Genomic DNA, 72,089 nt, shown 5'->3' with positions numbered 1-72,089 from the left:
TGCAAAACTACTAGTCTTTTCAGTTTTCACTGGCACTACTCAGAACCCTGTGGGCAGCAAAAAAAAAAAAAAAAAAAAAAAAAAAAAAAAAAAAAAAAAGTTTGACAAAAACATCAGTTTCATCTGTAACTGCTTGGGGAAATAAAATATAAGCAGCAGAAACAAGAACTGAATCTTTCGACTCAGAAGGACCTAAACTACAGGATGGGTGGGGATACTATATTAAGAGAGAACCATCCTAGATGCCATTAACAAGAGTAGCAAAAACACTGTCTCCTCCCCTCCTCACAGCAAACAAGATATTGGGGGTGGGGGGGGCTAGTAGGGAGAAGAGGAGTATTCTCTCTTTTAGGAACCAGAATAGGTTGGTGAGGGAGGCAACTGTAAATTTAAATATCTGCTATCCAAATGCTAAAATAAGTAAGACACAGCATATTGGCAGGAATCCCAACACCCAGGTACTGATTGTGGACAATGAGAATCCCCGCCAAATCTTTCATATTCACTTACACGTCCTAATTTTTTTCAGGCCCTGAAATTACTGTATGACGACATAAAAGAAAATGAACAAATATGTTCCTTTTCTGGCATTTTTTCTGGACTTTAACCGTTTACTTTGCAGTATCTGCATCCTTCTCTCCTCTCTCCCTTCCTTCCAGAAAAGTTTGTGGTCAGACTCTAATCCATAACTTAAATTTAGAGCAGGGATTGGCAACCTTTAGCATGCGGCCTGTCGGGGAAATCTACCGATGGGCCAGGATGGTTTGTTTACCTGCAGCGTCGGCAGGTTCGGCCGATCACAGCTCCCACTGGCACAGTTCACCGTTTCAGGACCTTGGGGGCTGCAGGAAGCGGCGCGGGCAAGGGGATATATTGGCAGATTTCCCTGACAGGCCATGTGTCAAAGGTTGCCAATCCCTGATTTAGAGAGACTATAGCAGGTCTGTACCCTTCTTTCACAACCAAGTGGTGTCAATGTTTTGCTTTTTACCCCCCCCCGGTTCTTTTTAGTTTGTTACTACTATTTTAGCAGTAACTGAACAGTTAAGACATTCTACTCAAGAAATAAGGCGTTTTATTTTTAAAAAATAAAACATTTGAAGATTTATCTGTTTACTTCAAGTTTCTTGGGGTCTTAAAGGAAATTTTTGGTTTGTTTCTGAAAATAGGGGAAAATATAAAAATGCTGTGCCTTTTGCTTGACCTTTTGTACTTTATCGTGACAGATTACTGAAAAAGCAACAGGGATATTTATCTTTCCACAGACGTATGCTGTCAGTATTCTGCTTTTACAAAAGAGTGAGGTGAGGTGATTGTTTTGTTTTAAGTGGCAATTTGCAAAGCACACCACCTTATTTGAAAAGCACTGTTCCTTTTAGTTACATCAAAAAGAAATATTAATATGTGTTTCAGTACTCTATACTGGTTGTAACATTTAAATTTTTCACATTAAAGCAACAGGAATACACAAATTCTCAATCACTCATTTACCAGTTTGGATTCCTTTTGTTGGTTTAAGGAGTTTTTTTAACTGAACTGCAAGACACATTTTTCCTTTCTAGATAAATATCTCCTAGATCAACAGTAACACAATGTAAATAGTATTTAAATTTCACTCCCACACAAACAGCAAGAAAAAGTGAAGGGCTATGCTGTTATGAGTAATAGCCAGTAAACAGCCCCAAGTAACTCTTGGGGGGGGGGGGGAAGACCAATACAAATCAATTTTTCTTTAGAATAGACCTATCTGTTGATCCAGACAGCTGAACTCAAGGATAAAATTAACAAACAAATAATAACAACGTATTTAACAATTATTTGAACTTCTGGAATCTGAGAACAAGCACTTAAGAATAAACCTTACATCTTTGGTTCTGCTTACTAACTTCACTGAACATGAGTTAAGCTGTTAGGTCATAGAAAAGTCTTGTTTGCACAGTTAAGATGAACAACACATAATTGAGCACCACACAGCTAACCTGGAAAGTATGACAAAAGTTTTACCTTACCTCAGTTACATATCTCCGGCAAATAAAAACCAACATTTAGAAGACACTATGGCATTAGGGCCTCCTCTCAAACAGGTGGTTTGCACCTAAACTAACCCCTAAAACAACAAGACTTAACAGGTTCATTTTCCTACAGAATGCCAGAACAGTTAACAGCAGACAGGACGACATCTCCACTGACAAACTGTTTTAGTTTCATTGATACAGAAAGCCTCTTGGGAATGAAGACTGGGTTTTGTATGCTCCCTTAACTCCTTATTCACCAGCTACCCACGCCGACATAAACCGACAAAGTCAACCACACGTCAGATGTCAGAGTAGCAGCCGTGTTAGTCTGTATTATTATTATGCACGTCAGATGTGTGCATGCACTCAGCAGGGGCAGCAGCAGAGACACTGTTGGTCCTGCGCCAACGTCACAACTGCAGTTTCAAATGCACGTTTGTAAACCTAGAGTGAGTAGTTCTCATTGCACCGATCTCTTCCCTACTCCGCGCACGAACGACACAAATACGGGAACTCAGCCCAGCCCCGCACCCCGCTGCCCCTCCCCTGACCGTCCGCCAGTCCCAGCACCCAGCCGGCGCTAAGGTTTCACGAGGCGGGAGCGATGCCCCAGAGGCAGGACGCCCCCTCAACAGCGCCCAGGAAGCTGCTAGACCTCACCTGCCCCCGGGCACCTGGAGCGGAGGCGGCTGTGGCACCTCCAGCCAGCAGCACTGGGGAAAAGGAAAGTCGAGGAACTCGCCCACCCACCGTTTAAAACCGCTGCCCGGAACTCGCCCCCTTCCGCCGGCAGCAGCGCCCTCCCAGTGCCCTCCGCCCCGCTCACCTTGGGGAAGGTGCCCTCCCGGCGGGGGCTTTTTGGATGGTCGAAGTGGCCCCTGTCCAGCATCAGGTAGAGGGAGAAGATCACGACGCAGAAGATCGCGCTGCCGAACACCGTGAACTGCCTGCTCAGCTTCATGTCCGCAGGCAGCAGCTCCCCGCCCGCAGCGCGCTCCCCCGGCCGGCGCTCTGACAGCCCTCGTTCAACTTCTGGGGGCGCTCGCTGGCTCCGCCGGGCCCGCTGCCTGCCCCGGCTCACAGGGAAAAGTTTCCTCCGGCCGGGAAGCTGCGGCGGGTGTCCTCACGCGACGGCCCCCCAATCCCCGAAGTTCCCCCAGCTCCGGCAGCGCTCAGGCCCCTGCGCCACCTGCCCGAGCGACGCCGAGAGTTTCCGGGAGCGGAGCAGGCTTCCCCCCACCTCCGCGACTAGTTATCTCCGACCGACCCCCGCTGCGCTGCGCTGCTCCGCTCCGCTCCCCCGGGGCTGCCTCTGAGCGGCGCCGAAGTCCTGGCAGGAGCGCCGCGAGCCCGCACCCCAGACCCGGCAACAGCGAGGCGCCGCGCGCACACTGAGCTCTGGGAGCGCGGAGCACCGGCCCCTGCTGCTGCCGGAGAGCAACGCGCTCCGCCCCCCGCACGCACCGAGACCGGGCGGGGCCTGCGCGTGACACGCCGCCGCAGCAGCCGGGCCGCCCCCAGCGCTCGGAGGCGGGGGCTGGGCCCTGAACCCAGGGCTGGGAGGCGGAGCGACTGCCCTTCTGACCGTTGGGGGGCGCGGCCGTTGCTGGTGCTGGTGCCGCCCCCTCTGCTCCGCGGAACGTAGTTGAGAGTGTGGCGGTTGCTGTAGGCCGCGTGGGAGCACGAGCAGCTGGTGCCGCCGCCCGCTCTCGCCCTCTCCTCTCCCCCCCCCCCCCCGCGCCGCAGCACGGAGCAGCGAGCCCAAGACTGTTCCCGCTCGTGCTTCCCCGTTGGCCCTATGGAGTGACAGGAAGCAGAGCAGCGGCTCGCGCTGCCTTGACTCAAGCTGCGGCGCTCTCAAAAGCTGGGGCCAGGCCAGGGCCTGAGCCGCTGTCTCTTGGTAATTTACAGCGTTGAAAGTAAGAAAATGCCTGGCTCTGCCTGGGCTCAGCTGCTGGGACCCCCCTGGGCCTGTTCCAGCGCAACAGGCCCCGACCAGGATTTCCCCTGCAGGGACCCCCGTACTGGCGATGGCAGCCAGCCTGGCTCCCTGCGTGCTCAGGGCCCTACTGAGGCAGGCGCTGGGGACCTGTGAGCGGCTTGGGAAGGGAGAAGAGACGGAACGCAGGATCCGTCATTTTTCCGGACCTTGTATCCCTGTCTGTTCCCCCGCCTTGAGCCCCTCTTCACCTGGATACATCGGCTGGTCCTGCTGCAGTTTCAATTTAGGTAAATCTTTTCACAATCTCCAGTTGAGGCCTAATCAGTGTGGAGTAGAGCGGAAGAATTGCTTCTCGTGTCTTGCTTACAATCAAAGGGAATGAATAGACAGGTTATCATCAAGTGATCCATGCCCTGTCACCCAATGCCAGTTTCTAGCAAACAAATCCAGACACTGTCAACCTCTGGAACTCCTTGCCAGAGAGTCTTGTGAAGGCCAATGCTATAACAGGGTTCAAAAGGGAGCTAGATAGATTTAGGGAAGGTAAGTCCATCAATGGCTATTAGCCAGGAATGGTGTCCCTAGCTTTTGTGTACAGATACTAAATGAAAGCTTTCAGAAAGTACCAGGAAACTTGGAGGCACTAAAAGATTAACGTGTGCTGCCTGGTGCCTGATTCTGGCCTTGCAGTCACTCCTCACAAGACTTTGGTTTCAGTGGCTTATGACTTTGTCCAACTTAAACTGTTCAGCCTAAATTTTTCCATGCTAGTAGGCTGCCTCATGCTGATCTTTTTTGGGAAAGGTTCAGCTATTGGAGTTAAGCCATTTCTGAGAATGTTAGGAGGGGGGGAAAACACACTGAATTGTCCATGTAGAATTTTTTTTTTTTAAACTAACAGTTTTAGTGAGAAACGCTAATGCCTCCATGCTTTGGAGTAGGAATGTGAAATTTGGCAGAAGGGTCGCTCCGTCCTCAAGCCTATGCCTTTTGTTGTTGTTGTGAAAATTCTCCCTCATAAGCCTCCGAAAAACCTCATGTTTGCTCGTGTTCTGGAGAGCATGGTTAGAGTTTGGTAGCTAAGTTCTCCAAAGATTCTGTCTACCCTGAGCATGCTCCAGTACCTCACCGTTCCTTCCTGCCAACTGGAGCACACATAAGAACGGCCATACTGGGTCAGACCAAAGGTCCATCAAGCCCAGTATCCTGTCACCTGATAGTGGCCAATGGCAGGTACCCCAAAGGGAATGAATAGACAGGTTATCATCAAGTGATCCCTGCCCTGTCACCCAATGCCAGTTTCTAGCAAACAAAGGCTAGGGACACCATTCCTGGCTAATAGCCATTGATGGACTTACCTTCCCTAAATCTATCTAGCTCCCTTTTGAACCCTGTTATAGCATTGGCCTTCACAAGACTCTCTGGCAAGGAGTTCCAGAGGTTGACAGTGTGTTGCGTGAAAAAATACTTTCTTGTGTTTGTTTTAAACCTGCTATCTATTAATTTCATTTGGTGGCCCCTTGTTCTTGTATTATGAGAAGGAGTAAATAACCCTTCCTTCCTTACTTTCTCTATACCACTCATGATTTTATAAACTTCTATATCCTCCCTTAGTTGCCTCTTCCAAGCTGAAAAGTCCCAGTCTTATTAATCTCTCCTCATACGGAAGCTGTTCTATACCCCTAATCATTTTTGTTGCCCTTTTCTTAACCTTTTCCAATTCCAGTATATCTTTTTTGAGATGGGGCGACCACATCTGCACGCAGTATTCAAGGTATGGGCATACCATGGATTTATATAGAGGCAATATCATATTTTCTGTCTTATTATCTATCCCTTTCCCAACATTCTGTTTGCTTTTTTGACTGCTGCTGCCCATTGAGTGGATGATTTCAGAGAACTATCCACAATGACTCCAAGATCTCTTTCTTGAATGGTAACAGCTAATTTAGACCTCATCATTGTATATGTATAGTTAGGATTATGTTTTCCAGTGTCCATTACTTTGCATTGATCAACATTAAATTTCATCTGCCATTTTGTTGTCTAGTCACATACACCATCCTCATAGAGCAGGGATCTCAAACACATGGGTCACATGAGGCCCACAGGGTTATTTTCTGCGGCCCGCCAGCTCCCTGCAGCCCCCAGCATTTACCTAGAGCAGCTGTGGCCTGGCCCTGCCCCTGCTCTGCTCCGAGAAGCAGCCCGGACCTGGGGGAGGGGGGCACGGGGGTCTGTGTGTTGCCCTGGCCGCGCCTCCAGGTATTTCCCCCAAAACTCCCATTGGCCGCAGTTTCCCATTCCCACAGACCCCGTGTCCCCTCCCCCTCCAGGTTCCATCTGCTTCCCAGAGCGGCGCGGGGGCAGGGCAGGCGGGCGGGGAGCCTGCCCTACTCCCGGTGCACGCCATGCCGCAGCCCGCCCCTCCGAACCCTTCCTGCACCCCAACCCCTGCTGCACCCCAACCCCCTACCGCACCCCACACCCCTCCCACACTCTGATCCCCTGCCCTGAGCCCCCTGCTTCAGCCCGCACCGTGAGCCCCTGCCCCTGCCGTGAGTCCCCTGCCGCACCCCTCCTGCACCCCGACACTCTGCTGCACCCTGACCCCCTGCCCTGAGCCCCCTCCTGCATCCCACACCCCTCCTGCACCCTGAGCCCCCTGCTGCACCCCACACTCCTCCTGCAACCCCTGGGGACAGGGAGGGGTCGGAGTTGGGATGGGGATTTCGGGGAAGGAGTTGGAATGGGAGCAGGAAAGAGATGGGGCAGGAGCAGGGCCTCATGGAAGGGGTGGAGTGGGGGTGGGGCCGGAGGGGCGGGGGTCAGTGATGCGGCTCTCAGGCCAATGTACTAGTCCTCATGTGGCCCTCATGGTCGTTTGAGTTTGAGACCCCTATCATAGAGCATCTGAGCATGCTTCATCCCAGGGCTCAAGGGGCTGTGCAGCCCTTTTCTTAAAATTGCTGCTTCCTAGCTGCTGCAGGCTGCTATTGTGCTAGAGAGACTGTCGCTCCTGGGCACTCTGTTTTACTAACTACCTGTGGGCAAAATGGAGGAGAAGGAAAAGGCTGCCTGACTTGAATGCAGAGGAATGAGGAACAGTGGATGGGATAGAGCAAAGAAATGCTGAGCAAATGCACACAAATAGGAGCTGGGCGGGGAGGAGATTAGGAAGTGGGAGCAGAAGACTGGGGTGATGAATAGGAAAAAGGGGGAAGTAGGAATAGAGAGAGAGGCAGGAGGATAAGAGCAGTGGGAATGGGGAAGGAGCAACAGGAGGAGACAACAATGGTTTGTAACCACGATAACACACACACGCCTACAGAACCTGGAATTGATTTCAGGCATCTTGAATGTTTTCCAAATAGCTATGAAACTCTGGCAAAGCATGTCTCCATCCCCTTCTAGTTGCAGAGTCACATAGACAATAACAAGCCAACTACTGCTGTCGCTCACTCTGTTAGCTCAAGCGATAAAGGCAGTTACTGTGGATTGAAAGATTCAAGCCCTGCTGATGGTACATGTGGAAGAGGCCATTGTAGTTCCATGTGCTGAAATTTTTGTTCTTTCAATTTTTTTAAAAAAAGCTTAGGAAATTACATATAACTATGGGCTGGTCTACACTACACAATGTAAGGCAGATTACCTCAACCTAATTGCCAGTGTCTACACAACAACCTTGCTCTCGCTGATGTAAGTGCCCTACTACACCAACTTAATAACGCTACCTCCATGAGAGGTGTAGGGCTTATGTCAGTGTAGTTAGGGTGATGCAGTGTCTGTGTAGATGGTGTGTTACTTACATCTGCTGTTGGCTGTCTTGTCAGTTTCACAGCAGGAGCCATGAAATTGACAAGAAAGCCAGGAGCTAGAGCCCAGCTGCCCCTGGCTCCTCTGGAGAGCTGGGTGGCTGGACACCACTCCAGTCTGGGAGCCAGGGCAAGAAGCTTGGGTGGCTTCCCATCCGCTTCCCGGTAGGAGCTGGGGTGAAAAGCCCTGCAGCTGGACCCTGTAGGAAGCCAGGCTGAGAAGCCTGAGCTACTTCTCCCCCCACCAGGAGCCCGGGCAAGAAGTCTGGGTGGCTCTCCCCCGCCGCCCCCCCCCTCCACACAAACACTCTCTCTCAGCTGGAAGAAGGGGCAAGAAACCATTAAATTGACTAAGCTGGATTTCGGCAGGGGAGGGGGTCCAAGAAGCTCTGGGCAGCTTTCTCCCCCATAGGCAATGTGGATGTGAGGATCCCTAGGTGGCTTCCCTCTCCCCTGCTCCCAGCAGGGAACGGGGAGGCAAGAAGACCTGGGTGCCTACCCCTGCTTCCAGCGGGGAATGAGGAGCAGCAGCCCATCAGGAGGCTGTGGGGCAGCCAGGCTCCCAGCAGGGAGCTGCCAGAGGAGCTGAGAGCCCAGTCTTAAGTCAGTGGAAGTGCTCCTGGTGAGGACATGCACCACCGACCCAAGGAGAGTAGTGTGAACATGCACTACCGCAGTAATTACTGTTACTATAGTAGGTTGATTTCAGAGTAGCAGCTGTGTTAGTCTGTATTCGCAAAAAGAAAAGGAGTACTTGCGGCACCTTAGAGACTAACCAATTTATTAGAGCATAAGCTTTCGTGAGCTAGCTAGCTCACGAAAGCTTATGCTCTAATAAATTGGTTTGTCTCTAAGGTGCCACAAGTACTCCTTTTCTTTTTATAGTAGGTTGACTTAGGTTTCTAGTGTAGACATACCCTCAGTTAAAAGACAATTAAAGTTGCAGAATCAAGCATTCAAGAGTTGGGAAAGGCCATAATTAAGGTTGCCCATGTGACCTTAATTAACCCTCTCGTGCATGTGCATTATTATACAGTCTTTAATTACACAGTCACATTCTACTTTTTCCCCATGTCACCTGTGCCTCATTCAGTGTACAGGACAGACTGTGCCCTGGGAATAAGTCAGGAATGTGTAATGAATGAGGCTGATGTCTGTTAGATTTCTGCCTCATGTTGAGGAAGTTGGAAGGGTAAGTAGTGAATGAGGCCAGAAAGTACAGGAATTAAACAAGATGGTCTTATAATTAAGGTAGTGAAATGCCACCTTGAAGATTTAGATTCTGTCCCTATTTCTATCACTGAGGCCCACTATTGCACTGGAACTGCAATTTTCAGATGACCACTGTGTATTTGTTTTCTGCACGTCCAACTTGGGAACCTGCGGTCTGATTTGCAGAAGTCCTGAGCACTTGTATTTGCAAATTAAGTCATTGGGACCTAGTTTTAAACATACAATAGAACATCAGCGTTATGAACACCTTGGGAATAGAGGATGTTCATAACGCTGATATGTTCGTAACTCTGAACAAAATGTTATGGTTGTTCTTTCAAAAGTTTACAATTGAACATTGACTTAATATAGCTTGGAAACTTGCAGAAGGAAAATGATGATTTTAACCATCTTAATTTAAATGAAAGAAGCAGAGACAGTATCCTTACCTTGTCAATTTTTTTAAAAATTTCCCTTTATTTTTTAATAGCTTATGTTTAACATAGTACTATACTGTATTTGCGCTTTTTTTTTTTGTCTCTGTTGTTGCCTGATTGTGTACTTCCAGTTCCAAATGAGCTGTGTGGTTGACAGTAAGTTCATAACTCTGGTGTTCGTAACTCAGGTTCTACTGTATAAGTACGCTGAGGACTTGTACACACAAGTGCTTACTTGGATTTAACTTGAAGTCATTCAACGGTGTGAAAAAGCCACCCCCCTGAGTGACATAAATTACACTGACCTATGCGCCAGTGTGGACAATACTATGTTGGCGGGAGAAGCTCTCCCATCAACATAGCTACTGCCACTCAGGGAGGTGGAGTAATCATACTGATGGGAGAGCTCTTTCCTATCGTCACAGAGCGTCTGCATTAGCAGTGTTACAGCGGCAGAGCTACATCAGTACAGATGCACTGCTGTAATGCTTCTAGTGTAGATTAGCTCTCAGAAAATCAGGTCCAAGTCTTCCCAAATTGGGCAGCCAAAGTTAGTTGACATTCTTTACTTTAATCAGTGTCTTAGTTCCACTGTGTGCAGATAAGGTCATTAAAGTTTGTAAGTAAGTAAGAAAAGATGGGATCATAGAAAAATACATGAGGAAACTGACAATTCAGTGTGGATTTCGGATAGTGTGCAGTAAATAATGCATGTGATACTAAATGACATATTAACTAGTCACCCATTCAGTGAGCACCATCTGTCCGGCTCATTGAAAGAGGTAAGGATCCTGTGAAAAAAAGACATCTGTGATCATGTAATTAAAGAATGTATCATAATGTATATACATAGGGGAGATGAACTGAGATTGCATAGATTGGAGAGACCTGTGAAATGCAGGATTATGTATGCATTATTTATGCATGTTCAAATCTGTATTATTCTAGAGATTTATTAACAAACAATGAAAACCAGTTTATCCATAGTTTTCTTACTGACCAGTGTGATATCTAAAGTTATAGTTTCTAGAGACTAGTGGGAAATGTATCTGTAGCTATTAAGAAACTGTTCAAGGGCTTATCTGCACTGCAGTATATACTCCTGAGGGCTATTGTGTCAAAAAATTAAAAATTCTGCTCACAATATTTTACAATTCTGCAAATTTTATTTGTCAAATAAATGTGGAGGCTCCAGCATGGCACTGGGGAGCACAGGCCACTGGCTACACAAGAGGTGGGGGATCACTATGCAGCTCCCCTGGCTCCTCCTGAAACACAGACTCAGCGGTGAGGCTGCACCCAACCCTGACACAGCAGAAGGACCGGGCCTGCCCAAGAAACACTCTAGGGCCTTGCCCCTTCATGCCAGGTGCACTAGGTGCAGGCCGGCAGGCTCCGCAAGGCAGGATCCAAGTGTGGAGGGGCTTAGTGCGGAGGGATCCAGGTGTGGGTTGAGAGGGTTCTCCGTGGGGTAATCTAGGTGCAAGCGGCTCAGTGGGGGATCTGGGTGCAGGGGCTTGCTGGGGTGTTCTGGGTGCAACAGTAATGGAACTCTGCAGGGGGGTCCAGGTGAAGGTGGTTGGGGCTCAGCAGGGGGGTCTGGGTGTGAGGGGGATAGAGTTCATTGGGAGGGTCTGAGTATGGGGGGGATAGAGTTCATCGTGAGTGGGGCTCATCGAGGGGGTTCTAAATGCGGGGGGGTGATGCTTGGCGGAAGGATCTGGGTATGAGGGTCTCGGGGGTGAGGCTTGGAGGAAAGATCTGGATATGAGGGGGTCTTGGATGCACAGGGGTTGGGCAGATGGGGGAGCAGCCTCCTGTACAGGGAGCCCTCCCCCTGCAGCTGAGGAGCGATGGGTGCAGGAAGAGGGGTTGGGGGAGGATTTTCAGAGCTTCCTGCAGCTGGGGAGAAATCTAGAGGTGGGTCTGATCTGGCCTTGGATGCCGTGCAGGGGAAGAGGAAGTCCCATCCTCCCCAACCCCACTGGGACTAGCAGCTGAGCCTGCACAGGATAGAAGCCATGAGCCAGGTCTTCCCCAGTCCCATCCTGCCCCTTGGTGATTTACCTTTCTGCCAGCTGCCCTGGGCACCTGAAACATACTGCTGGAGAGGGTTGTATGACCGCTCTTGTGGATTCCCTTTGCTTCCTGTCAAAAAGTCATTTTTCTGTAGGGAAGCAAGGAAATCTGCAGGGGACATAAATTTCTGCGCATGTGCAGTGGTGCAGAATTCACCCAGGAGTAACTATAGTGTGGACTATGGGGGTGTGAACTGCAAAGTGCACCAAAGTGTTTTGCTCTAACTGCCCCCATGGGGAAGCTGCTGGTGCAAACTAAAAGATAGCTAGTTCATGTTAAAGCAAACTGGGCACTTTTTTGTTCATGCCAGCAGCATCAACACTGGGCAGTTAGAACAAAACACTTTGGTGGCTCTGCAGTTCACACACTTGCTGTCCACACTGTAGTGCAGTGTACCCATAGCCTAAATAATCTACATACCTGAGGGAAGTTATCATCCAAGCGAGGTAGGGTGGAGGAGAAAAAAATGCACGATAAAATACCTGAGTGGGTTATACAAGAAAATATAGCATTGTAAGTATTGTGGATAGTAGCATGGTATAAACAAAAGTTATTAAGAAGCACCTACCACCAAATTTCAAAAATCTGTTTCCACTGTGCTAATATAACAGTCCCATTAAAGGGTAGCAGTAAAGCAACAGTTTCCATGTGGCAAAATGCATAAGCCTTCTTTTTCAGCATCTGAGTGGTTATATGGACAGATTGCCTCAGTCTTTAGCCAGGATGCTGTGGTATAAGCACAGGCCATTACTGCCAAGCTACATAAATAATGACCCGTGGCTGCTTATTTGAAAACCATAACTGCCTTCAAAGATCTTACATTAACCTGGCAACAGTTCTCATTCATCTTCACTCCTCTTCCTGTTTCTTGTATTAAAGATTTTAATTAACACTTACCCTGCCTTCTTAAGACCAATTTTACAAAAAGCAGAAGAGAGAAATACCATCCACTACAAAACATTAAGTGTGTTTGATGGTTAATTAATTGCATGACTAGCGAGGTGAGGGACAGAATTTCTAGTTTGCGGAGGATCTGTTCCCAGAGTTGGTACTATACATTCTTTTATTGTTTTGGGGACACGAACAAAAATGCCTTTCTGAGGTTTCTTTGAATACTGATTTAGTTTTTTGAAAGTATTTGATAAATGCAAAGGTAACCAAGTGAATGGCAGCACAGAAGATTACATTGAAAATTGAAATAAGGTATGGAGAGGTACGACATGGGGAAATTCTGAGAGGTGGCATGATTATAGATAGTGACTTCTGTACACTTAAACAGATAATTACAAAACATTCATTAGAAGAATTCACATCAGTTATAAAACACTTTTCAGATCCCTTTGGCCTTAACGTGTTTTGATCTTATTTAAGCATGTCCAGTCTTGGAAAGTGGACTGAATATAAGATGGGGTAGAAAGAGGTTATTGTTTGAAATAAAATTATTTTAGGCTGTTTTCCCTCAATAAGTCTTCACATTTCGTGCCAGACTGGTTTATTTTCAATGCATCAATTATTTTTTTCTGTTACAACTGAATAGTATTTGAGGTGTTTGGCAGTTTCTCTTCAACAGTTTACTTGTGATGGTTTCTGGTGTTACTGTGATGTGTTTTCAATTAGATTAAATATATAGGCGCATTAGGCTGTTTCACAAAAATTGAGCTACTAGGATTCTTGAGGAGAAACTTTCTAACAGGCCGTGTATGAGTATGGCTGGTTTTCTTTAGCTTGCAATACAAGCTTTACAAATTACATTATCCTCACTCTAATACCAATTTCCAAAAAGTAGTCTTTCCAAAAATACTTAAAACCTATTTCCTAAATGTTAGTCAGATAAATCACTTATTTGAATCCAAATGAAAACTGTGACACTGATAGGCCAGGTGCCAGCTCATGTCAAGGCCCCTAGACCTCACAGAATACTGACAAATGCATAGCTGGAAACCAGTCTGGCTCACCTGTGTGTTAGCATTGTTAAAATAGATGTTAAGTCTATAAGAACGTATTTAGTCTTTATGAAATGCTTGTAGGATGCTGCATGTATTGATCTCATTTATAACATGTATCACACTGAGTATTTGCATTGTAAACCTCTGTAACTGTGTAACTCAAACAAGAAAGAAGCATTAATTAATGTAAAATGCTGATCCTGCAACAAGCCTGGTGCCAAGATAGACTGGAGTACCCAAAGGAGACTGTGACTCCATAGTTAGACTGCTATAGTGCATGAGGATTAAGAAAAATAAATGATTTATTTACAAGGTTAAGGCTTTAACCTTGTAAATAAGTGATTTATTTTTCTTAATTAATACAACTTTAATTAGTTTGTTGCAGGATTGGCTACAAACATTGTCTTTGCTGTGAGAACTGAGATACAATTTTCCTGGGATAAGTAACTGGTCCTCTGGTAACCTGATTATTGTTGTGATTTTTTTATGTAAGGGACCATCTATCACAAATGTAAGTTTGCCTGGTGCCAAGATAGACTGGAGTACCTAAAGGAGACTGCCTGTGACTCCACAGTCAGGCTGCTATAGTGCATAAGGAATTCACACTTGTTACTTGGTTGGTGAAATCTAAGTATAGAACTCACAACCAATTTGAGGTTTGTGCCCTGGTTTGTAACAGTCTATCCTGAGGCTGGAACTCAAGCTTGTGAGCCACTCCAGATGGCTTGACAAAAACAGACAGACATATATACATATACCCCACACACCCAGGAAACAGCTTAAGCAGTGCCACATTGTCCACTGCTAACACCACATAAAAATACTTAACCTACATTGCATTTGTTGCTAAGTAGATTAAGGTATACAGTTTCAAGCTGGCGCAATTCACTTTCTAAGCACTCAGGTCCGGTCTGCTCTAGAATGTTAGTAGGTGGCCAAGCAAAGCAAGGCCCTATAGGCAACTTCATGGCATTTCCCTGTTCGCTTGTGTGTAATGAGATACTTTGGAACACTGCATCCAGGCACTTCCAGAGTTGCAGGGAATGTTCAAGGCATCAATAGGCAGAACCTATTGATTTTGCTGAAAATGGGAAACTGGAAAAGCCCGACTCAGAGGAAAATCCAAGCCTCCAGACTAATTGGTGCTGAAGGCTCTCTGGGTTCTCCCTGCTGCTGCCTATACATATCAGAGGGAGCAGAATAACTTGCTGAGTGGGAAGATTGAACTCAAGGCTATAGTCAACAGAAATAAGGACTTACAGAAAGGTTTTTTTAAGGGAAAGTGGGTTTCAGGGTGGGGTGTGGGGGAGAAGAGACCAGAAGTGCGGAGGAAGTGGGGGCCCCTGGAAGGAAGGAAAATAGTGGTGATGGGGGAAGTGGAGTTGGAGGGGAATGTAGGGAAGCAGAGACCCAGAGTGGAGATGGAGGCAAAAGCAGGGACCCAATGCGAGGGAGAGCAGGAACTGTTTAACAAACTTTAGTTTTTCTGCTCAACCTCTGCAGATATTGACTCTGAAAGAAGAGTCCCATGTAGAGGAGATTCCTAGCCAGGGCTTGAGGGGAAAAGAAGAGTTCTATTGGGAGAAGGGTGTGAACTTCTGGGATCAGGAGGGAAGAGGATGGGGGTTCCAGATCACTGGAGGGTAAAGGACAAAGCAAGTCGAGTATAGGAGCTAAGGAGTATCTTTAACTCCACCCGTGCCCCCCATCATCCATTTTTCCTCCCAATCCCGACACATCCTCTTTCTCACTAAGTTGCTGCAGACAGCAGAATCTCTGTGGTGCCCCTTGCTGATGCCTATACACATCACAGGTGGAAATTGCTCACTTTCGCATAGGTTGTACAGCTAGGCCTACAGAAGGAACAAAATGTGTGACCATCAAGTTACACTGTTGTGAAATGGAATGTTGTATGGCCATCTCTAGCATTTTTTTTGCTGAGAACCAGGTTTTCAGGGGGTGCTGGAGCTAGTGTCATGATGATACTAGAATCTCTGGCCACCTCACAAAGTTCATCCCTGCCTAAAGCCAGCAAAGTGTCTCCCTTTCATTCACTATTCTCACAGCAGGGAAGGGAGGAGGAGGAAGCAGAGAGCTCAGCATAGATCCACTCTCTCCTGAAAGAAAGAATGACAGAACAGCCCTTCTTCTCCTCCCACTTTCCGCTATGGCAGACACTTTGAACATTTCAGTCTCTCCACGTTCAAAACATTTGAGCAGATCCTTAATCTGGGTCCCTTCCTTCCCATGCTGCTGTCTTTTCTTATGCTCATACTGCCTTCTGTTGCACTCAAATCTTCTGTGCACCAGAAACACGCATGAAAACAATAGTGGTCTCCCAATCAATGCTGCTGGGTTCCAAATCTCACCATCTCTCCTTTTCTGCTGCATGGCCCACTGTTTCTTCTGCTGCTGCCACTGCTACTCCAGCAAAAAAATTGCCCACAACCACTGTTGCTGTTAGAACAGCAAAAGAAAACATCCTCTATTCTCTACTATGCCTTGATGAGAAGGGGTCCACAGGATCCTGCCAACTACACCAATTTCTAACTAGCCAACCAGCACTGCCTCATGGCCAGTCATGGCTATATGGTACCCTGCCTGTTTCCCCTTTTCAGGGCCTTTTAAGAGCTCCACACAGTGCCTGGGGCTGGTTTAATAACCAACACACCACTCCTGTCTTGGGCTGGTTTAACAACCAAAACAATCCTTAAGGTCCCAAAATAAAGTCCATCACCACAACACAAAAATTCATACTCAGCTCTGGCTTCTTCTAACATACACAGAGCTCTTCTTCTGTCCCAGCATGCTCTTCATAAACTCACTTCTTTCAGTCCTTCCTAGGTGGAGCTCAGCCTTCTGACTTTGTCTTTCAGGCTCAAACCCTTCTCTCAGTCAGTAGTTTTCTGTAGGGACCTCCTATACACTACAGCTCTATACCACAAATTCCTCACCCAGGTTCCTGTTCCTCTCTGACTCTTTAGAAACCAGCTGTCCTCTGTCAGATCTCATCAAGAGACTGTTAATGGTCCCATTCCACCCTGTGACAGTGAGCAATGCTAATTGTCACGCGCTCACACACACACTCACAGAGGATTGGTAGGGGAAATTCAAAAATCAAGAGACCATAACCACAATATTATCTTTTTTTTTTATCTCAGTTTTCGGGGGCACTCATCATTTTGGGAGGTCCAACGCATGATTTTTGACTTCTTGAGATTGGCAATATTGGGAATAGTCTCCGACAATCAGAGCCTTGTGCAGTTACTAACTCACAACTCTGTGATTGTCATTAACCATACAGCCTGCAGATATCTGCACTAAGGTTGGCTGAAGAAATTAGTAGCTAGTCAGAGCACAGAGCAGCTAGGCAAAGTGTTCTCTAAGTCAATGTAAGAAAACAGAAAAGGAGTACTTGTGGCACCTTAGAGACTAACAAATTTATTTGAGCATAAGCTTTCGTGAGCTACAGCTCACTTCATCGGATGCTGTAGCTCACGAAAGCTTATGCTCAAATAAATTTGTTAGTCTCTAAGGTGCCACAAGTACTCCTTTTCTTTTTGTGAATACAGACTAACACGGCTGCTACTCTGAAACCTGTAAGAAAACAGGCAATGAAGCAGGATCCAGAATAGTGTCAGCTCATCAGGATAGGCAAATCCTACCTAATTTTGTGGCAGTTGAACACTTTTTAAGTACAGACAGTTGTTTTTATCGTTCTTTCTTAAGCAGATCACATTACTGCCTGCCCCATTGTTGATTTCATCCAGAATGTTCTAGCCCAGAAGTTTTCAAACTTTGGGATACGCTTTTCAAGCCAAGGGGGGAAAATCCCTGATTTTATTACATTAAGACTGATGGAGAAGTGGATCTAATTGCTGCTCCTTCAACTTCAAAGCTCTAGGAGTGGCCCCTACCTGGCTCCTGGAAAAGGAGACACTAATAACCCTCCTGCCTGTAGGAATGGCCATTTCTCTGTGAAACTAACAAGTAGTATGAAAGTTATTCTATTCTCCCTTCTCCACAGAAAAGAGGATATGGGGGGTTTCCTTTTCTCTCCACCTACAAAAGCATGGTCAGAGATGAGTGTCTCACAACTCTTACCTCTTTCTCCTAATTTTCTTTGGCTCCTGAGAATTATGCCTCATTTCTCACATACTGGTTACAGAGCACAGTGCAACTCTTAGGAACCATTGAAGTAGATCAGTCAGGGAGAACAGAAGCTTCCTATTTCTTACAACAGCAACACAATTTTGAAAAATAGAAATGATTAGAGAGAGGATTCTCCCTATTGAAGCCTCTTGTTTAGAAACTGAAAACAGGCCACAAATTTGTTTATTATGCAGTAAATATAATGGCGACACACTTTCCACCATATAGATCAGAGAATAGCAAAAAATGCTCCAAGATCCTAACTCAGGGGTTATAGTTGGTCTAAGGGAGCGTTTTCTGTACAGAAGTGAGATGGGGAAGGGGGAGGCAGTGAAAAGCAGCCCAGGTAGCAGTGCTAAGCATTAACACAAATGTTCTTGGCCCTCTGATTTATCCATGTTCAATGTATATCTTGGAGTTTCTGTGCACTTGGGAAATTAAACCTTTTGCCAGTTCCATAATAAACCCCATCTGATGCTTAGACAGAGTTTTGTTGTTCTTATGTGAGAGAATCCATGTAGGGATAGCATGTGGCTTAAAGTGTGTAGCAACTCATGCTAATAGCTAATCATTGCTCTGTGTCTCTCTTGATGTAAATATCAGATCCGATGACTGGCTTTTACTATTTTTGTTCTATAGCAGATCAGGCTTACAAATCAGTTGCTGACTCCCATAGCCGCCTCCTTCCTTCACAATTCACTGAACCACAATATGAGGTTACTGTACATATTGTAAGTAGGGACCTGAAAGAACTACATATAGCACAGTGATCTGAAATGAAAACAATATGGTTAAGAATGTAGGCAAGCAACTTCAGTTTAATTTCAAATCTCCCAATACTTAGCACGGAACAGCTATATCCTGAAGATAGTACATTTTGCCTATAGATAGGAATAAGAAAGGATTTACCAGCAAGAAGATAAGTATAAGTGTGTGCCAATATATTATTGTAGGAGGTAGCTCTCTATAAAACTAATATAAGTTACCATGATATAAACGAAAATAGGTATGTTGTTTTTGTGATGTAAGAGGGTCCCAGCCACATGAAGCAAAACCTGTAAATAACTTTTGGGGATTTCTGGCAAAATAGAGCTACTGTCCTAGAGGTCAGATCAGAGTTGGACACCTAGTCAAATAGAAGTATATCTTCTGAGTTCGGGTGATGTGCCCTAAGACCCTGATCTAAAGCTTACTGAGGTAAAGGAAAAGACGCCATTTGACATCCGTGGACATTGGATGATCCTGTCTTCCTCAATTGTGGAAAGAAAATAAGAAAGGGGCTAGACTTTCCCAGTAAGAGAAACTGAGCTCCTACAATAGACAGCTTCTCTTTACATTGTATGTGAGAGAAGATGGAATAAGGTTGGGGAAGGAATGGGAGTTGAGTGCCTAACTACCATTTCAGAGTAGCAGCCATGTTATGTTTTGTATTATGTTTTGTATTCGCAAAAAGAAAAGGAGTACTTGTGGCACCTTAGAGACTAAGGTAGCTCACGAAAGCTTATGCTCAAATAAATTTGTTAGTCTCTAAGGTGCCACAAGTACTCCTTTTCTTCTAACTACCATTTGAAATTTTTGAACATCGCCTCCTGGGTCTTCCCAGTTTGTCCACAAAGATAACCAGAGACAATCAGAGCACCACATTCAAGGACAAGAAAAATCTAAGAGTCTTAACTCTGTGTATCTTGCACCTTCTTCCAGTGTTCTCATCCTGCAGCTGTATCAGTTAAGTTTCCTCTAGATTCACACCCAGTTACCAATGTATAATTTGCTTCTCTCCTACAAACCTTTATACGTTACCTGTGAATTTGGCTCACTAGGCCCTGGTCTACACTAGGTGTTGAGGTCGGATTTAGCAGCATTAAATCGATTTAATCCTGCACCCGTTCACACAACAAAGCCCTTTTTCAACTTAAAGAGCTCTTAAAATCGATTTCTTTACTCCACCCCCGACAAGGGGATTAGCGCTGAAATCGGCCTTGCCTGGTCAAATTTGGGGTAGTGTGGACGCAATTCGATGGTATTGGCTTCCGGAAGCTATCCCAGAGTGCTCCACTGTGACCGCTCTGGACAGCACTCTCAACTCAGATGCACTGGCCAGATAGACAGGAAAAGGCCCGTGAACTTTTGTATCTCATTTCCTGTTTGGCCAGTGTGGCAAGCTGCAGGTGGGTGCAGAGCTCATCAGCAGAGGTGATCATGATGGAGTCCCAGAATCGCAAAAGAGCTCCATATGGACCGAACGGGAGGTACAGGATCTGATCGCTGTATGGGGAGAGGAATCCGTGCTATCAGAACTACGTTCCAGTTTTCGAAATGCCAAAACATTTGTCAAAATCTCCCAGGATGAAGGATAGAGGCCATAACAGGGACCCAAAGCAGTGCCACGTGAAACTTAAGGAACTGAGGCAAGCCTACCAGAAAACCAGAGGCAAACGGCCGCTCTGGGTCAGAGCCCCAAACATGCCGATTCTATGATGAGCTACATGCTATTTTAGGGGGTTCAGCCACCACTACCCCAGCCGTGTGCTTTGACTCTGTCAATGGAGAGGGAGGTAACAAGGAAGCAGGTTTTGGGGGTGAGGAAGATGATGATGAGGAGGAGGATGTAGATAGCTCATAGCAAGCAAGCAGGGAAACCGGTTTTCCTGACAGCCAGGAACTGTTTCTCACCCTGGACCTGGAGCCAGTACCCCCCGAACCCACCCAAGGCTGCCTCCCGAATCCACCAGGCAGAGAAGGGACCTCTGGTGAGTGTACCTTTTTAAATAGTATACATGGTTTAAAAGCAAGCATGTTTAATGATTAATTTGCCCTGGCATTCGCGGCCAGTACAACTACTGGAAAAGTCTGTGTCTGGGGATGGAGCAGAAATCCTCCAGGGACATCTCCATAAAGCTCTCCTGGATGTACTCCCAAAGCCTTTGCAAAAGATTTCTGGGGAGGGCAGCCTTATTCCGTCCACCATGGTAGGACACATTACCACGCCAGGCCAGTAGCACGTAGTCGGAAATCATTGCAGAACAAAGCATTGCAGCGTATGTTTGCTGGCGTTCAAACAACATCCATTCTTTATCTCTCTGTGTTATCCTCAGGAGAGTGATATCACCCTGGTTGAAATAGGGTGCTTTTCTTAAGGGGACATTCAGAGGTGCCTGTTCCTGCTGGGCTGTTTACCTGTGGCTGAACAGAAATGTTTCCCGCTGTTAGCCAGGCGGTGTGGGGAGGGGTGAGCCACACAGTGGGGGGAGGCAAAATGCGACCTTGTAACAAAAGCACATGTGCTATGTATGTAATGTTAACACCAAGGTTTACCGTGAAAGAGTGTACCCCTTGTTCTATAAAATGTATCTTTTTAAATACGACTGTCCCTTTTTTTTCTCCACCAGTTGCATGTGTTTCAAGGATCACAGGATCTTCTCCTTCCCAGAGGCTAGCGAAGATTAGAAGGCAAAAAAAACGGCACTCGCAATGAAATGTTCTCTGAGCTCATGCTGTCCTCCCACACTGACAGAGCACAGACTAATGCGTGCAGGCAGACAATGTCAGAGTGCAGGAAAGCACAAAATGAACACGAGGAGAAGTGGCGGTCTGAAGAGAGTAAGTGGTGGGCTGAAGATGATAGGTGGCGGCAGCGTGATGAGTGGAGGCAGGATTCAATGCTGAGGCTGTGAGGAATACAGTTTATTAAATTAGGTTTAGTAAAGGACCAGTAAGTGTCTTTCAGTGAATTTTTAAGTGATCTTATTGAATTTCTGATCCCTTACACAAAGATTATTTAAATTTTCATGATGACTTTGTGTTTCACTCTTTATTGTCCTTAATTTTTTTTATTTGTAAAGCATGATTACTTTCACATTAAACTGCACTGGGCTACTGTAGCTCTTCAAACGCTGGAAACCAGATGTGAGAAGTAGGGAATTACAAAGCCTCTCAGACTTCACTTGAAAACAAAATAGGAAAAGTATAAATATTCATGTTGCCTTAAAACTTGTGCAGAATTAAAGTTTTTTTTAAACAATACCCAAATAATAAGATATATTGAAAAAATAAATTTAGGTTTGGTATCATCCCCAATAAACTCTTGTAACATCCAACTTTTCTTCTGAAAACTTTCTCAAAATCCATTTGCAGGGTTCATAAATGTTATTGAAGAAATTTAGCATCAGTGTTGGCATCCACTTGTCAGCAAGGATCTTGGAGAAAAATTGGAAGGGGGCACCTATTATCTTTTTACTAATACATAATAGATTCTCAGGGCCCATTCAGTGGTAGCAGAGTTTAGTAAATATAGTTTTCATGATGTTGTGGTCTGTGTGACAGACCATTTCAGCGTTTGCAGGGGATCCTGTGTGATGTTGGATTGGCTCTGGGATTTCTTTATCAGTTTTTTGAATGAATTACTGCATGAATTTTATTGTCAGAATTATTTATATTTCACAAATTTTAGTGATGTTTCATACAATAAAACTAGTCTCCCATTTCTTCTGGATTGCAAGAATTTTCTTAAAGTTGTGCTTTACAGAATCCAGTTTTTATCTAACAAGATGATATTGTTTGAAGGAAAGTTCCTGGGGTATTGTTTCTTCTGTGGAAAGAAAACAGACTTTTTAATTCTAAAGATTTGTCATCATCATCCATGTTAAACTGAATAATTTAAGGCTAACAATTAATTGGTTCTATTCTAGTATCCTGACAAATTAAGTGAGTCTATTTCCACAAGTGGTTATAATTTGCTGTATGATTCACAGAGGTCAATTAAGATTATACTAGGCCTATCTCCACCAAAGTTTTGGACACCTTCTCATTGCTCTCTCTTCCCCCCCCCAATAAATAAAAAAGTTGGCTTCCCTAGATAGCAGTGTGAACTATTTATGCTGACCAAGGCTATGTCTACACTGCAATCAGTAGATGTTATTTGAAGCTTGGATAGGCATATGTGTGCTAGTTTTAATCTAGTTTGCACGGTTAAAAATAGCAGTGCAGATGTGGTGCCACAGGCTTCACTAGAAGCCTGCCCAGTTCCTCTGGGTACGTACATAGGTAGCCTGTGCTATGGCCTATACCACTACATCTTCACTGCTATGTTTGGTGTGCTAACTAGATTAAAAGTAATGCAGGTAAACCTACCCAAACTGCAAATCAGCCAAGGCTGATCCATATGACTTCCAGCTGTTACCTTACCCCTCTTCCTCGCTTTTCCATGAATCACATAACGTGACATGACCACACAATGGATGGGGGTACCATGAACATAGAATTCGTCTTCTTTTCCTAGTTGGTGGCCTGTTTCTATCAGCTGTACAGTATGCCAGCTGTTGCCCAGTATCTGTACTGGTTCCCTCTTTCACCGTTAAGTCTAGAACATAAAGCTCCTGCCTAATCCTCCCTGGACTGACTCAGCACATCTGAATTCTTAGGGTCAAATAACTTCACAGCAAATGGTAATTTAATGAGCAGGACATGAAAAAAAAAAAGCAGCATGTTTGGCTTCAAAGTTGTGTTGAGATCTGAAAGTAATCCATGGCAGGCCATATGTCTGAAAGTCTTGATGAATGTGTATTAACCCATATGAAAGCTTAGTGTAGCTTATACAGAGTAATAGTAAATCATGCATATAACAAAGATCACCCAGCACAAAATTCCAAAGGGAAAAAGAATATTTGGAAATGGCTTAACCAGCTCATCTGAGGATGGATCAAAACTTACAGTGCATACTGATATGTTATTACAAAATGGCTCCAGTTCATTTCTTCTGTTTCTTTATTGAATTCTACCAGGTATTTCTTTTTTTAATTGTGTACTGACAACATGGAATTTCATTTTGCAGATGTTTTGTAACAAGTATTTCTGCTTTAGTTAAAAAAGAAAAAAAATCTATGAACAGCAGAAAAGTGACCTCTAGCTTCAGAATAGAAGCTGATACTTACCTGTGCTTGTTACGGGGGAGAGAGCACAAAAGAAACAAAAGCCAGTTGAAGGGGAGATAGAGAAGACAGAAATGATGGGAGTAGGAGCCAAAAGGATATGACATGAGAGGAAAGAATGAAGCAGCTCTTGAGTTTTTGCATGAGTATTGAGCTCTGAGGAGGAAACTGTGCAACTGGAGGAATGCCTCCAAAAACAACAGCAACCAACTTCCTGCACCCAGGGCCATCCCTAGCAATTTTGGGTCCCTTCGCAGTCCCCCCCATGGGCTTGGGGGTCAGGAGGAGCCACCCCCCAGCACTCACCAGCGGCATGGCTGGGGCCAGGTCAGTGTACTTCCCGCCGCCAGTGAGTGCAGGCCCAGGCCCCCTGCACTCCTCAGGGGAGTGGGGGTGGGGCTGGGGCAGAGCAGGGGCGGGAAGAGCCGGAGCAGGGGCTGGTGCAGTACACAGCTGCACAGGGCACCAGGAAATTTGGTGCCCCAAATTTCCTGGTGCCCTACAGAGCTGCGTACTTTGTTTTTAGGGGTGCAGGCAGGGCCGTCCTTACCTATATGCAAAGTCCCATCCCTAACAAGCACAGCATACTTAATGAAATAATAGAGAACACCATATTTACTGTTGATTAAGCTGAAGTGTGTGGGACACATAACAGAGTATTGGATGGTAGAATGTGTATGAATTAGCAATAGCCTTCTTTGGTACACAATGGAATAAAGAAAATCAGTTGACACAGAGGAACGTTTCTTTCTAATATGTTGATAAAGAAACAATTCAAAGAATTGTCTTACAGCTGAGAAACAATGCTGGGAACTGCAAATTTTTACACAACCATTATTTAAGTGGGGGGGGGAAACAATGAATGGGTGTGGATAAAATTGCCTATTTGGACATAATTAAAGTAAAGAACAATGATCAAAATACATTGTAGATAATCAGATAAAACAACAGTTTAGGTTTTTTAAACTAATATTTAATGAATACAAAAGAAAACAAATAGCAACAAAAATACTCAACAGAGCATTAAACATGGTAATTGTCATGTTAAAAGCACAAGCTACAAACAGAACTATGAAGTTAATAGCACCACTTCAATCAGTTTTCTCATTAGGAATCAAATAGCTGAGAAATACTTTAAACTGATCCTAGCTTACCTTTTCTTGGGAATTTTTCTATTATAAAATACAACCATAGTTCTCTGACTTACCCCTGCAATACAACCAATGGATCTAATCCTAAATAGGCATCCACACTCATGCAAGGCTTAAATACAGTGGAAATGTACATCACTGCCACCCAGAGTGACTCAGGAGCCCTGCCCCTCTTCCAGGACTGTGGAGTAAGTTTTCATGATGCCTTTTCACTTGGAGCAAAAGCATGAATATTTGGAGAGCATTACTAGTGGATCACACACTGAATCCACAAGGTTTAAACCACATGCTAGAAGGGAGCAGTAAACCATATCCACAATTCCATCTCTCAGCATACAGTAGCAGACACTGTGTGCATGATGGTCCTGAGTCACATGTTGGAACCAAAGATTGAGCCCTGCCATGCTTCAAAATATTTTCCTTGGAGCACTGTCCTTTAACCTGGGCTATCTATTTAACAATTTTTAGCTTTACTGTGTGAATAGTCATTTCACATTGTTCCATGGTTCACTTTGGTAGAAAATAACTTCACCTATATTTGGATCTTCATTTCTGTTGGTGTGTTAGATTGGAATTCCTACTTTATAGAAAAAATAATAATTCTTTGTAACTTCAAAATGCAGACATTCCTGAGAATGTGTCAAATATTTTAACATATGGTACACAAACTAATTAAAATCACATATGTCTAAATTTGCTGTTCTGGAATAATTTTGACAGTATGGAACACAATTTGCATTTGTTTATGCCTGCTGTTGCTTACTACCTATGGAAATATAATGTTTTAGCATTGTAAGGATATATTATGGTAAATTTTCAGATTATATTCTGTGATATTTCTTTTGATCTCTCAGTGCAATTGAAATTTACTTTCTGGAGTGGATATTACAGATCAGCTTCACTTTGTAAGGAACTCCCTCTTCTCATTTACTGCCTTTAACTGTAAAAGAACATAGAGGAGAAGCTTGTGAAAATATGTTTTACTTGTACCAGACCTAGAGCAGAATTGCTTTCTTACAATGCATATTCATATGTACAATTATTATTTATTACAGTAGTGCCTAGAGGTTCCAGTCATGAGGGAAGATCTATCATTATGCTAGAGTACAGAGTAAAAAACAGTCCTTGCTCTAAAGAACTTTCAATCCAAACAAAGAAAAAGAAAAAAAGTAGTAGCCAACAGCTCAAAAATACATAGAATGTTTATCACGTTTCCCCGAACCAGCCTTTCCTGTATTCTATGTATATGCCACAACCAACCCATAGTGGCCACCTCTCACCATGCCCACCCCACAAAAATTGCTAAAACTCAATCTGGGCGAATAAAACAAACAATGTCTTCTGGGAGAGAGTGCCAGCATGGTCCATTCCTCCCTCTGCAGTCACTGGCAAGCAGCTCCAGGCTACTTGTCAGCTCCCTGTGTTGGGGAAGATGGAGAGAAGAGAAGGGGCTCCTGGTGTCGCCTCATGAAGCAATATTCAGGAGTTTTTCCATTTGAAAGCCAACCCCCCACCCCAAAAAAAACGAGCATCCCCTTTGTTTCGGACAGACCCATTTGCCAACTTATGCTTTGGCAGAGCTGTGGGGTTAGAAATATGTGTTAATAGTATCATACAGGGGAATTTTATAGCTTCACATACAATGTTACACATTTTATCAGGACAATACTGATCAGCAAATTATGCTTTTTCAAAATACCACCTTACATGGCATACCTTGAACAACAGTATTGTGGTGGAATACACCACTGTATTCACAAACTACACAAATCCTCTTTATATTATTCAAGTCATGGGTTTTGCTCACTTTGTTTCAAAGCTGCACCAAGACTCTGATGCAGTCAGTCATATAGCCGTGAGGTTGCATACTAATACATTGGCTTCTTAGAGGCCATCATTTTGCTGTTTCAAACACCAGAGATGGGTGAAGCCGGAGAAACTGCAAGCAGGGTGTAAGCATGAACGCTCAGTAAAGGAATGTGAAGATAGACCAATTCTGGTCAGGGGTTACAGCATAGGAAGATGCTAAAGATAGTATACAGGAATGGATGCCCAGTGGGCTTAGAGGAAGGGATGTAAAGATCATATCTTGATTTTTGTGGCTGCACGTTTATATTGCATTAACCTTGAGAACACATTAAAAAAAGCTACCTCATGCTCTGCACTATAGCTCAGAGCATGGTGGCTGCTGTGCTGTGTAGCACTGATAGAGGCATGTGGATGTGTGAACGCCTACTATGTTAAAGGGGTGGTGGGAGAGGGGGAAAATAAAGGTTGAGCATGATGTTAGCATGCAGAGAAGATAAGGCCTCTGTCTCTTGCTCCAATTCTCCTTCTGAAGGGTAAAGGGTTTCCTGGTCTGTTTCCTAACTCTTGATAGATGAGGAAGGTCTCCTTTCTCTCTCTTCCTTACTTAGCTTCTGGTAGATGTGGAGAGGAAGGGAAATCTCCCCTCTGCGTCTCTACGAACTTGAGGGGAGGAGTCTCTCCCCCTACTTTTGGTGACTGAAGGAGTTTCCTCCTTCTGGATTTCTGATAGGAAGGTGTCAACTGAAGGGGATGGTCAGGCCTAATGGTTAGAGCATTGGTGATTGGGCCTAGAGATCAGGCTAGGACTCTAGCTAAGTGTCAGAGCAGAAACGAAGAATAGAACTGGAACAAGGAACAGTCTGTCTGAACCATCAAGTGGCAGGAATTACTCCCAGTAAAGTAAAGTAGTGATGTTGAGCAGACTGGAGTGGCTGCTGTCAATGGGAGCCTACATTCCTGGCCTTGGGGGTCACCTAGTTAGACCTTCACTTGTAGATTGTCAGTCAACCAGGGCTCAGCCATAGAAGCCTCAGATAATCAGGCTCAGAGATGACTAAAATTAAAGATTTTGTCAATTCACGGAAGCCTGCAACCTGTTTGACTTTTACTAAAAATAGCCAAGGGGTGGGCGAGGAAGAGAACAGTGGGAGCTCCACCCGGGACTGACCACTGGCTGCTGCTCCAGCCCTGCTGCTGCTCCTGTGGCAGGGGCTGACTCAGCCCAGACACTGTTCCAGCCCCAGGCCGCTGCTCTGCCAGCCGCAGCAGCCAACCCGGCCCTGGCCACTGCTCCCATGGCTGACTGCTGCTCTAGTCCTGATGCTGCTCCTGGGCAGGAGCTAGCAGCTTTTCCAGCCCTGCCACTGTGGCGGACTGAAGCCAAAGAAATCATGGAGGTCTGATAAAAATCTGAGAATCCATTACCTCAGTGACAGAATCGTATCCTTAGAGAGGACTGGATGATACATTCCCCACTCCCCATGAGGAGCTGGGACAGCAAATGTCAGGATATTGGGAGTGCACCCCCTACACACATACACAAACGGAAAAAAGATAGAAGGACATATTCTGCGTCCTTACAATGAGTGACTATGGTGCCACCTTTCTCCTCTTATTCACTCAACCTTGCAGTAACAGTGACATGCAAGTTGAAGAGCTTACAGTCTTGTAAAGCAAGTATCTTACAACATGAGCATGTGTGATAGAGTATATCGGCTCTGTACTGAAACCAGGAAAATCTGGTAATCACAATAAAACAATCCAATTGACAAAAGAGGTAGTGTTGGGTATATTTACATACCCTTTGTAATGACCTTATTACAATTCTTTATATGAACATAAAATGGCTTGCACAACAAGACTGATCCTCTGTATTAGTTTTACATTAATGTATTCCTTTTAGTTTATAATTTAACTTTGAATCAATTTTGCACTTGTGAAAAATGACAGATTAAGAGCCCAGCACCCTGAAGCCTCACATCCAAGATTGGATAGTACAGGCAGCAGCATGGCAACATTCCCCCTAAGAGCTGGAGCCACTCTGTCTCAATCTTGCTCTGACAGGCCCATTCAGTCCTGAGGCAACAAGGATACCAATTGGTGGTAGAGATTTGTGACTTAGACATTTGGAAGTAGCTGAAGCTATTAACTCATTTCATGTAAGGTACTAAACAGTCATCTGCTGTTCCAGAAATGCAGCCACTACCAATTTAAACTGAATTTGAACTGATAGATTAAGGTGAAAAGTTCCATATCTGATTACTAACATCTTGAGCCAAATCATATGAATCTGTTAACTATTGTGTGTATATATGTCTTTCCGTTAATAAACTGAATACTAATTAATGCCCTAAATTAAAGTATTAATTACAAAAAGTCTGCATCATAACTAACACCCAAAGTTCAATAATTAGTGTGAAAAGCGGAAATGTCATCTGCCCTTCAAAATGGCTTTGTAATTAAGTGAAAAATCTGGGCCTGCAATCCAATCCAGTAGGTGCTGATCAGTGCCGCTCCTGTTTGTCCTTGACTATACGCTTATTAACAACAGAGATGAAATCCAAACAGGCTATATATGATGTAAATTTGGAGGGTCTTCTATAGTTCCCTCTCATCCTATGACTATTTTCCACCTCCAGGCACTCAATACTATTCTCCATCATGACTGACATGTGACAGCCCCTTCAGCATACAAGCTTCATCTTCACCTGTCTTCTAGGCTCCCTGGCCGCTGATGACACCATGCATGAAATCTAAGAGTATGAAGCTGAAGTACAACTTTCCAGACAGTGAGCAGATGTACTGTTAGAGACTTCAATATCTGCCATGGCTCTCTCCTGGGAGGTGGGATATTCAGAAATTGATGGCTGTCAGCGAGGTTGGATGTGTGCAATTACAAGGTCCTTTGAGGCTCCAGAGGTCTAAGGCATATGGTGATCAACATAATTATGGCCAATTTCTTTAGAGTGGAGAAAACCCTCTGCTACTATAAAGTTTGGACCAAAATTCAAAAGTTGTATCTGCTAATTTCAAAGTCTAGAAGATCAGCAAAATTGTAAGCGAGGAAAGAATTTTGATAATTTGAGAAGATTCTGTCCTTATGTATCAATGAATCATTTAGAAGAATAACACCCCATTTAGTTTTCTACAATCCTCACATTTCATGACAAAATATTAATGAAGTTGCTTTAAAAAATGGCTGCTAATAATATTTCTCATCTGAAGGAAATTACTTGTGGTTGAGCAACATTACATTTTATTACTTTTTTCAAGGTCGATCTATAAATATTGTCAATTTACTTTCAGCACCAGTTTTTTAAAAAGAGGAAGCCTGACCCTAGAGTGAAAATACAATTTTATGTTTATACTTATATGATCTGTTAGCAAGATATTGAGCATAAATGGATGTATTTATTTGCATGTGCAATTAGGGTAACTGCAAGTGCAAATGAAGAAATGCAATTGCATGTGTATTTTGGCTTCACCTACCTCCTGAAAATATGACTCAAAGCATGAGAGCCCTTACACATCAGTTGATTAACTGCAGGTGGTTTTAAATGGAGCTTCTTGTTATGTCACCTAAGGTCATAAGTGTTCTTAGTTATATCAGCAGTGAACTAAAAAATTGAAACCTCTGTTCTTTGTATCTTTAAACAAAAAAAAATAGATTTCTATTTTTAGAAGCCAGGAACACTCCATCATCATTCTTGCTAAAACCAGAATTGCATAGTGGTAATCTTTAATACAATATGATCTGATGTTTCTTCCAGAAAGAAAGGAGCTTTAGCAACAAGTTCACACTGCATGGATTGCTTAATTTTCATGACATTTGCTAAGTTTTTTTTTTAAATAAAAGTTTAGAACACAAGACAGGCATGTGGACTATTTATAATAGAATTCAAAGGGGTTGAAGGTCATCATACAGAGCAGAGGAAGCCTTTCCTTTTGCTGCAGACTATTTTAGATAGAGTTTGTTGTTCTAAGAAATACAAATATAGCCTCATTCCAAGTTCATTTTTGTACTTTTAGCAGGGCCAGAAAGTTCTCAGCAAAGTCCTGTTCACAGGGAAAATAGAATCATAGAATATCAGGGTTGGAAGGGACCTTAGGAGGTCATCTAGTCCAAGCCCCTGCTCAAAGCAGGACCAATCCCCCAAATTTTGCCCCAGATCCCTAAATAGCGTCCTCAAGGATTGAACTCACAACCCTGGGTTTAGCAGGCCAATGCTCAATGAGCTATCCCTCCTCCCCTGAGCTATCTTCCCCCTTTCTTTCCATGTTTCCTAAAACAATTTTCATTTTCTCTTTATGTATTTTATTTCTGTCTTTGTGAATGCTACCATTATGCCAACTGACATGTAAGGCCTGAGTCACCACTCTTTTACATCAATGTTATCTTTAACTTCAATAAGGTATACTGGCATACAGTTGGTGAGTGAGAGAGTGGAGAATCAGGCCCATAGTTTGCAAAGTGTTTTAATTGGCAAAGGAAGCAGATATGTCCATTAACTGTTTTAACCAAAGGGTGTAATTATCTGGATTTTGGGCGTGTCTAGATAGTTTGTCACAATTGAACATGCAAGACAGAACTTTATTACTAAATTCTAATTTGTGGGGTTATGACAACCCATTAAACGCCATAACTCTTTTTCCTTCCCCTCCATCCTACCTCTGCAGAACTGAGCTAATTTCTCTGCAGGCCAAAGCACTTGGGACCCACTTCTCCTGCCACTGTGAAGGAAACACTGATTATTATTTCAAACTGACATAATAGCTGAACCTAGCAATACATTTCTAGAACCACATTATTCCAGTCAAAGACTGGAGAGCTTCCAGAATAAGTTGAAGGAAGTAGAATATTGCACCAGAGGACAGCATAGTTCTGATCACACAGGATGTGTCTGTGTATAATTTAAAACTCATTTGTCTAGCTACCAGAACTTTAGAGAACCTAGACAAATCTCAGTGGAGTTATATTATCTAACTTGAAAATAGCTGGAATTTCAGAGGTCAAATGGAAAGAATTTCAATAGAAGAAATTCACAAAATCTTCTGGTACAAGTAATTGGAGCAGATCCTTTCAGTCACAGCACAGAATTTGAAAGGGTGTCTGCAGACCTTGGCCCCAGCCCAAGTGTAGAAGAGATACCTAAGATGATTGTTCTGAAGCTACTGCACTTTTAAGAGAGGAGAATTTTGTACCATGCCAGGAAAAAATAGGCATGGATACCCTCGAAAGACTTTTTTTTTTTTAATTTACCCACACATCATTGTAGAATACAATGGACAATTACTAGACTTCAAAAGTGGGCTTGCTGCTTCTGAAGATAAAGCGATGGTCATAATACTGTTCACCTGATACATATACCAATTCCTCATTGTGATTTAAAAAGTTGCAATATAAGAGGCTGAATTTTTCTCTTGTTCTTTCCCTTATCCCATCAACTGGGGTCAGGTCATTGTACAAGCATCCACCATCTTCATCTGTCTGAGGTGTCACTAAGGTCCACCTGCTTTCCATCTTCTTTGATGCAATCCAACCATCGCTTCTTCAGTGTCTTTTTCCTACCATCTTCTCCTGGCATACTGTCAGCACCATGTCCCCTTCATTAATCCTCTGCATGTGTCGGAGCCAGCACAGTCATGCTTCCTGGATTTTCTCAGCTACACTACAGACTTGGACTTCCTTCCTAATACTTTCATATCTAAATCTGTCTCTTTGTGTAACTCCTCTTATGGCAAGGCAACATCTCAGACACCTGTAGGCATTGAACCTGCAGTCTCTATTGTCCATGCTCCTGCACCATACACCATTGCAGGTCGCACCAAGAGTCTATATCGCTGAGCTTTTAGTCTCAGTGGCATACACTTGTCATATACAATCCCTGAGATGTTATTCTACACTCTTCCAGCATTCCCCAAGCTGGACTGTACCTCATATTCAAGTTTATAGTCTTCTGTAACCCAGACACCAGCATACTTGAACTGATCAGTCTGGTTTAGTTTCACTCCATTAATTTCTGACCCACATGACCTCAGTCTTAGTCATGCTTATTTTCATCCAATGCCAGGTCACTGGTAATACCTCTGGTTTACTAGTTCCTCTAGGCCTTTTTTTTTTGAGGATGCCCTTATTGCTATATCTGCAGATAGCAGCTTCTCAACATTTCCCTTTGGGATCTTCCTGCTGACATAGGAATATGTCATCATATTGATGTCCATCAATATGATAAACAGCAATGGACTTAGGTATTGGGACCAAGATAGATTTGCACTAGTCCTAGGTTTCAGAGTAGCAGCCGTGTTAGTCTGTATTCGCAAAAAGAAAAGGAGTACCCGTGGCACCTTAGAGACTAACAAATTTATTAGAGCATAAGCTTTCGTGAGCTACAGCTCACTTCATCGGATGCATTTGGTGGAAAAAGCAGAGGAGAGATTTATATACACACACACACACACACACACACACACACACACACACACACAGAGAACATGAAACAATGGGTTTATCATACACACTGTAAGGAGAGTGATCACTTAAGATAAGCCATCACCAGCAGCAGGGGGGGGAAAGGAGGAAAACCTTTCATGGTGACAAGCAAGATAGGCTAATTCCTTTCCCCACCCTGCTGCTGGTGATGGCTTATCTTAAGTGATCACTCTCCTTACAGTGTGTATGATAAACCCATTGTTTCATGTTCTCTGTGTGTTTGTATATAAATCTCTCCTCTGCTTTTTCCACCAAATGCATCCGATGAAGTGAGCTGTAGCTCACGAAAGCTTATGCTCTAATAAATTTGTTAGTCTCTAAGGTGCCATGGGTACTCCTTTTCTTTTCACTAGTCCTAGGGAAATTCTCTTGTCTTGCTATACGGCTTTAAGCACTCTGCTCATCCATTTTCTGCCTCTCTCACCCAGGATTTTCACCGGGTCCACTGTCATTTCATCAGGTCCTGCTGCCTTACTGTTCATTTTCTGGATTGCATTTCTCACCTCCTTCTCTGTTATGTCAGACTCAGGCACAGCACTAGGATCATATGTTTGCAATTCTGCCCTAGCAGGATTTGCCTGATTTAAGATTCTCTCAAAGTATTGTTTCCACCTCTCCTTCCTGTGTTCAGGTGTTACTAGCAGTCTCCCATGATCATCATTTACAATACCATCCTTCTCTGAGTGTCATTTTTGCAATGCTATAGATCTTTTTGCCAGCTTGTTTACAAGTTCAATATATAAGTCATCTAAGGCACTTTTTGGCCCTTTTCACTCCCCTGTTGGCAGTTCACTTTGCTTCTTTGTATTAGTTTTGATGTTTTCATTTACTCTCATTGGATTCATTTTTCTCTTTATGACCATTTTCTTCTTTCAGATTCCTACTTGCACTTTATTGGTCCACTACCTCTCCTCTCTTTCCCTTGGTTTTCCCCATCTGCATCATCTACAAACCTCTTCTACCACCATGATCCATATTTGCCAGAGGATCTTGTGAAGGCCAAGACTATAAACAGGGTTCAAAAAAGAACTAGATACATTCATGGATGATAGGTCCATCAATGGCTATTAGCCAAGATGGGCAGGGATGCAAAACCATGTTCTGAAGCATCCCTAGCCTCTGTTTGCCAGAAGCTGGGAATGGGCAACAGGGGATGGATCACTTGATGATTGCCTTTTCTGTTCATTCCCTCTGAAGTATTTGGTATTGGCCACTTTCAGAAGATAGGATACTGCGTAGACAAACCATTGGTCTGACCCAGTATTGCCGTTCTTATGTTCTTTTAAGGTGGTGCCACTCCTCTTCAGTGGATGTCAAATCAGTTTCCAGACACTTATCCTGCACTGCTTCCACAAACTTCTCAGCCGCCCTTCCCATTAATTTCCCATACTTTCAGGGGCATACACAAGGGGGAGCAAACAGGGACAACCCCCTTCCCAATGATCAGCAGAGCACAGAACTACTCCAGCCCCAGGGCCACAATGGGGAAGATGAGCTCCTCCAGCCCCTGGGTCCATTGTGGGGCACAGAACATGCCCCTCCAAAAGCAAGGAAATTAAAATTCCTGTCCATACCCCTACATACTTTAATCTTGTTTCTTTTGGGCTTCGTTCTCTCCTTTCCCAACACTACCACAATCTCTTGATAGTCCATAACTATGCTCCTCTGAGATTTCCTCACCAACATCACATCAATCTGGTTTTTGTTTTCATCAGTGATGTAGGCAATGAAATTACTCACCCTCTCAACCATATATCACCTGTTATCCATTGTTTGACAACACACGTCTAGTAGTGCTTTCCCTTCCTCATTCATGCAGCCTAGACTGCATTTTCCCAAAAACGTTTCATAATCTCTTCTGTTTTTGCATGTGAGTGGATTCAGATTACCCATATCACCAACAGCTGATCGAGGTTGCTGTGTCCACTAGTGCCTGCAAGCCTTGGTGGAAACTCTCCATCACATCCTGGCTGAGGTGCTGATATCACAAACATGATGTACCTTTTAATTAGGGCTCAGTATAGCCATCAGTCTTCTTCCTCAGCTCTCCTCTCCCTGCCACCCAGACTCCAGTATGCCTCTTTTTGTCACCTGCATAGGAGAGGTTACAATCTAAGCTCAACTCCTTCATTATGTTCCCCATCCATCATCTTTCCTGTAGACACAGAACATTGATACCTCTCCTTAACATTGCATCAGCTACTTCTATACCTTTACCAATGAAACTAGATACATTCAGTTTTGCTGCTTTTATAATATGGGGCTTTTTTGGCTGTGCAGGTCACTCCTTTAAGTCTGATTCTTTGCTCTGACCCCTGGTCCCCTGACCCTTTATAGGGCAGTTCAGACACTGGCCACTAGAAATCCTATTGGGATGGTGCTGCCAGGCTTAGGGTGGGCAAACTGCTGGCATAGGGCTGAAATCCCCTTCCATTGTTAGTGGTAGTCCCTAGCAGAGAATCATACAGGCCAGTCTCAGCCCTCCTCATGAGTGTCAACTACAGCCCTTCGGTAACTTGCCACAAGAAGAAGAAATCTGCTTGCACTGACAGTCACTTTGTGCCAATAAGAACTCTAGTGTATTATTGACATACCCTATATATGCGAGTCTTTCTCCAGTTAGACTAAATACCTGCCCACTCTTCCCCACCTTGTTGGGATTGACTTGGTGAACCATCAACAGGAAGTGCTGGTGCCACCATTATCCAACATCAGGCTGCTTTTAATCCAAGGACCGGGAGTTGAGATCAGACTTTTCCTTCTCCTAGATAGGACCCTTTAGCCCAAGAGGACAGCCTATCTGTCCTGAACTAATGCTTATTTTAAAAGCACCTGATACCCACCTTTCACACTCTCAATTTCAATGAAAACATCTGTGGCAACTGAAGGCAAGTGAAGAGGAGTTTTGCTGTCAGAGGCTGTTATAGATGCCAGCCCTTTATAGATGGTGGGGGCTCATCCTCAACCCCAAAAGGATAAACAACCCTTTTGGGAAGCTGAATTCTTTTGAAACTTCATAAACAAACTTCTGCAATGATAGCATGAACGTCTCATGCGTCTAGAAATATTTTTAAAGTGACTTTGTAACGGGTATCTGTGATGGGGTAGAGCAGCCCCGCACTGGTACCGCAGGGGTTAACCCTTCCTTCCTCGCAGAGGAAGCCACGCCCCTGAGGCTCTGCTGGGCAGGCTCCAACTTGAGAACAAGTATAAAAGCCTGCAGAGTTGCTCTGTCTGGGTTGACCGCTGGAAGGGAAGAAGGCTCACTGTCAGCTCCTGAGGAGTGACAGCCTGCAATCCAGAAGCCAGCCAAGCCAGGATGTGCCCCAATGTCCAAATGGAGCATGTCACAACAGGGGAACAGAGTGAAGGACCCTTCGACACAGAGGACCCAGAGGTTATGGTAGGAAGTGACCCGGGGGAACTTTAGAGGAAAATACTGTTAGAGCCACACAGAGGCTTGGTGTGTTTTGGGCAGATCCCCGCTGAGCTGGTGGCAAGGGGAACTTGCCACTACCAGGGCCCTGGGTCAGGACCCAGTGCAGATGGTGGGCCTGGGTCCCCCTATCCCTCCCCAGCCACCTACCCTCCCCTTCCAGGTTGGGGGGGCCCAGTACAGAAATCAAATGGACTCCAGCCACTAGGCCTAGCTACCCTGCCTAAGAGGGGTGATTATATAGATGTCGGGCCACACTGCCCGGGCGCTGGGGTGACTTCCTTGGACTCAGGCCATGGACTACAGTAGCTAGGCTGCACTACCCCGCTTGCAAGGGGGATTATATGGATTCTGGCCATTGGGCCACACTGCTCCAATGCTGGGGCAACTTTCATGGACTCAGGCCATTGGGCCACACTGCCCTGACACCTGAGATGAGCCACATGGACTCCAACCACTAGGTTGCACTTGTGCCTGCAAGGTGGGGGGGTTATATGGACTCTGGCCACTGGGCCGCATCACTCTGACACTGGGAGCGATTTATATGGACTCCAGCTGTTAGGGCACAAAAAGGGGTGATTGCGTGGAGAGAGACCATTAGGCTTCATCAGGCCGCCCACAGAGAGGTGAGTACGTGAACTTGGCAGTGGCGAGGTTCCCAAAGGGGCAGTAAGGTGTCAGGCCTGTCACAGTAACAAAGATTATTCATAGTAATACTAGGGCCCAAGTGGTGCCTCCCTTCCCCTCCTCCCCATATATGGCCTTTGGAAAAAATGGCAGAGACGAGCCAGCCTCAGACTGCAGCCAGTAGTAACAGAAGCACCCAAAGCAGGGACTTCTAGACACTCAGGAAACATTGTACAGTTTTGACAGGACTTGGAGCCCTGTACTGATCAGCTGTTTGCTCCTACCCTTTCACTTCTCCCTAACACACTCTTCACCTCAGCTTTGTGCCACACTTGCCCTTCTTACTTTCTTCTCCCCTGTCCATTTCACACCTTTTCTCCCCTCTTTCAATTTAGTCGATGCTCCTCTTAACTAAACCCACTCTCCCGCACCCCCCAAAAAGAATTATGAAGCTAACATGCCATTTGCTGCCATAGCATTGTTCACTCTGCTTGTGTGGTATTCCCTTTCCCCACATGGTGTCTGTCTTGCCTATTGAGACTGTAAATTCTTCAGTGCAGAGACCATCTGCTACTGTGTTTGTACAATGCTTAGCACAATGGGGCCCCATTTTTGGTTGGCCTTTAGGCACTGCCAAAATAAATAATAATGTGGAGACTAGAAAACAATATAAAATTAAATTGTACTTTAGAATAGCTGATTGTTACAATTTTTGTTGTACTAGGTGTAGCAGAAGAGGGCTTTTTAAGTGAATGTTAAGAGATTGGGAAAAAATGAGACCTGAATGACTGAGAAGATTATTAAGTGGATTTGGGATTTTAGCACTAGATTGTGACCCAAGGTGGATTCAGATTAGCAAAAATCACAGCCATCTGAAGTCTCTCCAGTGCCCATTTTACATGAGTTTGTGGTCTTAAGCCAATTCCACAAAGAAAAAAAAACAAACAAACCTAAAATGCAACAAATGTCTTAGCACATTTGGAAGTCTCAACAGAGAGACCAAGGTTTGAATGGTTATGAAATCCGAACAATATTTTCCTCAATAAGTGATGCCTTCAGCCTGGTCTATACTATGAAGTTTTACCAGCAAAGCAGGCCTTTTGTCAGCAGAACCTTGAATGCCTCCACTCTCTATTTTAAATCCTGCTGCCAAAATCTTCAACTTCAGCTGGCAAAGTTAAACCAGTTCCTCAAACTTAAACCAGTTCCTTGAGTGACATAAGCACTCAACTAGCAACTTTTAAACTGGCACAATGCCTGTATGGATGTAGAAGTACCCATGCTAGTACAATAGGTCATCCAGCAACAAGCTTACAATACAACTGTCTCCACAGCAGTGACCACTCAGGCCTTTTTGTTTGTTTGTTTAAGTCTCTGCTGCCCAGGGTCACAGTGACTGGAGGCATCCCCTCTCCAATAGAAAAATTAGTCCTCAGCCTATTTTGGAAATGCCTCCTTTTCTGCTAACCCAGCTTTGCAAGCACATCTGTTCAGGCACTTTACCATCATGGTATTACTTGCTCTAGAAAATAGGTCCTAGATTTTCTCAACCTGTGTGAGGAGGAATGTGTGCAGGCACAACTGTGGAATTCCTTCAAGAAGAATAAATATGTACACTAGGAAATTGCATAGAGGCCCAGAGGTACAGCAGGGATAAGGGTCAGTGCCAGGCATAGGGAAAGGAACTCTAGAAGGCTTACTAAAAGATATGCCCCTATGATGAGCTACTCAGTACCATACTGAACCAGAACCCCACCACCTTCTCGCCAACAACAGTGGACATCTTGTGACCTGCATTGAAGGGCACCCTGGAACTGGTGATGAAGGGAGATACCACTGAAGACCTTGACATGGATGATGCCAGAACCAAGAGCCAGGTGCTCTTTGAGACCCAGCTGGATGCATTGGAAGGGGACTCCAGTGTAATTTAATAGGGCTGACCCATTAATACAGACCATTTTGTTTACTTTCTCCACAGTCCCTGAAGCATCATCACCGTTCTTTTCTTCCCTCCCACCTCTCTTCATGGTGGCCATTCACATGTGGGGAGAAAGGAATTCTGTTTTGAACTAGCTGATTATTTTAAGAGCATGAAATGAAATTAGCAGACAATAGGCCAAGATAGGAATACAAAAATAGGAACACAAATTTTGCAGCAAAGACAAAACATACAAAAGTATTGTTGTTAAACTACAGTGAATCCAGTAAGTGAGCACTCTAAATACATAGTCTTACAGAATATGATTTCTTTGAACCAATAAAATGCAATATCATGTAGTGTCATAGTAACAAAATAAAAGCACTTGCAATGCTTTTTAAAGCATTATGCAATGCAAAAGCACTTCTTAGCTACCGTGAAACTGATGAGTGAACTTCTTCAGTACATAATTTTACAGAACATGTTTGCTTCAAACCATCCAAACAAAATGCAACATCATTGGAACAAATAGAACTAATAAAATGCAATACGGTGGTAAATAAAAGGATCTAGAATGATTTTTACTCTACACTTTCATGCACTGAATTCAGGGAAAAGGGAGAAACAGTGATAAACTCCTGACTTATGTTAACTGGTATGGAGTGCCAGGACTCCCCACTGCTTGCAAAGGCCATTGATCTTAATACACACAGCTTTGGAGTGTGCTGGTAAAATTTCACACTACTTTTCTAGAAAGTAGTTTTTAATCTTTGCCTGGATGTTTCTAATCAGAATTGTCTTGTTTCTCCTGCCATAATAGGACACTTTCCCATGCCATTCTGTAAGGACTTCAAGGATCATAATTTTGAAGAGGCTGGCAGTAAATAGCCTCAGCCGACCACTAACCCTTTCAAGCAGCTTCCTTCTCTGGCCCTTGGAGACCAACCTCATTATATCCTCAAGAACTATGATTATCTGTAATAAGTTTAGTAGTCATTACTATTCTATGCCAAAAAGTTACCCAAGCCCCATGCCCAGCCAGCCCTCACAGCTGCAAGGGTTAAAACAACTCTCCTGTACTCACCATGCTGCATGCTCTTAAAGGCTTGTGAAGCAATGGGGATTGTGAGACATAGTAGTTTTATACACCTGAGATGAGAAAATGTAGACAGTTATAGTCTGCTGTCTGGCACCCCCCTCCTCAAACACACACAGCCCAACAATGGCTTTCTATTTGTTTATCAGTAACTTCAGCTGGGGTACCCTTTAAGCGTATCCATTCTACACCTACTGATCAACTGAGCCTGAGGAGGAGAGAGAGAAACAGACAAGAGAAGACATGGTTTTCAAATTGATCCAGACTACCCAGCCCAGAGTCAGATTCAAAAATGGTGGGACCATATGCTTGAGGAGAGAGAGAGGAAGACAGAAAGATTGAGAGGTGTCCCAACACATCCTGCAGCTCTTAAAGTGAGGTGTTGGAGCATATTATTAATCAAAGCACCCAAAGGCTAGCATCCCAACAGCCACTACATAGCTTGGAGAACAATTCCTTTTGGCTGTGGTGGTCAGAGCAGGAGAAAGGATCTAGTGCTCAGAGTAGGAGTCCTTAGCCAGGGGCCAGAGCCAAGCATCCAAGCTGGAATGAAGAACCAGGAGTCAGAGCCCAGAAGCAAGGGTCAAAGCCAATCAGCAATCAGAGCTGAGGGTCAGAATCAGGTTACCTAGAGTAAGGAAAAGCAGGAGCAGGACTGGAATGGACCAAGATGGTACAAGGCTAGGAACAAAGAATTATCCCAATCATGGTCAAATGCTTCAAGCAGCCAGCAGCTTCTCACTTTAAGAGCAGGTCTGCTAATCCGCTCAGCCAGCTGGGCAGTTTGGCCAATCAGGTGACTGAAATGGGGCCCAGCTGCATTCATTAGACTGCCTGGGTTAACCTAGCAGGTAAGCAGGCTAGCTGTGGGTCCTTACTCCTGACAGGGCCATAAACTCCTTTCCTCTGTAGGGTCTCCAATCTTTCCAGCAGCAGTATCCCTGGCATTCAGCCCCATTGAACAATAATGAGAACTGCTGTGAACACACCTACTGCCTGATGTGATGTAGCTGCATACACCTTGCTCTTTTTCTATATATTTATAGATTATAAATGATGTTTAATAAAATTCTATTTTATGAAAACAATTTATTTTATTTACAATGCAGAGATGAAAATCCCCCAAAGCAATGACCCTTCCTCCCCATTAAAAACACAATTGATAAACCAGTTACTGTATTTGCATAAGCCCAAAGTAACATGCTGGCTCCTGCTTACTGTCAAACTGTGCTCTTAAAGCTTCTCTAAACCGCACAGCACCTGTAGTGGTACAAGTTACTAACCTTGTCCAGGCTGCTCCAAATCACAGACAGCCTGGAAACCTCACCCCTCTACCCTGGCAGTAGTGTTTCCCCTCTAGCTTCACAAATGTTATACAGTACACAACATGCAGCAATAATATTAGGAGTATTTTCCAGCCTTGTCATGAGACACCTCCACCTGCCCTATAGTCTCCCAAAGGCACATTCTACAACCATCTTTCACCAGTCCAGGTGATGTTTAAATCTGTCCAGGCACCTGCATGAGCCAGGGAGAGAAAATGCAGTGTCCCCGAGTATCACAATTGGCACGGCAACCTCATTAATGTCAATAAGACAGTCTGGGTAAAGTGTCCTTGCTTTCAGCTTTGCAGAAAGTCCTGTATTTCTGAGATGTGAGCATCATGAACATTCCCTATTCAGACAACATTAATATCAGTAAATCATCCTTAATGCTTGCACTGCCGTGGGGATGCACCGTTTCTGCTTATATACTCAGAGGCAAGGCAGTGGGGAGGGGCATGCAGATTTAGGATATGAGTCCCATCTATTGCCGCACCACAGATCAGGAAGCCCATTGCATCACATCCATCTATCACTCCCTCAAAATTGCCCAGCATGAAACACTGTGCAACAAAATATGTTTAATCACCTTGCACACGTGGATAACAACTGGCCCCAAACTGATTGCCAATTGACCATTAGCAATCTGGGGTTGCAAGCTTCTAGACAGCAACTGCCACCCATTTCTCCACTGTCAGAGCAGTTGGTCTCTGCACACTGTAGAACTAGGGTGAGCTCAGCACACAACCTTATGATGTGGCCATCTGTATCTGAAAATACTGCAACCACTGCTGCTTGTCCCAGATTTGCATCACAATCCAATCCCACAATTCTGTTCTCATAATACGAGCCCCAAACCACTACTCCACTGTGTGCTGTTGGTTAGTGAATACTTGACAGCATTCCAGCTTCCTTTTCTGCTTTGCACTCAGGCTCAGTATCCTTGCTGTGTGTCTAAACACTTTGGTTCCACAGACACAAAATAATCTCTTGCTCTGTCCTTAAAATGGACAAGACAGCTCCACTGATCAGTAAAGCATCCATGTTTCCGATGGCAAGAAAGAAAAATGGCATAACAAAAAGTAGAGTATGGGATGGAACAGAGGGATTTACGGAAATTTTACCTCAAACTTCCATAATTCCCTAGGAGGGGTGATGCTGTCCCCAATACCTAGAAACAGGATCATAAAACACTGCAAACATTTTCTACAAGGTAGTGTGCCAGACAATGGCATGGGGGACACTGGGATGTCTTCCCAAAATGCCCTATGTCTTTTGCGCATATAACCTGTTTCTGTGAGGACATGCTGCACCAGCAAAGGCAGCCAAATGTGATTGAACTCTGTCAAAAGAAGCACATTGGTTGCAGTATGCTGGCAGAACTTCTGTCAATAAAACTTTCTAGTGTAGACATGGCCTTCATCAGGGTTGAAATACATTGGCAAGGCAGTTTAGGTAAGTTACACAGCTAGTAAACCTGTTCTGCTGATAGAGGACTTCATTCTCCAGGACACCCAATCTGTCACCCTTCACCAGCATTAAAATCAGTTGCCAACAATTACGAGAAACTTAAAATGATATAGGGGAAAATATTAACTTATTGATAAATTTCCTTCTTTTTTCACTCTTGGTTTGTAAGGCTGATTCTGTGAAAATGCCAGTGAATCTTACTATCTCGTGAATCCTAGCTATTTATTGGCTTGCATTGCATAGATGTCATTCTATTAAAAGGCAAACAAATCACACAGTTACTTCATGCCTAAAGCAAGCTTTTAAAGAGATGTTCATTTGCATACATATTCTTCTACAGGACTGGAATGTCAAACTGACAAAAATGTCATTTAAGGAAAGTCTATTGTTAAAAGGAGAAGGAATATACTGGCATTTAGGGTTTGGACCTGGGGTCATGGAAGGAACGTTAACAAAAGGAATGCCTGCTACATTTGCATTCATAGTCTAATCATAATCCAATATGTCAACCTGGCAGGGGAGATACCATGATCACGAAGGTGGTTTTCCCAGAGTGAGGCTCATCCATTGCACTGCAGGTGTATTGACCCCTGCGATTTCCCCAAATGCCGGAAACGTAACTGCATAAATTTGTGGTAGTGGGGGACTGCTTTCGCACTTTCCCCTGGCAAAAAAAACCTATCTTCTTAAATGCAATGGAGTGATTAGGTTTTGAGACGAAACTTTTGAATGCAATTCTGCAAATTGAACAATGAGTTTCAAAAAGTCAACAGAAGCAATGATGGCTTGTAACTTGTATGTAATCCAGATACATTACTTTATTACATGATAAATAATGCATTAACATACTGCATAGACCTGTGTTAGCTCTGTGTGTTTTCTATTTCTTACATAATGACTTGCATTTATCTTGCTCATCTGTTTTATTTTCTTTCTTCCATCATCAAGAACAGTACACCAAGAAAGTAGATATTAAAGAAAGGCCCAGTCAGTACTTTCTAGAAAAACTGAGTTTACACAAACAGAGGCCTAAACAGGAAAGGTCAAGCCTTCCACTAAAATTTTGTAGAACTATATTAAAAGCAGAAAAAACAGCTGCTCTGCAGTCTTTCATTCTTATCAGCTCTTCTCTGCTCAATAAGAAAAGGACAATGAAAAAATAAAGAATTTAGCAATGCTCAAACACTAGCCCTATACTATATGTTAGCTGAAGTTATATTCAGGACAATCATAGATGCAATACTCCATATAATAGTAAGAGAGGAAAAAAGAGAAGAGGTGAAAAATTGGAGGAGATTGGAGCAGAGGGAAGGATTGTGTGTGAGAGAGTGGAATAGGTGGAAGAGAGATTTATAGGTTACCTGAAAAAGAAAAAATAATCAAGTAGGAAACCATTTTTGCTTTTTTATAACATTGTGATGGGGTCTACAGGCATCAAGTTGAGGAGTAGAGCAATAGTGGGCTATAGAGTCCTGAACCCCTCAATAGGAGCAAGGCATGTTCCCAGTGGAGGAACAGTTTAAAAATGCACTGATCGTCCAGGAGAAGGGGGAAAATGAGTTAGCCTGCATGTGGCATAAGGAAGCAAGGCTGATGCTGAGAGCTGTGCCAAGGGTAGCAACAGCTTTGAAAAGGCTGTTTTATAGCAAGGACATGGTTTTCCCCCACTCCCCACCCCCACTTCTTTAGGAGTTAACAGCTGGTTAGTGTACAGGACACTAAAAGACCGAGGCCTGGTCTACACTGTGGGGGAAGGAGGGGGGAAGATCGATCTAAGTTATGCAACTTCAACTACGTGAATAAGGTAGCTGAAGTCGACGTACTTAGACCTACTCACTGCGGTGTCTTCACTGCAGTGAGTCGACAGCTGCCACTCCCCTGTCAACTCTGCCTGCACCTCTCGTGGCAATGGAGTACAGGAGTCAACGGGAAAGTGCTCGGGGGTCGATTTACCGCGTCTAAATTAGACATGATAAATCGACCCCCGCTGGATTGATTGCTGCCCACCGATCCGGCAGGTAGTATAAACATACCCTAGGCCAGTCTGCTAAGCCAGTGACCATGCCCCAAACTGAGGAGTTCCAGATTAGTAAAAAGTGACTCAGGGGGAAAAACATAATATGGGGTAGCTCAGTAACTGGGCTGGACTCTTTGATAAATCCCTAGGACTCTGATTTAGGACATGGTGGAGTAGGCCTACATCCCCGAACCTTGCTCCCCCCGCATCCCCGCTTGTTTGTAGTGACTGAACTCTGGGGGAGCAATCAGAGTACAAGGGAGTGACTGCGGCTGCATCCAGGGCCCTTCTGGGCTGACTAGACTGGCAGAAATTGTAAGGCCATGAGCTGACCACTAGGTCAGCTGCTCATCAGACCTTCCTGCTACAAATATATAAGGAGGCCTGAAAGGTTTATTTCTAAAAAACAAAAAAGAGATAGAAAGAAAGAGGGATTTTGTGTTTTGTTTGATTATATCAGGAATAATGAGCCTCAGTCTTGCCTTCTCTTCTTTGCTGGAGAACTCCATGGCGGACCAAAGAACTAGGACCTTCCTCGGTCATTAATTGAAAGAGCATGACTGTTATTTAACAAAATCTTTCCTCCCATCTGTGTATCAGGTGGTTTAATTAAAATAGGTATAAACCAAAAAAATAAAAACAAAGTTTTAAACTTTCAGAGGCCAAAAAATGCCTTCCTCTCTCAGTTACCTCCTCAATAAATGTAATGTCATAATTTTCCCAGTCATCGCTAGCCTCTAGTTGTCTAAGAAAAAAAAAAAAGACGAGAAGACCTGAATTTCTAATGGCGCAAAGAGGGGGGGGACCCCCACACATCTCTACTTTCAGGCCTTTATTATATTTCATAATAAAAATGGCACAGGTTCTTTTTTTTCTTTAAAAATTATATGTATTGCTTTAAAATGTTATAGAGTAAAATACTCAAACAATAACGACATGTATGTGTGCATATATTGTATATTTTCTTTTCACTGGATCTATTGTGGGTGACACACTAATGTTTGTTCTATGTATATAAACATAAAATTACACAGTTACTCTTGGTGGTAACGTTGGCCTTATCATAACCCTTGTCTGACACCTGTTGTCTGGTTATAGAAGAATGCCTGCATTGCTCTGAAATGTGAGAGGACATGCATTTAGTATACTAAACCTGAAGGCTTGTCCACAGAGACACACTCAGGAAAGTTGATCTGAATTAACTAAAAGGTGTTCATTTAATATGTTAAATGTATGTGCACTTTAACATAAGTTTGAGTTAAACTGCCTGAAACCGTTGTGTAGATACACTCATTCAGAATTAAAGTGGCCTGAGTTTGGTTTAGTTTCTACTAAACCATGTAAACAAGCCGGTCCTGCAGAACTTTCTTAGAGAAATCTTTCACTGAAATTAACAGATGTTTTACATAGTAATGTCTGCAGGAAGAGGCTCTTAAGTTTTTGGATAACTGGCAGTCAGCTTTGTGAATCAGATTTTCTTTATCTCCTCCTTTCTTAAGTTTTGATCCAAAGCCCAATCAAGGGAATGGGAATCTTTCTATTGACTTCAATGAGGTTTAGATCAGGCCCTCATCCCACTTTCTCCTTCTTCGGCTGTATTCTATCCTTATTATAGGCACAGATCAAGACCAAGTTATGGCCTAATTTTTTTGTTTACCAGTAATGATCATGAATTTACCAAGCCTGGAGCCCAAGGATAAAGAAACTTTAGACAGACATCAATAGAGGAGGCAGAAATGTAGAGAACTAGTTTTAATCTAAAAGCTAATAAAGCTTCTGCCCCACATGAGTATACAATCAACTTTCACAAGATACTTAAAGATCAGCTATTCCCCATATGACAGTGTGCAAAGCTTTTAATTTTGTGATTGAACAACAATAAGGTAAAAGAAAATTCAGTTGGCATTTATTTCAGTATTTTAAAATGCAGGAAGGGACTCGAGGCTACCAATTTTACAGACCAATCTTATCATTCAGTGCAGGCTAAAAATATTAATCAAAACATCAGCATAATGCCAGATAGCCTACTTCCCAAGGTGATGTAGGCAGGCTTTACAACATACCACTATCTGTCAGATGTTTCCTATAGTCTCTTATCTACCCTTGAAACTCAGACCCAGAAGGCCTGCCAGAAGTTATCTTGATGATGGACATAGAAAAAGCAGTCAACATGATGAAACGGAGCTTTCTGTTTGCAGTGCTGGGAAAATTTGGTTTAGGCAGCTCTTTTGTTAGATGGGAGATCATAAGCCTTGGCAACAGCCTTTTCCAACTGCATAGTGGCACCCAGCAGGGCTGCCTTTTGTCACTTTATTGTCTTCTTTGTTTCTATATCCTTTAGCTATAACTCAGTCTGAGACAGAGGCTATAGAAGGGTGGGATCTAGCCCTGTTTCTCTTTACATGCCAAGGATATTTTATTTTGTCAGGAATCCTGACTCAACCTTACCAATTTTTAAAGATGCATTATCATTTTTGATGTGATAGGCTGTAAAATTAAATTATCTAATTATTGAATAATTATCTAATTACTAAATTAGATTGAGTCTAATGCCACTGAAATCTCAAAATGCAAAGAATAGAATCTGTTGCTGAAGCTGAGGGCTTGTCTACACTGGGCCACTCAGGAAAATTAATCTGGATTAACAAAAGGTGTGAATTAAAAATGGATTAGTTAAACTACATTAAACCCCTGAGCAGACACTCTTATTCAAAATTAAAGTGAACTTAATTTGGTTTACCTTAATTCATAAGTGAATTGTAATTCTGAATAAGGGCTGGTCTATATTTGGAAAAATCCACATCCCTGAGAGACATAAACCATGCCAACCTAACCCCCAGTGTAGAGAGTATTAGGTCAACAGAAGAATTCTTCTGTATAGTTAACCCACCTCTTCCATTGACCTAGCTACCACCTCTTGGGGAGGTGGATTAACTACAGCAAGGGGAGAACCCCTCCCGTCACTGTAGTGAGTGTCTACACTACATTTTAAGTGAAAACATACCCTAAAGGTATCCACAGAGGGCTTTAATATGTATTAACTAATCTACTTTAAAAATGTATTTGGATCAACTTTCTTGAGTGCCCGTGTATAAACAAGCCTGGTGGTAGATTACAGCAGCACCAATACTGTATTTATTTCATAAATTATTTCTTGTTGTTAGTTAAATGAATAAATTCTACAAAAACCTGCTTCAGTCATCCGTGAAATTCTATACCTTGAAGTTAAACATCCTACCACTTCCTTAGCACTGCCTTCAATAGCAGATTTACACAGTTGCTGAGCAAGGTAGCTTGACTTTACTACCATACCTACAGCTTGTAGAATCAAGAGATAAACCTTATGAAGAGCACACCTGAGAGATCAATCTACTTTAAGTACCTCTGAATGATCAAGCCTTTACACTGGTTTGAAAGCTGAATAAACCCCTCAGTGCTGTTGGAACAGATTATGCAGTTTTGAAGGAATCTGGACACTGTTGCAGCAAGTGAAAGTTCTGTCCAATCTGAAACAAAAGGAGGTGGATATCTAGAAGTCCTTGTACCCGATTTTCCTGCGCATGTCTAGTCTTTGCTCCTTACACTTATCAGTAGAAACATCTGTTGATTTTGAGCCCCATCCTTCCTCTGTTTGTTTACAAGAACTAGAGAAAACTGAAGATGTTGTGGTGGGTTTTGTACCTCGTTGACCCCTTTGATTCCGGGGAGGGGGGTTAACCCTGCCTCACGGCTTCTATGCTGGTTCTACAACCTTCCCGGTAATCAGGGCTGTATGGGATAGCGCAGCCTAGCGGCCAGAGTCCCTATATTGTGCTCCTAAAGCAGCGTGGCCCAATGGCCAGAGTCTCCCGAAACTCTCTTCCTCTGGTGGGATAGCGTGGCCTAGCGGCTGGAGTCTCTATAGTGTGCTCCTAAAGCAGTGTGGCCTGAGGGCCAGAGTCCCTCTAAGTCCTTTTCCCTCGTAGGATAGTGCAGCCCAGCAGCCGGAGTTCATCTATCTCCTTTGAGGTTAGAGAGGGGTCGGTGAACTATGTCATCACAAAAAGGGGGTGGGGTTAGAGTCCCCCGGTAGGGGAGCCCAGGCCCACCCGCCTTTACCAGGCTCCAATCCAGGGCCCCATCATTGATGGCCTGATCCGCCCCAGGTCAGCGGGGAATCCTACCGCAACACGCTGCTCTCAGAGTGGTGGGAGATACCACTCCCTTCCCTTCCCTGGGTCACTTCCTACCAGTTCTCCAAACGTAGCAGTCCCTGTGGCATCAGGGTCTTCAGGTTCCTCAGCCCCTGGGGCTCCCAAAGCTGCCAGTCTCTGGTCACACTTCCTTGCCTCTCGGCTCCCTCCTGTATGAGTCGCCCCTGCTCCTGAGCTGGAGCCTCCACTGGGCGTCCTCCTTCCTCAGCTGCCAGCCCCAACTGAGCAGCTCTGCAGGCTTTTATACTCGACTCTCTGTTGGAGCATGCCCAGCAGAGCCTCAGGGGCATGGCATCCTCTGCCAGCAGGGAAGGGTTGACCCTCTCATTCCCAGTGCGGGGCCAGTCCGCCCTGTAACAATGTATATAAATAAGGCAAAAATACAGCCTTAATTATCTGCCGTCACCATTATGTTTTTGTGATTTGAGTTCTGAATCGTGCAATATTTTAGCCCATAGTAGGTATGATTATTTTTAGTGCCTTATCTCATTATCTTACATTCTATATGCTGAACTGCATGAGCTACTTTATCAGCCTCTACGCCTAATCTATTCAAACAGTTTTCAAGTGATTGGTTCTCCTTTATCTACTGGTCCATCCCAATTTGGTATTATCAGCAAAGTAAGCTACTGTTTGAAATTACATCCTCCCTTCAGCATCTTTTATATCCACAAAGAAACCAAAGTAAAATTGTAATAAAAAAGAGAAAAGGAAAAATTCAGTTGTGACTGAAATGTATCTTATATGTTCTGGGAGGTACAGTGTAGTTAATTAAAAAGCTGTTAAGGTAGCACCTTGTTGTACCTAATTTAAAAAGACATGACACATTTCAGCTCTGTTTGATTTTTTCCCCCTTCCTTTTATTGCTTTCTGTCGCAACCTTTAACATATCTTTAGTAAAAAGAAAAGGAGTACTTGTGGCACCTTAGAGACTAACAAATTTATTTGAGCATAAGCTTTTGTGAGCTACAGCTTACTTCATCGGATGCATTTGGTGGAAAATACAGTGGGGAGATTGATATACATACACAGAGAACATGAAACAATGGGTTTATCATACACACTGTAAGGAGAGTGATCACTTAAGATAAGCATCACCCCATGTATTAAATTCCTTGCTTGACTGGTTTTAAAGCAAAAGCATATTTTACTGGAGAAGCTGATATTATCACCATCGAAGAACACTGGGAAAATCCGATTAGGTAGGTTTCTTTAACTGACCTTAAAGAAGTTCAACTCTTGGGAAAAAAAACAAAAACAAAAAACCCATAATGGCCACGATTGTCCCCTCTCCACAATCCATGCACAGAGAAGAACCCCCATCCACATGAAAGAGTGAAGGTCAATCACCTCCTCACCACTCTTCCTCCAGATCCTGTGGCAGGTGCTTTGCAGGTCTGTGCTGTGGGAGGGGGTGGAGACTGGGGAGGCTAAGAGCAGAAGTAGGCTGTCTGAAGACAAGTCCAGAGAGATTAAAATCATTATGTACCTCTTACCCCACAGCACACAGGCAAAAGAGAATACACAAAAAGCAACAATCTCTTTTCACTGCCACAACGTCCAACAAGAGTCTCTGGTAATGCAGCTCCAGTGGAGCATTTTCTGGAGGTCAGAGAAGCTGTAGAGGCAGAGAGCCTCTAGATAGATGTCCCTAGCTTCCTGCAAACCCTAGGGTGGGAGCGTGTTAGGTTTGGGAGTGGGTTCAGTGGCCTGTTCTGCAGAGGGTCACTCTCCTCACAGGACAGGTTATTGCACCAATGGGGTGGTCCAGGCGGTGCTTGTTAAAACTGGCTATTGTATCAGACACTTGTTAAAATGTTGAGCACAGGGTAGTATCCAATCAAACCCATTTTCTTAAATATAAAAACATAAATTCAGGTCAAACACTGAGAATCTCCTCTTGTAGTCTCCTCTTGAAACAAAGGTTTACACATGAAGATTAGCCAGCACTGAATAAAAGCTTTCCCTAAGCATCTACTCTATTTTGCCTTTTAAATGTTCAGTTTAAAAAAAAAAAAGAAGAGGGGGAGGGGAAATGTCACAAAATAATAAAAAATGAACCCTCCCTCTTTTAATTCTTAATTTTTTACAATAAATAATATATAAAAAATGCTCCTTTGCCAAACTTTTTCCCAGCTGTACATTTTTTGCTGCATTTTAAACCTCTGCCAATTTAAATTTATGGTGGAAATACTGGCAGATCATTAGCTACAGTTTAATGCTGCACATGTGCTTCACCTTCCTCTGTAGCATGGGACCCGGGTCATCTGAGAGAGGATTCTCTGCTCCTTGAAGTCCTTAAACCACGATTTGAGGACTTCAATAGCTCAGACATAGGTGAGGTTTTTCGTAGGAGTGGGTGGGTGAGATACTGTGGTCTGCATTGTGCAGGAGGTCAGACTAGATGATCAGAATGGTCCCTTCTGACTTTAGTATCTATGAATCTATGTGATGATACAATACAATAGAAGTTAAATTGAGGTGGTTCTACTCTGAAGGGGTAACTCTCCCCACCAAAATCTGTTCATTATCACACTCCCTGCCACAGCTCTCTGCCAGGGGGCTACCTAGTCCATTGCGCCCACAAATGTGTTTTCTTCCATACTGTCCCGTATTCATAGAATTCTCTCGCTGAACTAATCTGTAACACCACTATCCTCTCCTCCTGTTTTCTCATTTGTTGTCCATCAAACACAGTCATGGCCTGGGCTCAGCAGTTCTTCCTTCTCAGTTTGCACAGGACCAGGCCTGCCCATCCCAGTATCTGCAACAGGCATCCTCTCCTCCTTCAAAATTTCTGTGATATCCATTTTGCTGTGATGCCAACAAGAAATAAACCAACTAATGATGGCTTTTTGAGCAGCAGTCATGTAACTACTTGATCATCATTACCTTAATACTCTTTAGCACTCTCTCCCTGTTCCCTCCTATTTGTTATGTTCACTTATTACATCTTATTTCAAATTAGGTCCTGATCTTGCAAATGGATTCATCTGAATGTAGGGGTTTGTCCAAACAAATCTAACTGTAGAATCAGCTTAGTCAGGGACTGTGTGTTCATATGAGTTTCCACAGCACTGAGCATAATGAGGTTCCAATCCAAGTTTGTCTTTTGCATGAAATCACAATACTACTACTGCTACTCTACCTGAGGACTGTAGCAAGGAGGCATGGCCTCCCTCAGACAGTGACAGGGAGGGACCAGAACATCCCCCCGGTGGGCCGAACCAGGAGAGTCATGTCCACCCCACCGGAAGCAGAAGGGCAGGACAGGAAGGGGAAGTACAAAAGGCACGTCCTGCAGCTCAGTTGGGCTAGAGCCACCATAGGAGATGGACACATCCCACCAGCTGCTGAAGTCTGCAGAGAAGCTGCCAGGGCTTCCTCCTGAGGACTGGCCAGAGCTCCCAGGACCACTGACTGACCAAGACACTGAGGAGTTGCCGGGACTGCCACTTGAGGACTGGCTAGATCTCCCACGGCTGCTAGCTGACCAATACGCTGAGGAGCTGCTGGGGATGCCACCTGTGGACTGGCCAGAGCTCCCTGAGATGACACATGCAGGCACACCCAAGGGGGAGAGTAGGAAGGAGCCCAGGGAAACCAGGAGAGTCTGGTTGAGAGCTGGCCTGACACAAGGTCAGTGTGTTGCGGTCAGATCCCTGCTGACCCAGTGGTGGACCACTCTACCACTGTTGGGGCCCTGGGCTAGGATGCAGTGAAGTTGGGTGGGCCCTTGCCATCCCACCCTTAGGGTAGCTGAATTCCCCCTCCTTAGGCCAGGAGGCCTGCACTCCTCAAGCTGAGTCCCATAGACTGCTTAGCTGCTCTGCCTTGATTGCAGACCAGAGCCTACCCATTGCTTTGCTGCCCTGCCCAGACTGGGCTGGGGCTCAGACTGGTCAGCTGATTGCAGGTTGGAGCCTACTAACTCTTTGCTGCCCTGCCCGAGGGCCCTGACTGTACTTTCTACCAGACCAGAGCACTAGGTGTAGCTAATTCCCTCCCCTTTGAGCTCATCTTTACAGGCCGTATGTCCTAGTGTACAAAGTACTGGACTGGACTCAGGGAAGCTGGATTTTGTTCCTGGCTCTGCCACTGGCCTGGTGAATGACCATGGGCAAGTCACTTCACCTCTGTGTCTGTTTCCCCATCTGTACAATGCAGATAATGATACTGATCCCCTTTGTAAAGCATTTCAAGATCTATGGATGAAAAGCGCTATATAAAAGCTAGGTATCATTACTATTACTACTAATTAATACTTAGTCCTGCAGTGAGTGCATGGGGCTGGACTAAATGACCTCTCTTCCAATCCTATGAGTCTATGAATATTCTAATAATTGGCAAGTGATTCAAACTTGTTACTACTTCAAACATTGCTGCTTCCTTTTATTGATACCTATTGTTAGGGCCTTACCAATTTCATGGTCCATTTTGGTCAATTTCAGTGTCATAGGATTTTTAAAATTGTAAATTTAATGATTTCAGCTATTTGTAATTGTAGGGGTCTTGACCCAAATAGGAGTTGGGGCAGTGTCACAAGGTTATTGTAGGAGGTGTTGCGGTACTGCTACCCTTACTTCTGCGCTCCTGCTGGCCCTCAGTCAGCAGCCACCAATCTCTGGCCGCCCAGCTCTGAAGGGAGCAGTGCAGAAGGAAGAGTGGCATGATATGGCATGCAGTATGGGGTACTGCCTTCAGAGCTGGGCACCAAGCCAACAGCCACTGCTCTCCAGCTACCCAGCTCTGAAGGCAGCACAGAAGTAAGGGTTGCAATATGGCAACCCGCTAAAATAACCTCCCTGCAACTCCCTTAGAGAAACGCTGGTCTTCCCTGTGAAATCTGTATAGTATAGGGTAAAAGCACACAAAAGACCAGATTTCATGGTCCATGATACGTTTTTCATGGCTGTGAATTTGGTAGGGCCCAACCTATTGTTGCCTGTTGCTTAATCTGTTTTTCCATTCATTTTATTTGTTTCACCTTTCTATAGTGTTTTCTGATTTTTGCTAAAAATTAATCTGTTCTGTAGTACAGTATCAAACACTTTAAGGAATTACAGGTATTCTTTTTCATTGAGTCAGCAAGGTAATTACAGATTTCAATAGTCAGGCTTCTTTCCTTTTCCTTCAGGAATCCACACTGTGTTCCTTAATAAATAAGGGCCCTATGCTACTTGAACAGATGAGCCCATCTGGGCCATTACATTTTCACAGAATCCCACTGAAGTCAATGGGACTCCACACAGACATTAGAATTTGCATGAGTTCATCTGTGTGCAGGATTCAAGCTTTTCATACCATGGAGCTTTATACATGGTCATTGTTGTTGGTGTTTTAACTACAAATGAAGTCAAGCTTGCAGATTTGTAGATTATAAAATCTTCATGGTTTAAATAAATATAGGAACTATATCAGCCCACCTCCAGCCCTTTGGTATAGGACTTTCTCACTATGCTCAACATTAAACTATCCTACTCTATTCAAACAGCATGTCCTCCTATACCCTCCTGGGATAGCCTGGGTGACATAGGAGAAAACTTTGAAAAACAACTCTAAGAATCAAGAATGGTTCCAGAAATCTGCATTTGGACAGTTCCCATGGAACTGATGGGACAGTCCCACAAAAAGCCACTAACACACTGGCCCTGCCCTTTCCTAAAATGCAGAACCCAAATAGCTTCCACAGCGTCATAGAAAGAAGGAATGTTGCTCCAGATATGACTCTACTTCCCCCGTCAGTTTGTACCAGCTTATTTTTGTCCCCTCCACCCACAGAGGCAGAAGAGATGATTTGGCCCTTAAAGAGTGTCTTAAAGTTGAACTCACTTGACTAAATAAATATCATAAGTGTTAATGACTTAATTTACATCATATAAAGTGTGCCCAGATGCCACAGTGAAGAGTGCCATACAACTGCACATAGAGCTAATAATTGTAATTAAAACGTATTGAAGATGTGTTCGGTAGACACAAATATAATAGTCTATTTTTTCTGTATTCAACCCTAGCTACATAGTATAAATGTATTTCAACGAAAAAGAGAGGCTCTTGAAAGGAATTGCTGAAGTTTTCCTATTGATTTCTCCAAAGATGGATTTCTAACACATCTAATATCTCTTGCTAAGACTGTCAAAGTGGATTCCCTAGTAGCAAATTCTAAAGAAAATATTAGGAACTAGAGGCAATCATAATTCAATGCAGAAACATTTGCTAACAAAGTTTGGACCCGTGGGTGAATATCTAACAGTCTTCAGTATGTATTAGAAAATCTTTAATAATTTTAAAGGAAATGTTTTTCTAATTAGTATTGCTATTCTTCTAGGGCAGTGGTTCCCAATCTTGTTCCGCCGCTTGTGCGGGGAAAGCCCCTGGCAGGTCGGGCTGGTTTGTATACCTGCCGCGTCCGCAGGTTCGGCCGATCGTGGCTTCCAGTGGCCACGGTTCACTGCTCCAGGCCAATGGGAGCTGCTGGAAGTGGCGGCCAGTACATCCTTTGGCCCACGCTGCTTCCAGCAGCTCCCATTGGCCTGGAGCAGTGAACCGTGGCCACTCGGAGCCACGATTGGCCGAACCTGTGGACCCGGCAGGTAAACAAACTGGCCCAGCCCACCAGGGGCTCTCTCTGCACAAGCGGTGGAACAAGTTTGGGAACCACTGTTCTAGTGGCTTAGGTAAAAAGAGAATATTTTAAAATGCACTAAATCCATATTAGTTTCCCATTCTTTTATTCAGATGGGGCCTAATCCTGCAAACACTTATACATGTGAATAATTACTACTCTCACAAGTAACAAGTGGATAAGTGCATTAATTTACCAAATTAGGCCTTTGTTGTTAAATATACCTTTTCTAAGACAATGCTATTAGCACCTGATTTCAAGTGACTGAAGTATGTTATAATAATAAAAAAAAAAATCAGATGATCAAATCTGTTATATTCCAGGATATTAGTTTGTATTTATGAACTTTCACTGTCATTAACCAAAAATTATACAAAAAATAGTGAAGTACTTAATCTTAGGGAAAGAAATTTGCAAGTTTGGTAGCAAGCATTTTTAACAAACCTATCAAATCAGGGGTGGTGCTGTATGATTGGAGAATAATAAAGATGGTACCTGTATTTACAAAAAAAAAAAAAAAAAAAAAAAAAAAGCGATCCAGGAATCCACAGACCTGTGAGAATGACCCCATTAGCATGCCAACCCAATTTCCTTTTTGGACAGGATTAATGGCCTAGTCAATAGGGAGAAAGCAGTAGACATGATATCTTGATTTTAATAAAGATTTGACACAGCCCCACACAGCATTCTCATAAGCAAACTAGAGAAATGTGGTCTTGAGGAAATTATAATAAAGTGAATGCAGAACTGGTTGAAAACCTGTACTCAAAGTAGTTATCAAAAAGTTACTGTCAAACTGGGAGGATATATCTAGTGGGGTCCTACAGGAGACCTATTCTGGGTCTGGTACTAGTCAATATTTTCATTCATGACTTGGGGATAATAGGGTGCAGAGTATGCTTATAAAATATGTGGATGATACCAAGCTGTGAGGGGTTTCAAGCACTCTGGGGACAGGATTAAAATCATGAGAACCTTGACAAATTAGAAAACGAGTCTAAAATTAACAAGATGAAATTCAATAAAGAAAAGTTCGAAATCCAAGGAGGAATCTTCAGGAGGAAAAATTAAATGTACAAATACAAAATGGGGAATATCTGGCTAGGTGGTAGTACTGCTGAAAAGGATCTGGGGTTATAGTGGATCACAAATTGAATCTGAGCCAGCAATGTGATGGAATAGCAAAAAAAAGGCTAATATTCTGGGGTGTATTGACAGGAGTGCCGTACGGAAGGCACAGGAGGTAGTTGTCCCACTCTACTGGCAGTAATGAGGCCTCAGCTGGAGTGCTATCACCAGTTTTAGACGCCACACTCTAAGAAAGATGTGAACAAATTGAAGAGAGTCCAAAGAAGAGTAACAAAAATGCTAGAAGGTCTAGAAAACCTGACCTATGAGGAAAGGTTTAAAAATGGGCATGTCAATCGTGAGGAAAGATGACCTGATAAGTCTTCACATATGTTAAGGGCTGTTATAAAGAGGACAGTGATCAATTGTTCTCCATGACTACTGAAAGTAGGACAAGAAGTAATGGGCTTAATCCAAAACCAGGGAGATTTAGGTAGATATTAGAAAAAAAAAAAAAAAACTTTCCAACTCTCAGGATAGTTAAGCATTGGAATAAGTTACCAAAGGAGGTTGTAGAATCCCCGTCACTGGGGACTTTTCAGAACAGGTTGGACAAACACCTGCCAGGGTTGCTCTAGGTATATTTGATCCTGCCTCAGCACAGTGGGGCAGGCTAGATGACCTCATGGCTTCTAGGGGTCCCTTCCAGAGCTAAATTTCTATGATAAGAACTGATTCTCTAGAAAAGGGTAATGCAGCAGATCTAATCTCCCTGGACTTCTGTAAAGCATATGATATAGTGCCACATGGGAATATATTTGTTAAACTGAAGAATATGGGGATTAGTACAAGAATTGTAAGGTGGATAAGGACCTGTCAATAGAAGAAGAGACAAAAGGTTTTGCTGAAAGGTGAACTATTGGGCTGGAGGAAGGTTACTTGTGAAGCTCCTCAAGTATCAGTCTTGGAACTGATATTATTTGGTATTTTTCATCAGTGACCCTGACCCAAAAAGTAGAAATGTGTTAATGAAGTTTGCTGATGACACAGAGTAGGGAGACATTATCAATAAAGAGGAGGACTAGAATATCATACAGGAACAACTGGAAGAGAGAGGGACCCAGATTGCATCACCACCTCTCTCAGCTCCAGCTGCGTCCCAAACATTGCCTAGGGTGAAACAGGATTAGATTTGAACAGCAGCAGCAGCTCCAGCCCATCTCCATTAAATTCTTCTCTTTTCTCCAACAGGACAGTTAGTAACATCTTTGATACCATCTAAGAAACCGTCCAACAAGGGAGTTTTTCCTTCTAAAAACTATCCAGCTAAAGTGAACAAGGCATGTAGTTAAAAGAAAAGCCTTACTTAATCATTTACATTTCAAAAGCTCTGTTTCTTTCTTTTCTAGATCTGTAATAAAAGGTTAAAATGATTTTGGATGGTGTGTTTGCCCTGGTATGAAGCAGGCTGAGGTCTCTGTATACCAAAATCCCAGACCTTGTTTAACACTGTTCAATACTGGATAGCGACTGGGTTATGTTAACACCATTAGCTCATATATTCCCTCTAAATGAATACATCACCCATACTCAATAAAGATTTATTCAAGCTGGAACATGTGCAAAGACAGGTTACTAGGATGATAAGTAATGGAGAGCCTGTCTTACAAGAGGATACTAGAAGACCTTGGCTTGTTTAGCCTAGCAAAATGAAAGTGAAGGCTGAGAAGGTATGAGATTGCTCTCTATAAATACACCAGGGGAGTAAATTCCAGGAAAGGAGAAGAGCTATTTAAACTAAAGGGCAATGTTGGCATAAGAACAAATAGGTATAAATAGGCCATGAATAAATTTAGTCTGGAAATTAGAAGGTTTCTAAATATCAGAGGAGTAAGGTTCTGGAACAGCAGCCCCACAGAAGTAGTGGAAGAAAATAAACCTATCAGTTTACAACTAGTATTATATGATGGGTTCCCTGCAATAGCAGGGGTCCGGACTCACTTACCCAGGAGATCCCTTCCAGTCGTGTGTTCTTGGGTTGGTGGAGTTCCTCAGCAAAAAATGTACACCAACCTTAACACACTTGTGCTAAATGAAGGGGGGGGCGTAGCTCCCTTTTATGAACCCCCAGCCAGCCAGCTTGGTATAAAATCCCTGTTAGTAGCTGTTCTCTACTTGCTTTACCTTTAAAGGGTTAAAAAAGCCCACAGGTAAAAGGAAGGGAGTAGGCACTTGAACAAAAGAGCCAATGGGAGAGCTAGAACTTTTTAAAATTGGGGGGGGAACTTTCCCTTTGTCTGTTGTTGTTCTCCAGAGAGGGGACAGAGCAGAGACACAGCTGGGACTATGCTGGAAGAGCTTTGAGCCAGGTATGGAAAGCCATCAGATCATACCTAGAACTACTCATTTGAACCCCAGATACATAAGTAGATCAGGAAATATCTAGGAAGATGCAATTAGGTTTTATCTCTTATTGGCTTGTGGACTCCTCTGTGCTAACCCCAGGTGCTTTTGTTTTGCTTTGTAACCATTCTTGATGCTTAATTATTATATTTTCTCTTTTTAAATCTAGCAATAGCCTAAGTTCCAGATGTGGTTTTGTTTGTTTTTAATAAAGTTTACCTTTTTTAAGAACAGGATTGGGTTTTTGTGTCTCAAGAGGTTTGTGCACATGTTGTTTAATTAGCTGGTGGCAACAGCTGGATTTCCTTTGTTTTCTTTCTCAGCTCTCCCCTGGAGGAGTGGGTGTGTGTAAGTAAGGGCTTGAGGGTACCCCACAGGGAGGAGTTCCCAAGTGCGCTTTCCTGGGTAAAAAGGGTTTTTTGCATTTGAGTGGGTGGCAGCATCTACCCATCCAAGGTCAGAGAAAAGTTGTAACATTGGGAGTTTAATACCAGCCTGGAGTGGCCAGTATTAATGTTTAGAATCCTTGTGGGCCCCCACCTTCTGCACTCAAAAGTGCCAAAGTGTGGAATCAGCCTTGACAACACCGTAATATAATTGTCACTAACATTGCATAATTAGCAAGATGGAAAATACAATAATCCTAAAAAGTATGCAGCAATAACAGTATCATCTTCTCCTTCCTGTTCCCTCCCTATTTCACACACTTCAAAAATCTCTCTACTATCCACACTTTAAAATTCAACAATTATTGCTTCTAAGAAGGTCACTAAATAGATCTGTATTAAACATTAACCTATACACCACTTCTCTGTATCCTTTAATTACTCAGGTTATTCATATAGATTTTCTAAATTATTCAGTTTGTTCCTATGTACATTAATCTCTTGAATCAATTTATGCTTGATTTCCTATTACAGTCCTCTAGGACTTCTGTGTGTTGCTCTGCCTCTGTGCTATTGACTCTATTCAAATGTTTCTGGATTTTCTAATATATCACTTTTAGCATGATCAAATTTTCCCCCCAGTTCCTTATTTCCTTTCTTCACATCTTAGGAGATGTATTTCAGACTCCAAATATTTTCTTCATTGTGTCTGATGCTGTTGAATTGGCTGCCTGTGAGTGAGTGGGAGAATCTGATTGCTCTCAGTTTATAGAATTGCCATGCTTTTGTTGCCTTTTCCTTACTCAACTTCATCTTTCTAGCTCGATATATAGTGCAAGAGCCATTTTCTGTCATACAAAGTATTCCCTTAATTGTACAGCTGAGTATTATAAAAATTCTTCATTCTGATGGCTTATAGAAGGAAGGAAAAGAGCTTTTAGAACCCCATCATAAGACCCCTCATTTTTCAGGCCACAGGCTACCCCTAAAACTCCACAAAATTTCACTTTTTATTGAGCTTTTCTGCCTATTGAAAATCTGCCTAAATACAAGAATAGCATTCCTGAGATTTCCTGCTCCTCAGTTACCCCAAACTCAACACACACACACTTGCAGAGCCATTATTATACAAAGGAGTCTCTTGTGGTGTCCAAGTAAGTTCAAGAGAAAGTGAAGCAGAGACCACATTTAGAGTGGGCCCTATCTCCACAGCCTTGCCACCCACTTTGCCCTGTTGCTCACCTGCGCCATTTAGCAGATGGTCCTCCATTTTTAAAACTTCTTCTCACAGTTTTTCATTGTTTCCTCTGAACAACATGGAATACTGGGAGCATTAAAAAGAACTCCTTAAATACAAGTTGTCTTGAAAAGAATATAAATTTTTTCAAGAATCCAGAGTGCTGATCCTGAATTCCCTTGACATACAAAAATCCAATGGCAGTTTTCATTGCTCAAGGAAGATAGAATTGGGCCCCAGATGTTATTTGAAATGGACAGCCTGCACAGAGATGAGCACTGATTGCAACCTATAAAGTATTCATAAATTCATTGAGAGAGCAGGTCATTACTGCATTTTTTCCCTTCTTTTCATTTTTAATTGAACACTTAGTATCTTCAAAGAGCTTTACAGTCATTAACTAATTAATCTTCACAGTCCCCCTGTGCATCTCTCTGCTAGGTAATTATTATTATCCCCATTTTACAGGTGAGGAAAAACAGAGATTCTATCCATATGGGCTTGTGATTCTTGAAACAATTTATTTATTTGCATTTATAAAACAAGAAGTTACTACCTCAAATAGGGTCGCCAGGCATTTGGTTTTCAACTGGAACACCCGGTCGAAAAAGGACCCTGCTGGCTCCAGTCGGCACTGCCGACTGGGACCCAGGGCTAAGGCAGGCTCCTTGCCTGCCCTAGCTCCACACGGCTCTCGGAAGTGACCGCCAGGTCCTTGTGGACCCTAAATATATGGGCAGCCAGGGAGGCTCCGCATGCTGCTCCCACCCTGAGGTCCGACTCAGTAGCTCCCATTGGCTGGGAACCACAATAGGAGCTGCAGGGGCGATGCCTGTGGGAGCAAGGGCATCATGCAAAGCCTCCCTGGCGCCCACGCATTTATGGGCTGCAAGGAGCTGGCAGCCGCTTCTTGGGAGCTGTAGTAAGTGCCACCGGGACCCCGAACCCTCTCCCATACCCCAACTCCCTGCCCCAGCCCAGAGTCCCCTCCTGCACCCAAACTCCCTCCCAGAGCCTGCAACTCCCACAACACTCTGCCCCAGCCTCTTCCTGCACCCCAACCCCCTGATTTCTGGCCCCATCCCAGAATCCACAACCCTAGCCTGAGCCCTCACCCACCCCAGCCCACTGAGAGTGAGTGACAGAGGGAGGGGGATGGAATGAGTGGGGGCGGGGCCTCAGATAAGGGGTGGGGCAGAGGTGTTTGGTTTTGTGCAATTAGAAAATTTGGCAAGCCTAATCTCAAACTGTAAATACATCTGACCGATCACTAAAACAATACATCAATATGAAAAGAAAACAAAGAGCTCCTCAAAATTTAACAACCAACTTTCTGAATAATTGTTGCGGGGCAAGCACTCCCTATCCCCTCTTAGGGTGGGGTAATGGTAACTACTTCCCTGGGCCACATCTTTATGACCACTCCTTGTCTTGAGGTAGCATGGCCTAGTGGTAAAAGTCAATATCACCGTTCTCTCTCCCTCAGGGTTATCTGGCCTGATGGCCCCTTTCCACAGGACCATGGGACCCAATGGCCCAAGTCACTATGACTACCCATTTCGACTGAGGTGTATGGCCTACTGGTCAAAATCAGTGTTGCCACCTGTCTCAGCAAGGCTGTGTGGCCTAGTGGCAAGAGTCAGTAGGGCTGTCCCCTCTCTCAGGGTTGCATGGCCAATGGCCAGAGTCAGTCTGACTACCCACTTCAGGAAAGCTGTATGGCCTAGCAGCCAGAGTCAGTGTGACTGCCCGTTCTCAGGGCTTCACGGCCCAATTACCAGAGTCAGTTCACCTGCTCTCTTTCAGGGCAAGATGTCCCACTGGCCAGAGTCAGCATAATGGCTACCCTGTTCCACAGGGCTGTTTGGCCTGGTGGCTGGTAAGGGGGATAGGCAGCCACTTGGGTGTGAGGGCAGCCAGGTAGGGAGAGCCAGGCCCTCCCTGCTCCACTAAGTCCTAGCTCAGGGCCTGGACAGTGGCAAATATGCTCACTGGGTCAGCGGGGAATCCACCCAAAACACATGGACATCACTCAGTATGATGGGTAGTACCCCTGAGCTACTTCCTTCCCTGTCCCTGGTGAAGTGGTCCTTGCATTTCCAAAGTCTGTAGGCTCCTCAACTTGTGTGGCTCCAAGGAGCCCATCACTCCTTGAGCATCTGCAGGGGCTAGGGCATTTGCCTGGGTCTTGGTGTCTCTGGCTTCCGCTGTCCCCGTACCTTCTGCGGTGGCTTCAGCAGCTTCCAGGCTGGAGCTTGCAAATGTGCATCCTCTCTCTTCAGCTGTCAGCCCTCAATCAGCTGAGCTGCTCCCTTTTATACTTAGTCTCCAGCCAGAGCATGCCCAGCAAGGCTGAGGGCCTTCTTGGCTCAGAGAGTAGAGTTAACCCTGGCAGTACCAGTGTGGGGCAAGTGCACCCAATCACAATAACCAAGTTTTGTAAGTAGTAACAGTCTCAGAGGCTCTGCCTAGACTAGATAACTGAGCTGTTGGTAATTGAACTGTCTGAATAGCTCCAATTTAAGCACCAGTAGTACTGGATGTCTACACTAGTCATGTTGTTATGGATACAAGCCAATTTCAGTTTTTTCTCATGTCCACATTAGCACTGTTGCAGTTGCACTGACCCCCCCCCCATACCTATTCTACAATTCTTAGAGATCGCTGAAGGAGTGGCTTATGGGAAGTTTTGTTTGATCTAGTGAGAGTTTTTGAAAAATTCAGAGGAATTGCAAAAGAAAAAGTCAAACTCCAATAATTCCTGAGTAACTCCCATAATTCTCCAGCAAAATACCATAAAAAGACAGGTGTCAGTACTTAGCCCATCTCTCAAAATGGAAGGCAGAGTGAAGAACAAATATCTATACAGAACCAGAAACCATCAACCAACCAGCTGATGGTATTCTTGATACCAAAGTTGAGTACCCACTATAACCTAAGTAAATGGCTGCATGCTGTACCCAAAGAAGTTCTTCTTTGTGTGGAGTACCATTTTCTGGGTCTCGACCACACACACAAAAACAAAGATGGGGAGATCAAGTTGTTCTCATCACCTAAGAGGAGCAGCAGTGGCTGCATGAAGGGGACTTTTCTGTGCTTCTGAGGTGAGCTAGTCCCAGCACTGTATTTTTTCCCATCCTAAGTTGAACAGATTGTTATTGTCTCAGACCTTATTATATTGGACCTTCAGTTTCTTTATTTTCTGCTAGCATAGCTTGCTGGTTTTGATGAAGACCGTCTCTGCCAGTCACTCAGTTACTAGGTTATATACTAATAATGTGACAATATGTCCCACTTGTACCAGTATGCAGTGTAATTGTAGTCATGTTGATCCCAGGATATTAGGGAGAAAAGGTGGGTGAGGTAATATCTTTTACTGGATCAACTTGGTTTTGGTGGGAGAGACAATCTTTTGAGCCACACAGAGCTCTTCTTCAGGTACCTTTTCCAGGCCTGAAGAAGAGCTCAGTGTGGTTCAAAAGCTTGTCTCTGTCACCCACACAAGTTAGTCCAATAAAAGATATTGCCTCCCCCACCTCTCCACTTTTACCACAACAGTCCTGTTTTTTCATTTTGTCAATCAAAATGTTTGGGGGATTTTATAACTACAAAATTTTTGTTTGAGATGAATTGCTGTGCTGAATAGAATTTGTTCTGTGTTTACCAGGAACGAATAATCCAGTGGAACAAGTGTTCAGTGTGATGAAATGTTTGGAGAGAAAAGTTGAATGAGTTTGCACATTATCAAAGCTGTTGTTTTGCTCAAAATAACATTGATGACACTTGTTCAGTGTTTTCAGATAAGCTGGTTCATAGGGAAAAAGTCTGTCCTCTGAGAAATATGCATGTGACTCTGTTCAATCAGGAGCTGGCAACAGTGAGCAGCACACATTGTAAAAACTGCATACTTTTGTCTCTTGAATGACTACTTGACAACCCTAGAAAGTGTAGCCACAAAAGCGTCCCAGTTTTTAAACACCACTTAGCACCTAATGTAGGCAAAGATAGGCATGTTTAAAAATGTAATTACAATATTATTAGTACCACATGAACCACTACCACTGACATTTGTTTTGGTGTGAGAATGCCTAGTGCCCCAGGATGCAGTTACAAAGGCTACTGTTATAGCTCCAATTCAAGAATGTTGTGCTTTAATCAAATTATTATTTTTTCATCTCTAGAAATAATCTAGCTTCTTTCTGTTTGCAGGATTCAAAGAGGATTTTTTATTATATAGATTGAATGTTGAATATTCAACATTCAGGCTGCTTGCCTAGTTGTAATTGATCACATACGTTGCATGCTATTGTTTGCATGAAAATTTAAAATCTGGGTTTCTGCAAAGACTTGTACAATCTCCTTCAAATTTTGCTTTCCGTGAAAACATAGGTGAGTAAAACTTGATTATTTGTTCATGGAAAATGAGCATGAAAGGAGTGTGAACATATCCAAAGTGAATTTATTTATATATTCAGACAAACATTAAAAAAAAAACTTTGAATAATTTACCTAGCTTTTTAAATTCCAGTATGACATGTATTAAAATTCAGAATGTTTCATGGAAATTTGAACGATAATTTCATTTTCTCAACATGGTATAGTATATTTTCAGTTTCTAAGTATGAAGAACTTTAATTAAAATATCATTTTATCTATCTATATATAGTAGATGCTATTTTTAGCTCTTCCAAAGTAATAATGCATATTATATTATTTATATTGTGTAACAGACAGTCCCCGCCAAGAGGAATTTACACTCTACATTCTCTCAGATCTGGGCTTCAAAGAATTTTTCTGACCATGCTCAGACAAGACCCCTAACTTCATTATCATTTATAGTAACAGGGAAGCCCAGAGCTGCATGTTTTGTTTCTGCATGGAATGTGTTTTAATGCTATTGGATCAGGTATATGCTCTGTAGAACTAAATTTCTGCTGAATAGAGACTTAAAAATCTGACTTCCTGACATACAGTCTTGAGTAATTATTTTGGATGGTATTTTCACATATAGAATTGATTTTTAAAATAAGGTAAAACAAGGACTTAAGTCTGAAATTATGTTGATTCTGATTTTTTTTTAAATGTCATCAATTAGAGGCAGGCATTAGTGATTAGAATTCTTATTCATAAAGTAATGTACCATAAGAGAAAATGTAATAGAAAGATAACACATTTTCATACAAAACTTAAAAGACAAATGCACAGAATTGCACTAGATGAATTAACTTCATGTAGAATTTAATATGACTCTTGTGGCTTAAAATCCTTTTAAGAGTCAATCTGGAAAATTGCTCTGGAACTATAAAAGCATAAAATCAAATCATGTTGAAGACTAATGGAGAAAGTGCATAATAGCAGTAAACATGTTGTCTTCTACTCTATATTCACAGGCAGGACATATTTGTTATATTTTTCTTCAAGCACATAAAAGGTGCAAGACTGCAACATAAAATGTGTATCTGCTTTTTATTTTTTAAATATCTTTCAAGATATGACAATACTAAAAAATGCAAAGCAGAAAATTAATCAATATTTTACAATATAAGATTACTGGGAGTTCAACCATTTATCATTTGTTATATAATATTTCATTTTGTTGACAGCACTCTCACAATTTAAGTACAACCACGTAACCAGTACAACTGTATAAATCACTATTGTCCTTGAGAATGTTATATACCTTGATGAAACTTCTATGCTTAATGAAATTAAAACATTTGATCATCTGCATATCTACCTAGTTCCCCTCCTCTGTATTTAACTATTAATTTAGTGTGATGGTGTCAATAACTGGACTGGTGTCAATGTGATTTAGGGGCCTGTTTATAGTGCCATCTCAGCTGGATTTATCTGGATTAATTTATTTTAACAGCTTTTGCCAGGGCCTATTACACTAATGGTTCAACTGCATACAGAATACCAGGCCAATCAAATATTTAATGACAATAAACATCAGCTGACAACAATGCACAAGTAAAACATACTGACTAATCAGATAGCAAAGGGAATTAATACAATGAAGACTTAAACACATAATGAGAGAACCAGACAATCCCCAATACTCTAAATAAACAGAAGCAGGGAAAAAGCGATGCCCTTACTTACAACCCATGAAGCTCTATTAAAGTCAATGTGATTGCATGTAGTATCAAGTTAGAATTTTTGACATTTCTATGAAATGAAGAGTTAACATCTAGAGCAGTATCTTCACTGTCTAGTGTCTTCCTGACTTAAATTTTAACTTTTGAATCAAGAGGAAAGGAAGGTTTATTTTTTAATAAAATGTATGGGCATGATAGTTAAATAGAACTTGCAGCATAGTCTTTACTATATTTAGAAAGAGCTAAACATGTTTTTCTGCCTTTATATTTATGAAGAAGACTGATTAACAACCTTTTCATTTTTTTCCTGTGATTTCTCTTTGCTTCACGCATGGGTCATGTGTGAATATTTGCAAATAATAGTATTATAAAGATATTCCCAGTTTTTATCTCTGTGTTGTCCATATTTAAACTTGGTTGTCATCCATCAACTAAAGGGAAAAATTAGCCTAAATTCACTGTTGGGGTAAATCCATTGAAGTTAGTGGCTTCCATCAGCATTAATTTGTCCCATTCTGTGTGTAAGATGTCTTGGACATGAAGTTTAAGATCCTACACTTTGCTTCAGCCTCCTCATTAGATGAAAGCATTTATAATCCAGGGTGTACAAGTTAAATATTTAAAGGGTAAGGCTTTGATTATACAGAAGACTTTTACCAGGCCTCTAATTAGTTAAAAGAAAAGGAGTACTTGTGGCACCTTAGAGACTAACAAATTTATTAGAGCATAAGCTTTCGTGAGCTACAGCTCACTTCATCGGATGCATTTGGTGGAAAAAATAGAGGAGAGATTTATATACACACACACAGAGAACATGAAACAATGGGTTTATCATACACACTGTAAGGAGAGTGATCACTTAAGATAAGCCATCACCAACAGCAGGGGGGGGAAGGAGGAAAACCTTTCATGGTGACAAGCAGGTAGGCTAATTCCAGCAGTTAACAAGAATATCAGAGGAACAGTGGGGGGTGGGGTGGGAGGGAGAAATACCATGGGGAAATAGTTTTACTTTGTGTAATGACTCATCCATTCCCAGTCTCTATTCAAGCCTAAGTTAATTGTATCCAGTTTGCAAATTAATTCCAATTCAGCAGTCTCTCGTTGGAGTCTGTTTTTGAAGCTTTTTTGTTGAAGTATAGCCACTCTTAGGTCTGTGATCGAGTGACCAGAGAGATTGAAGTGTTCTCCAACTGGTTTTTGAATGTTATAATTCTTGACGTCTGATTTGTGTCCATTCATTCTTTTACGTAGAGACTGTCCAGTTGGGCCAATGTACATGGCAGAAGGGCATTGCTGGCACATGATGGCATATATCACATTGGTAGATGCGCAGGTGAACGAGCCTCTGATAGTGTGGCTGATGTGATTAGGCCCTATGATGGTATCCCCTGAATAGATATGTGGACAGAGTTGGCAACGGGCTTTGTTGCAAGGATAGGTTCCTGGGTTAGTGGTTCTGTTGTGTGGTGTGTGGTTGCTGGTGAGTATTTGCTTCAGATTGGGGGGCTGTCTGTAAGCAAGGACTGGTCTGTCTCCCAAGATCTGAGAGAGCGATGGCTCGTCCTTCAGGATAGGTTGTAGATCCTTGATGATGCGTTGGAGAGGTTTTAGTTGGGGGCTGAAGGTGATGGCTAGTGGCGTTCTGTTGTTTTCTTTGTTGGGCCTGTCCTGTAGTAGGTGACTTCTGGGTATTCTTCTGGCTCTGTCAATCTGTTTCTTCACTTCAGCAGGTGGGTATTGTAGTTGTAGGAATGCATGATAGAGATCTTGTAGGTGTTTGTCTCTGTCTGAGGAGTTGGAGCAAATGCGGTTATATCGTAGCGCTTGGCTGTAGACAATGGATCGAGTGGTATGATCTGGATGAAAGCTAGAGGCATGTAGGTAGGAATAGCGGTCAGTAGGTTTCCGATATAGGGTGGTGTTTATGTGACCATCGCTTATTAGCACCGTAGTGTCCAGGAAGTGGATCTCTTGTGTGGACTGGTCCAGGCTGAGGTTGATGGTGGGATGGAAATTGTTGAAATCATGGTGGAATTCCTCAAGAGCTTCTTTTCCATGGGTCCAGATGATGAAGATGTCATCAATGTAGCGCAAGTAGAGTAGGGGCATTAGGGGACGAGAGCTGAGGAAGCGTTGTTCTAAGTCAGCCATAAAAATGTTGGCATACTGTGGGGCCATGCGGGTACCCATTGCAGTGCCGCTGATTTGAAGGTATACATTGTCACCAAATGTGAAATAGTTATGGGTCAGGACAAAGTCACAAAGTTCTGCCACCAGGTTAGCCGTGACAGTATCGGGGATACTGTTCCTGACGGCTTGTAGTCCATCTTTGTGTGGAATGTTGGTGTAGAGGGCTTCTACATCCATAGTGGCTAGGATGGTGTTTTTAGGAAGATCACCAATGGACTGTAGTTTCCTCAGGAAATCGGTGGTGTCTCGAAGATAGCTGGGAGTGCTGGTAACGAAGGGCCTGAGGAGGGAGTCTACATAGCCAGACAATCCTGCTGTCAGGGTGCCAATGCCTGAGATGATGGGGCGTCCAGGATTTCCAGGTTTATGGATCTTGGGTAGCAGATAGAATACCCCAGGTTGGGGCTCCAGGGGTGTGTCTGTGCGGATTTGTTCTTGTGCTTTTTCAGGGAGTTTCTTGAGCAAATGCTGTAGTTTCTTTTGGTAACTCTCAGTGGGATCAGAGGGTAATGGCTTGTAGAAAGTGGTGTTGGAGAGCTGCCTAGTAGCCTCTTGTTCATACTCCGACCTATTCATGATGACGACAGCACCTCCTTTGTCAGCCTTTTTGATTATGATGTCAGAGTTGTTTCTGAGGCTGTGGATGTGAATTATAACATTCAAAAACCAGTTGGAGAACACTTCAATCTCTCTGGTCACTCGATCACAGACCTAAGAGTGGCTATACTTCAACAAAAAAGCTTCAAAAACAAACTCCAACGAGAGACTGCTGAATTGGAATTAATTTGCAAACTGGATACAATTAACTTAGGCTTGAATAGAGACTGGGAATGGATGAGTCAATACACAAAGTAAAACTATTTCCCCATGGTATTTCTCCCTCCCACCCCACCCCCCACTGTTCCTCTGATATTCTTGTTAACTGCTGGAATTAGCCTACCTGCTTGTCACCATGAAAGGTTTTCCTCCTTTCCCCCCCCTGCTGTTGGTGATGGCTTATCTTAAGTGATCACTCTCCTTACAGTGTGTATGATAAACCCATTGTTTCATGTTCTCTGTGTGTGTGTATATAAATCTCTCCTCTGTTTTTTCCACCAAATGCATCCGATGAAGTGAGCTGTAGCTCACGAAAGCTTATGCTCTAATAAATTTGTTAGTCTCTAAGGTGCCACAAGTACTCCTTTTCTTTTTAATCTCGTGGACAGTGAAGAATCTAAACAAGATGAGCTGCTGAAGCATGACGGGAAGCAGGGTGAATAGGTGTCGGATTCAAATATTATGCAAGGTCTTTTTACTTTGTTGGTGGCATGGATGGAGCCAGAGATAGCATGGTAACAGATCCATAGCTCACAATACATCCATATTTTTTATTTTTGTGCTGACAGATCTAGTCTCCTGTGAGGGAGACAATCATCTTCCTGCTCTGGACCAGCTCCAGAAACCTCTTTTTCTAGCTGCACCCTGTATTTGCCTGTTGTCCAAGCAACAATTAGTAATTTTAAGAGTGAAATACAGCAACACACTCAGACTCTTTCCAGCAAGCCACATTGAATTCCAACATTGAATATTCATAACTTATGGCTCCCCATGTTTGTGGTGGCCAAAGAACAGTCTGGTGAAGGCAGAAATTGAGTGATTTTTCCATTTAGTACCACTGGTTTACCAGTTCTATCTCCCTGTAATGGCTAAGAGATGCCATACATTTCAAACATGTGAAAAACAAGTCACTCAATTAACCAGTTTATTTAGATAACTGAATTGGGATGCCAGGACTACACCACCCCTTTGTTTGAATCTTAGTGATCTAACCAATGTAAGGCATTATATTAGTTTGTACCCTTGTTGATCTTTTTCTAAGTTCATGGAGAACTTTCCAAACAATTTCTAGCTTATACACCAGATAGCTTTTGTAAAGGGAAATCATGCCTAATCAATCTATTAGAATTCTTTGAGGGGGGTCAACAAACATGCGGACAAAGGTGATCCAGTGGATATAGTGTGCTTGGACTTTCAGAAAGCCTTTGACAGGTTTGCTCACCAAAGGTTCTTAAGTAAAGTTAGGAGTCATGAGATCAGAGGGAAGGTCCTCTCATGGATCAATAACTGGTTAAAAGATGGGAAGCAAAGGGTAGGAATAAATGGTCAGTTTTCACAGCGGAGAGAGGTAAACAGTGGGGTCCCCAAAGGATCTGTACTGGGACCTTTGCCATTTAACGTTTTCATAAATGATCTGGAAAAGAGGGTGAACAGTGAGGTGGCAAAGTTTGTAGACAATACAAAATTATTCAAGATAGTTAAGTCCAAAGCTGACTGTGAAGAGTTACACAGGGATCTGATAAAACTGGGTGACTGGGTGTACCAACCCTGTACCACTTCAGCAGGGGTTAAGTGCAATCTGTAGGCCAAGGAAGCCATGCCCCCTCGCCCCTACTGGACATGCTCCAACTGGGACCAGGATATGAAAGGGAGTAGCTTAGCTCAGCTCAGTCTTGGCTGGCCATCGATGAGAGAAGATATGTGTTGTAGGGTCCTGCCAAGAGAGTCTCAGAGCTCCAGGACATAGAAGCCCAGCTGGGCTGAGACTCCAGCAGACCCCCAGCCAACTGCTGATGTAAGAAAGACAGAGAGGCCATGAGATTACAAACATTGGAAGGAAGGGTAGGAAGTGGCCAAGGGAATGGGACTGTAGTATCGGGTGAAAGTGCCCTGGACCGCGAACCAATGGAGAAGGGTGAGTCCGAGTCTGCCTATTCCAGCTGCCCCACCACCAGGGCAGCTGACACCCAGCAGGGCAAACTTAGCTGTTAAATGGACTTAGGCCCCTAGGCTGTGCTGCCCTGAACCACAGGACAGTCCCACTGACTCAGGCCATTGGGCCATACTGCCCTGAGCTGCAGGGCTGCCATGCTGGCTTGGGCCACTAAGCCATGCTTCCCTGAGCAGAAGGATGGCCTTACTGACTCTGGCACTGGGCTATATTGTCCTGAGCTGCAGGGCTGCCATCTAGATCCAGGCCACTTAG

At 43.4% G+C, this 72,089-nt stretch overlaps 1 protein-coding gene, 3 long non-coding RNA genes and 1 other non-coding gene across 6 annotated transcripts in view; 2 read left to right on the top strand and 3 right to left on the bottom strand.

Moving 5' to 3' along the window:
* Window positions 1-3,630, bottom strand: part of MAN2A1 (mannosidase alpha class 2A member 1) — a 208,371-nt gene extending 204,741 nt beyond the window's left edge. The window contains exon 1 of one of the 2 annotated variants that reach the window (XM_038402274.2): window positions 2,842-3,630. In XM_038402274.2, coding sequence (XP_038258202.1) covers window positions 2,842-2,976 — 135 coding nt within the window. In that variant the 5' untranslated portion in view covers window positions 2,977-3,630. The remainder of the gene's footprint in view (window positions 1-2,841) is intronic. The other variant, XM_038402277.2, reaches the window with a different exon arrangement.
* Window positions 3,631-21,153: 17,523 nt separating this feature from the next.
* LOC122460289 lies at window positions 21,154-29,498 on the top strand. The gene is made up of 2 exons (XR_006281523.1): window positions 21,154-21,198; window positions 29,125-29,498. It is a non-coding gene; the product is annotated as an uncharacterized LOC122460289 (long non-coding RNA).
* On the bottom strand, window positions 24,483-40,762 carry LOC119856119. Its single transcript, XR_005293169.1, has 5 exons — window positions 40,681-40,762; window positions 40,041-40,105; window positions 38,994-39,059; window positions 34,977-35,066; window positions 24,483-25,616 (listed from the first exon to the last, which is right to left on the bottom strand). It is a non-coding gene; the product is annotated as an uncharacterized LOC119856119 (long non-coding RNA).
* Window positions 40,763-43,346: 2,584 nt separating this feature from the next.
* LOC119856457 lies at window positions 43,347-43,511 on the top strand. Its single transcript, XR_005293307.1, has one exon. It is a non-coding gene; the product is annotated as a U1 spliceosomal RNA (small nuclear RNA).
* Window positions 43,512-46,701: 3,190 nt separating this feature from the next.
* LOC119856120 lies at window positions 46,702-63,065 on the bottom strand. The gene is made up of 3 exons (XR_005293171.1): window positions 62,993-63,065; window positions 60,779-60,860; window positions 46,702-49,405 (listed from the first exon to the last, which is right to left on the bottom strand). It is a non-coding gene; the product is annotated as an uncharacterized LOC119856120 (long non-coding RNA).
* Between the last annotated feature and the right edge of the window lie 9,024 nt (window positions 63,066-72,089).

Source organism: Dermochelys coriacea, chromosome 5, assembly GCF_009764565.3.
Source record: "Dermochelys coriacea isolate rDerCor1 chromosome 5, rDerCor1.pri.v4, whole genome shotgun sequence".
Lineage (NCBI taxonomy): Eukaryota > Metazoa > Chordata > Testudines > Dermochelyidae > Dermochelys > Dermochelys coriacea.
The sequence above is the reverse complement of the archived record's forward strand: the minus strand, read 5'-3'. Positions and strand labels throughout refer to the sequence as shown.